General features: G+C 53.9%; 3 protein-coding genes across 4 annotated transcripts; 2 read left to right on the top strand and 1 right to left on the bottom strand.

The window, feature by feature from the left end:
• The first annotated feature begins 1,559 nt into the window (after window positions 1-1,559).
• On the top strand, window positions 1,560-10,681 carry KLHDC2 (kelch domain containing 2). Its single transcript, XM_054286892.1, has 13 exons — window positions 1,560-1,715; window positions 3,457-3,536; window positions 4,354-4,471; window positions 5,464-5,579; window positions 6,657-6,738; window positions 6,881-6,964; window positions 7,865-7,945; window positions 8,023-8,081; window positions 8,246-8,355; window positions 8,777-8,849; window positions 9,470-9,557; window positions 9,849-9,901; window positions 10,433-10,681. The coding sequence occupies exons 1-13, from the start codon at window positions 1,560-1,562 to the stop codon at window positions 10,554-10,556; spliced, it is 1,224 nt and encodes a 407-aa protein (XP_054142867.1). The 3' UTR covers window positions 10,557-10,681.
• Window positions 10,682-11,539: 858 nt separating this feature from the next.
• NEMF (nuclear export mediator factor) lies at window positions 11,540-32,279 on the bottom strand. 2 transcript variants are annotated; one of them, XM_054286871.1, is made up of 33 exons: window positions 32,131-32,279; window positions 30,944-31,012; window positions 29,595-29,697; window positions 27,968-28,093; window positions 27,149-27,297; window positions 26,231-26,298; window positions 25,248-25,334; window positions 24,496-24,572; window positions 24,013-24,083; window positions 23,857-23,932; window positions 22,635-22,697; window positions 22,359-22,436; window positions 21,906-22,114; window positions 21,303-21,488; window positions 20,921-20,984; window positions 20,400-20,488; window positions 19,693-19,796; window positions 18,651-18,713; window positions 18,433-18,545; window positions 17,501-17,558; window positions 17,109-17,167; window positions 16,584-16,704; window positions 15,876-16,176; window positions 15,361-15,403; window positions 15,228-15,277; window positions 14,612-14,765; window positions 14,319-14,396; window positions 14,051-14,245; window positions 13,233-13,265; window positions 12,554-12,660; window positions 12,441-12,484; window positions 12,270-12,349; window positions 11,540-11,770 (listed from the first exon to the last, which is right to left on the bottom strand). In XM_054286871.1, exons 1-33 carry the CDS (start codon window positions 32,187-32,189, stop codon window positions 11,693-11,695), a joined length of 3,255 nt encoding a protein of 1,084 aa, XP_054142846.1. In that variant the 5' UTR covers window positions 32,190-32,279; the 3' UTR covers window positions 11,540-11,692. The 2 variants fall into 2 exon arrangements, with proteins under 2 accessions (XP_054142846.1, XP_054142847.1); XM_054286872.1 differs by having other exon boundaries at window positions 13,233-13,259.
• Window positions 32,280-43,039: 10,760 nt separating this feature from the next.
• ARF6 (ADP ribosylation factor 6) lies at window positions 43,040-45,946 on the top strand. Its single transcript, XM_054286914.1, has one exon. The coding sequence runs from the start codon at window positions 43,133-43,135 to the stop codon at window positions 43,658-43,660; it is 528 nt and encodes a 175-aa protein (XP_054142889.1). The 5' UTR covers window positions 43,040-43,132; the 3' UTR covers window positions 43,661-45,946.
• Window positions 45,947-60,699: the final 14,753 nt, after the last annotated feature.

The raw sequence follows: 60,699 nt of genomic DNA, 5'->3' as shown, positions 1-60,699 counted from the left end.
AATCCCGGGGTGCCGGTGCCCCGGTCCGGGTTCGGGGGGTATTTCAGATGCTCCCAGGGTGAATTTTGGGACAGTTCAGACACTCGCAGTGTTAATCCCGGGGTGCCCGGTCCGGGTTCGGGCTGCCGGAGCCTGCGCGCTGCCGCCGGAAGGTGCCGCCCGCCCGGCGGATGTTGCGGCGCGGCCGCGGCTGAGGGAGGGAGGGAGGCCGGGCCGGCGGAGCGGCAGCGGCGGGGCCGCGGTAGGAGCGGGACGGGCCCGGGGCCGCGGGGGGCTCGGGGGGCTCTGAGGGACGCGGGGCGGGCTCGGGCCGGGCCGGTAACGGCGGCGGGCAGCGCTCGGGCGGTCGCGATGTCGCGACAGTTGAGCGTGTCGTGAGGAGCCCGCCGGGCCCCCCCTGCGCTCAGGCATGTCGCGACAGGAGAAGGTGTCGTGAGGAGCCCCCGGCTGTGGTGTGTGAGGGGGGCGGGCAGAGCCGCAGGGCTGCGGGGAGCTGAGGGGGAAATGGCTGAAGGGACGCGGCCCAGCGTGTCTGAGGGGCAAAATGAATAACAGATTATTGTGCATATCTATTGTAGATAAATATTATATCGCTGTTATTTCTCCGAGGCGGTGAAGACACCGCTAGCTCGAAGCAGGCAGGTTTCGCGGGGCTGTGGGCAAGGCTTGCTAATCTAAATTAGAAATCGTAATTAAAGCTCACAGATAACTCCTCGGAGGTGGTGCAGCGTCTCCGTGGCGGAGTGATTAAAATTAAACAGCAAAAACCCCTCAGGAGTGGTGTGTGGGAACAGCAGAGTATCCAGCCTGGAGTGCAGGGTGTGAGTGTCCCACTGAGGTCCTTTTCCCTGGATTTGGGTGCACAAATTTGGACTCTTTGGCTTCCCTGAGCTTTGGGTCTGTGTTTTCCCAGCACAGCCTGGGGTTTGGAGCAGGGACATTGGCTCTGTGGGACATTGTCCTGTGGGAAGACACTGAAAAGCTCCAGGATTTGCTGCTATTGTAGGCAAATCTGTCAAATTTATTCCCATTTGGATTGGTTTTTTTGACATCGTGGGGTTTTCTGACATGGTGTGGGTTGGAAGGGACCTTAATGCTCATCTTGTGCATGGGCAGGGACACCTTCCACTGTCCCAGGCTCATCCAAGCTGGCCTTGGACACTTCCAGGGATCCAGTGTCAGCCACAGCTTCTCTGGGCAAATCAATTGAAGTATTTATAGATAAGATTTTAAATATTTTTTAAAACGGACACTTTGAGTCGCACTGGCAGCTGTAACCATTACAAACCATGCACCAGTGAGGAATCCCTACCTGGAATATTTTTGACTCCCGCTCATCTTGGTTTTTCCAAGCCCCACACTGTGTCAGGGGAGGGTCAGGATCTCAGGGAAAGGTTTCACTATTCCAGAGGGTGCTGGCACAGGGAACGGGCACAGGGAACGGGCACAGGCCCGAGGAGGGTTTGGGATGCGCGGGGTGGGATTGTTGGGGGTCCGTGCCGGCCCCGGCTGATCCCGCTGCGGGAATTGCGCGTCCCTGTGCCTGCAGCAGTCCCAGGATGGCCGATGAGAACGAGGAGCTGCCGGCGGACGAGGAGCTGCCGGCGCCGGCCGAGGAGGGCTTTGAGCAGCTGGAGAACGACAGCCCCGCCGAGCGCAGCGGGCACGTGGCCGTCACCGACGGGCGCTGCATGTACGTCTGGGGAGGATACAAGGTACAGCTGCCCCAGCCTGGGAACTGTGTGCCATCCATGCATCCATCCATGCATCCATCCATCCATCCATCCATCCATCCATGCATCCATCCATGCATCCATCATCCATCCATTATCCATCCATCCATCCATCATCCATCCATGCATCCATCCATCATCCATCCATGCATCCATCCATCCATCCATCCATCCATCCATCCATGCATCCATCCATGCATCCATCATCCATCCATTATCCATCCATCCATCCATCATCCATCCATGCATCCATCCATCATCCATCCATCCATCATCCATCCATGCATCCATCCATCATCCATCCATCCATCCATCCATCATCCATCCATCCATCCATCCATCATCCATCCATCCATCCATCCATCATCCATCCATCCATCCATCCATCATCCATCCATCCATTATCCATCCATCCATCCATCCATCCATCCATCATCCATCCATCCATCCATCCATCATCCATCCATCCATCCATCCATCCATCCATCCATCCACCATCCATCCATCCATTATCCATCCATCCATCCATCCATCATCCATCCATCCATCATCCATCCATCCATCCATCATCCATCCATCCATCCATCCATCATCCATCCATCATCCATCCATCATCCATCATCCATCCATCCATCCATCCATCATCCATCCATCCATCCATCCACCATCCATCCATCATCCATCCATGCATCCATCATCCATCCATCCATCCACCCACCATCCATCCATCCATTATCCATCCATCCATCCATCCATCCATCATCCATCCGTCCATTATCCATCCATCCATCCATCCATCCATCCATCCATCATCCATCCATCCATCCATCCATCCATCCATCCATCATCCATCCATCCATCATCCATCCATCCATCCATCCATCATCCATCATCCATCATCCATCCATTATCCATCCATCCATCCATCCATCCATCCATCCATCATCCATCCATTATCCATCCATCCATCATCCATCCATCCATCCATCATCCATCCATCCATCCATCCATCCATCCATCCATCCATGCAGGACTCTGGGGAGTTGCTCCTCCCCCAGAACACAGCAGCAGCTCCAGTTGCAGATTTGTACCTTGGCCCTCAGGGGTGTTTTGCAACGCTGGGATAAATCACGGGTGTGAAAAGCTTGGCAGGTAACACGGATTTTTGGGGTGTCGTTTGCCTTTGGCAGAAGGTGATGGAGGGAGTGTTGTCTGATTGGAGCTGTGCACCCTGGGAGTGGTGATTTATTTGCACAACTGTATTTTTGGGTGGTATTTTGTAATTAGGTTTTGTAATTTGTAATTTTGGGTGGTAATAATTTTGTTGGGGTGGTGAGGATGCCGGGTTTGTTGTTGTCACACGGGGGGGGGTGCGGCACCACAGAATCATTTCAGTGACAAAGTGAACTCAGTAAATAAACTCCTGTCAGGGAGGGGGTGGGGGAAGGAAAAAGGAGCTCTTGGCTCATTTCTGCTCCCTGGCTCAGGCTGTAAAACAAAAGTTTAACTTCATTTAGCCCTGTCTGGCTCTGCTGGGAGCTGATTGTCCCCAGCAGTGCTAAATTGGGCTGATTGTGCAGGTGGGAGGCGCAGGAGTGTGGGAAGCACGGCGCTGCTCCTGCTGGGATCCGTGCTGGGATCAGGTCCCAGAGGGGGTGCAGACATTCCCAGGAGTGTGAAATTCCTGTGTCAAACCCTTCTAACCCTGCTTCTCCTTCTGCAGAATGCCCAGGTCCGGGGGTTTTATGACTTCTACCTGCCGAGGGATGAAATATGGATCTACAACATGGAAACTGGAAGATGGTACAGTAAATCATTCATTTGGGGAAAAATCTGATAAATCCTTGGAAAGGGACTGAGCAGGGAGAGAATTCTGTGATGTCTTTGCTCCCATCTATCAAACTCTTACAAAAGTGGGTCAAATATTTCAGGTTTGGAGTTGTTTTTTTTTTCCTGTGAAAGCATGCAAAATGTTTTTCCAGGATGAAGTAGTAGAGGCAGCTGGGGCAGGGCAGCCTGGATGGGAGTGTGTGCCCACCAGTGTGAGGAGTTTTGGGGTTCCTGGGACAGGACAGAGCAGCTGGAATTTGTGTTTGTGCCACTCCTGATGCCAGGGGTGGTCAGGGAATCCCTGCTGAGCTCTTGGCTTGTCAGGAGCTGTTTTTCAAGGCTGATGCAGCCAGAGGAGCTGCTCAGTGCTGGCTGTGCAGGAATTGGGATTCCAGGTGTGCTCCAGCCCTCCCTGGGTCAGGCCCAGCCTGGGGCACGGGCTGCAGTCTCCTCTCTGTGCTGATGGTGTTTACAAACAGGAGAAATGCAGGAGCAAAGTGGAAAGCTGCAGTTTACACAGGTGAATCCTCTCTGCCTGAGGGTTCTGAGCATTCCAAACCCCTGAGCTGGGCAGATGGGATTCCTACCCCCAAAAACCCATGGATTCATTGAACTGGCTTTTCCTCACCCCTCCATCATAACAGAGTCATTTTGTGAATTGTTACATCTGAAAAGGTGGGAAGAACAGACTTGAACATCCACAGGGAACTGTGGGGATCCAAACCCTGCAGATGAGCCCACCCATCGCCGCTGGCTGGGAGCAGGGAAAGATCCCAGGCTGCTTTTGCAGGAAGAAGAGCAAGACTGAGGGAGACGTTCCCCCCTCCATGTCTGGCAGCTGTGCCGTGTGTGTGGACAGAGTGCTTTACCTCTTCGGGGGGCACCACGCCCGGGGCAACACCAACAAGGTCAGCACTGCCTCAGTTATGGGGTAATAAACAATCATGTCATAAAATATAATCCTTTCCCATGGGGTTGTGCCCTGGAAGCTTCACAGCACTGCAGGAACACCCCGAGCTGGCACCAGCTCTGTCCTTGTGCAATTCCCTCAGCAGTTGGATGGTGTCCCTGCCTCTGAGTTTGCTCATTTTAAAAGATGGGAGGTGCCAGAGTAGCCTGAATAATATCAGGAACTGATCTGGAACTGATCTGGGGTGGCTTGAAGTGTTTCTGTTCCCTGCAGTCTGTGGTAATCCCAGAATCCCAAAATCATTGAGCTTGGAAAAGTCCTCCAAGATCACTGACCCATCACCATCCCTTCAACCAGAATGAATTAATGATATTTTCTGATAGTCTGGCAATGTGGTTTAAATTAAATAGTTTTGGTCTGTGTAAATATGTAGTTTCTATATTTAAATATAAGATCATATATTTCCTATGTAAATATAAGCTAGAAGGAGTTGGAAGGAGTTTGTGCAGACAGTTTGAAACAAACCTCATTTGTAAGGTGTGATTTCTTCCCTCCTTTCATTTCAGTTTTGTATGTAAGTGTAGCAGCTGGTTCTCTTCCTGTACAATTATATAAATGCACAGAAGGGGTGATACTGTAAAAACGTCACTTTGTAAACTTCTGAACCACTTTTTAGTTGTAAGACAATTGTGCTCTGTACACACCTTCACTGTATCCCACAGCAGCTTCTGGATGCTGAAGCTCAGTGCCCAGAGCCCTGCTAGTGGTATAAAAGGTGTTTGAGTCTGAAAAAGGTCAGGACTTTGTGATTTGTGAATCCATCTTTTGTTGCAAATGTTTTCAGTGCTGTACTTCTCAGCTAGGAAAAGAACTTTTCATTTTATTACTGTTTTTATACCAACACATGTTGATTTAAAGTTGCTGTTTTAATGGTGGACTCAAGCTTTAAGCTGATGATGTGAGTTTGAAAAAATCTCTTTCTTTTCCCAGTTCTACATGTTAAATGCCAGATCCACGGACAAAGTGCTGCAGTGGGTGAGAGTGGAGTGCCAGGGGGTGCCCCCCTCGTCCAAGGACAAGCTGGGGGTGTGGGTGCACAAGAACAGGTGAGGCCCCAGAGGGAAGAGGCTCCTTCTTGGCTTCTCCCTCCTCCTCCTCACCCTCCTCACCCTGGGCTGGCTGGGAATGTTCCCCTGGAGAGGAGAAGGCTCCAGGGAGAGCTCAGAGCCCCTGGCAGGGCCTGAAGGGGCTCCAGGAGAGCTGCAGAGGGACTGGGGACAAGGGATGGAGGGACAGGAGCCAGGGAATGGCTCCCAGTGCCAGAGGGCAGGGATGGGTGGGAGATTGGGAATTGGGAATTGCTGGCTGGGCTGGAATTGCCAGAGCAGCTGTGGCTGCCCCTGGATCCCTGGCAGTGCCCAAGGCCAGGCTGGACATTGGGGCACCCTGGGACAGTGGGAGGTGTCCCTGCCATGGCAGGGGTGGCACTGGCTGGGATTTAGGGTCCCTTCCAACCCAAACCATTCTGGGATTTTGGAGTTTAACCCTTGTGCTGCCTTGGCCACTCCATTAGAGAGCTCCCACTCAGGAGATTTGCTGTGGGATTTGCTGTGGGATTTGCTGCAGAGACTCAGGAAAGGTGGGAACCCCCTGTGTGTCCCCCCAGCTGGGGATGCTCCGTGGTTCTGTGGCATTGCCCTCAGTGCTGCTTTTTCAGCTCCTTGATGTGGGGAGTGAGCTGCTCATTAGCACCCTGATAGCATCAGGGTAGATGTGGATCTGTGCAGGCTGCAGCTGAGGGTGGTTAATGAGGTGCTGCAGGTTCTCTGGCACTCCATAATCCTGCAGGAATTTCTGGCAAAGCCCTGCCAGTTCCTAACACAGCCTAAACCCCGGAGGTAAAACCTGGGGGTAATTCCCACTTCAGCTCCAGGAGAACAGCGTGGCAGAGGCCACAGGGCAGTGCCCAGGCTGCACATCCTGGCAGCCCCAGACATCTGCAGGTGGAGCAGAGCTTGGGAGCCTGAGCTGGGAACTGCTGCAGAGGGATTCAGTGTGCTGGGAGGGTCACTGGGGCAGCAAACCAAGGAGCTCCTCTGGTTTTCTGAGCACAGCATTTATATTTATAGTTATAGTTACAATAACAGGATTTCTCACAGCTCTTGCTCCATGTTTTCCTGCAGGCTGATATTTTTTGGAGGCTATGGCTATTTTCCCGAAGGGAAGCAACGAGGAACATTTGAATTTGATGAAACTTCTTTTTGGGTAAGTAACCCTGGAAGCCGTTTCTTCAATAATTTAATATTCAACTTCTAATTTATATAACATAATTTAATGTTCAACTTTTAATATTTCAGCACTGCTTGTAAAAACTTGTTGCTTTTTTATGTTTTTTTTTTTTTTTAAGAATTCAGGTCTTCCTAGAGGGTGGAATGACCACGTGCACGTTCTGGACCTTGAGACTTTCACTTGGAGCCAGCCCATAACCACGGTAATTAATGGTTTGCTGTCATTTAATTAAGTCACGGCTCAGTAATGGTATTTAGGAGTGTTCTTGGTATTTAGGAGTGTTCATTTAGACAGTGGATCTGTCTCAATGAATTTCATCCATTCATTGAGACAGATCCACTCTGCAAAAAGAGGAGATTTGCTTTTTCTTTAGATCTGTCTGCATCCATTGTTTCCTGTCTCGTGCTTTGGTTGATGCTGCAGCTGCAGGGCAGTGGGGTTTGCTGTCCCCTCAGTGCCAGGGCATGCTTGGTTCCTGTTCCTGCCCAGGAGATAATTAAACCCTGCTAATTGCAAATACACACATGTGGAGTGTGCAGGAACAGGGAAATGGGCTGGGGTTGCCACAGGGTTGGAGGAAGTGAAATGTGAGACAAGGAGCTCCAGATTGCCAAAGAATTGCTCTGGTTGCTTCATGCAGGTCTCAAATGGTTCAGAAACTCAAGGAAAATGGAAATGGTGTTTAATGGAAATCCCAGAATGGTTTGGGTGGGAAGGGACCTTAAATCTCATCCAGTCCCACCCCTGCCATGGCAGGGACACCTTCCTCTATCCCAGCTCGCTCCAGACTGTCCAGCCTGGCCTTGGACACTCCTTATTTATGAATTGAAGGATTTATTATGTCACTGCCTCATTTACAGTCTGTCTTCTGTGGCTGAACCCTGTGCTAAAAGCAGAATTTATACACTTGAAGAGGGAAGAAATAAACCCCATAAAAATGAGTTCCCTGACCTTCCATCCATCAGCAAACTGCACACAGGCTGATTTACTGGCTGTGCTTTTCACTGTGATCCTTGCTGGCTGTGAATGTGAGTTGGGCTGGGGCTCTGCTGTCCCCTGGTGCTGACCTGTGCTGTCCCTGTCCCTGTCCCTGTCCCCTCAGGGGAAGACGCCGTCCCCCCGCGCCGCCCACGCCTGCGCCACGCTGGGGAACAGGGGCTTCGTGTTCGGAGGCAGATACAGGGTAAGGGCAGCCCTGCTCAGGGTGGGGGACCCAAAGGGAGCAGGGCTGGGGCTGAGCCACGCTCTGCTCTCTTGCAGGAGTCCAGGATGAACGACTTCTACTGCCTGAACCTGGACACGTGGGAGTGGAACGAAATGTGGGTGCTCAGACTTGATCTGCTTAAAATTCCTGTGTCTAAAGGAATTCACATTGTCCTTGGGTCACTGCAGCATCCTGCAGACAGCTGAGAAACAATCAGGGCAGGGGAGAGAGGGGTTTTGCTGTCCCTGTGGTGATTTGGGTGTTTTTCCCGCAATCCAGACTCACCCAAGGCATCTGCCCCGTGGGCCGGTCGTGGCATTCCTTAACGCCCATCTCCTCGGATCACCTCTTCCTCTTTGGAGGCTTCACCACCAACAAGCAGCCCCTGAGTAAGTCATTCCAGAGGGACTTGGTGGTGGCTTTGTGCTCTGGAACAGCTCTGCACAGGAGCTGGAATGATTGCCTTGAATTCCTTCTAAATCCCTCCAACTCCTCATTCCACAGAGCAGGAGCTGCTGAGGGTGTGGAGACACCACAACTTCAGCAATTGATCTGTGCTAAAAATGTATCTAAAAGTGCAAATTGCAATTGGTGACAGCTTTACAATTCTCCTCCTTCACCTCCATAAATCTCTCTTACATTAAACACCTGTTGTCAAATGGGAGCCAGTGTTTTATAAGGTTTTTCCTAAAATATTTGATTTATCCAAGGACAGAAATGGGATGTGCTACACCTGAGTATTTGTATATTGCAGTAGCCTCCATAACTGATAGAATCCTGATTTTATCTGGGAATTTTGCTTGTTTTCAGGTGACGCCTGGATTTATTGTATCAGCAAGAACGAGTGGGTACAGTTTGAGCACAACTACTCTGAAAAACCAAGGTATGGCAGCTAGTTCCCTGGAAATGGGGACAGAAGGGGTGTGGAAGCACCTGGTGGGGGCTGCCAGAGAGAGGAGCCTGCTTCCTCCCCAGATCTCCCCTTTCACGTGTCCCAGAGGTGCAGTGGTTGGGTGCTCCCAGAATTGCAGGGCAGGCAGCCTGTGAAACAGCAGGAAGCACAGGGTTTGGGGTTTGATCTTGGAATTTAGGGTTTGATCTCGGGATTTGGGGTTTGATCTCGGGATTTAGGGTTGGTTCTGGGATTTGGGGTTTGATCTGGCTGCAGAAGGCTCTGAGCTGTGAGTGCCAGCAGCAGAGCTAACTGGAACCAGTGTCCTTGCTCTGCCACCAGCCAGGCAGGGGCTGGTGTCACCAGGGTCCTGCCAGAGGCCCATCCTGAGGAATCAGGAGTTGGTGACCTGCAGTTTAAAGCCCCTGTGATGCAGCAGTGTGGCATGGGACACACAGGAGTCTTCCTCCCTCTGCTCAGGGCAGTGCCCTGAGCCAGCTGAAGCAGTTCAAGCTCTGCTGCTTCCTGGTTTTGTCCCCTGGCCAGGCTGGGACGAGGGGGGATGTCCCCAGAGCTGGGTTTGGGTTAATGAGTGCTGCTCTCTGTTCCAGGCTGTGGCACACGGCCTGTGCCAGCGAGGAGGGCGAGGTGATCATCTTTGGGGGCTGTGCCAACAACCTGCTGGCCCATTCCAAAGCTGTGAGTTGCTTTTGAGCTTCCCCTTCCCGTGGGATGTGCAGTGCTGATCTCGTGGGGATCACAAAGGTGCACACACAAAGCCTGAGGGGGAAATGGGAAATGCTTTGCTCCTGCCCAAGGTCCCTCAGGGCTGGGAGCCCTGAAGGTTTCCCCCAGTGTCCCTGCCCAGGGCAGGCTGGAATGGGATGAGCTTTAAGCTCCTTCCAACCCAGGGATTCCCTGGTTGTGTTCCCTGTTCTGGCTCCTGCTGAGATCCCACAGAACCAATTCTCTGTCTCTGCCCCCCTCCAGGCTCACAGCAATGAAATCCTGGTGTTCTCCCTGCAGCCAAGATCTCTTGTAAGGTAAGAGAGCAGGAGTTCAGCATGGAACTGGCAGGGGGAAATTCCTGGGAGGGTGGGGAATGGCTGTGGCTGCCTTGCATCCCTGGAAGTGCCCAAGGCCAGGGTGGATAGGCTTTGCAGCACTGGAATGGTGAGAGGTGTCCCTGCCCATGGAAAAAGGCTGGAATGGGATGGGATCTAAGGTCCTTCCAACCCAAACCATTCTGGGATTCTAAGACAGGTGGGGCAGGGTTACCATTAGACCTGTTCATGGTCCTAAAACACTGGAAACCATTTCTGCCTCTCCCAAACGCTGCCAGAGCAGCAGCCAGGGCTGAGCTTGGAGCATTCCCTCCCTCAGCACCTGTGGCACGAGCTCTCAGTGCAGCCTGTCCCTGCCCCGTGCTGGGGCTCCAGTGCAGCCTGTCCCTGCCCCGTGCTGGGGCTCCAGTGCAGCCTGTCCCTGCTGACTGACCCTGGGCTGGGGCTCCAGTGCAGCCTGTCCCTGTGTTGCAGCCTGTCCCTGTGTTGCAGCCTGTCCCTGTGTTGCAGGCTGTGCCTGGAGGCCGTGATTTGCTTCAAGGAGCTGTTGGCCAGCTCGTGGCACTGCCTGCCCAAGCACCTGCTGCACAGCGTGAACCAGCGCTTCGGCAGCAACAACACCTCGGGCTCCTGAGCCCGGCACGGCCCGTGCCCCGCCCTCTGTGTGTAGGTAGTTGCTTCTCGCCCTCCCGTGCATGTGAATGGCCTAGAGAGAACCTATTTTTGTGTGAGATGTTCCAATAAATGTATTTGATGGCAGAGGAGATGAGCCTGAGCCTCAGCTGTGACCAGGTGTGGGGTTGTGCACCCCGCGGGGGTGAGGCCGACCCCGGGAGCGGGGGGATGTCCTTGGGGCAGAGCTGGGAATGCTGAGCGCGGCTCTGGAGTGAGGCTGTGGTGGTGTTCACCCACGGCTTCACAGATGCTAAGGTCAGAGAAGCAGGATGTGGAAGTCAGGAGCAGGATCAGGAAGTTGTCCCGTTGTCGGTCGATAAACTGTCGTAAACCTTGAGATGTTAAAGCACCACTACTTTCTGCTTGGCTGTAGTTTGGTTTTGGTTTGTTTTTTTTTTTTTTTAATTTTTATGTTGTGGAACTTGAGTTGTGAACCTTAGGTAGCAGATATTCGGCCCTGCGAGTGTAACTGGGAGTGTTTGTGCCTGTTCCCAGCCCTGTGGAGCTCCCCTGGATGTCCCCTGGCTGCAGGGACATGGAGAGGGGACACGGGGGACAGGGCCAGGCTGTGCTGCTGTGGGGAAGGGGGGGGGGATCATGTTTTAAGCTGTCTTCAAAAACTAATTAAAAACGTTGACTTGTAGAACAATTCCTGTGCTGTAATTCCTGAGAGATCCTGGGGTTTTCCTGACTCCCAGCCCTGCTCTTCCTCCCCTCCTCAGGGTTCTGGCACAGCTGGGCTGGGGGAAGCTGGGCCTGCACCTTCCTCTCTCCACAGCCAGGGAATGTCTGGGGGGAATCACAATTCCACCTTCCCAGAGGAAGCTTTCTCCAGTGGCACTGCCCTCCTGCAGGCTCTGGAATTGAACACCCTGGAGTTTTCCTGCCCCAAACTCCAGAGCCTTTGCCCAGCGCTCGAACAGAGAAGCAGCAGCAGGGGAGGACATTCCTGACCAAATGCCAGCAATTTAATTCCACATTTATCTGCAATTTGTATCAGAGTCCAGCTAAAGCAGCAGGAATGCAGGCCCTGGGTGCAGGGATTCAGTCCTGGTGCTGGGTCTGCGTCCGTCTGTCCCGGCCCCCAGCATGGAATCACTTCCTCTTCATGTTCTGGAGGTGAGGTGCAGACACTTTCACCTTCCCAGGAATATTTCTTGACAGATCTGTGTCCTGGGGCACAGGGGAGGGGAGAAGGTGACCACAGCAGGAAAACCTTTGTGGGGCCCTGGGCTGATCCTGTCCTTGGCCCTGGGGAGCACCAGGACATCTCCAGCCTCAACTGCCAGTGCCAGCTCCTGCCCCTGCTGCACAATTCCCACTCCCAGACCCAGAGGGTTCCCTGGGAGACGCTGCTGTTGTCACACAGTGCCACAGTGCAGGAACAGAGGCCCAGGGCTCCCACTGAGGCTCAGGGTCTCATGGGCACCAAGGCTTTCCCACAGGAGCTGGGCAGTGCCCAAGGCCAGGCTGGATGGGGCCTGCAGCAGCCTGGGATAGTGGGAATGTCCCTGCCCGTGGATTTTTAAGATCCTTTCCACCCCAAACCACTGCAGGGCTCTCTGACCCTCCCCAGGAGTACAAACTCCCCTGCTAAAGCCCAGCAGCCCCCCCAGTTTGGCAGCATTTCCTCCCAGATGTGGCCCCCGGAGCCCCTGCAGGCCGGGCTCACCTTGACGCTGCGGAACAGATCCTTCTCTCGGGCACTGGCCTCTCTGGACTGCATGAAATTGTGCAAGGCGATCTTGGCAGCTGCAAAAAGCCAGGGAAGAGTGAAGGAGCCTGGAAAGCAGCCAGCCTGAGCAGGCAGAGCACGGGGGGACCCAGGGCTCTCACACTGTACCTTTGCCCTTCTTCTGCGTGCCCGGCGTGAGCTTGACTTTGTACCTGCCCAAGGGAAGGTTCTGTCAGTGACACAAAGCCACTCGTGCCCTCCCAGGAAGGGGCCCCACTCACTTGTAGTTGCTCATGGCCGTGTAGGGAGCACAGATGGGGACAGCAAAGAGCAGGATGTCCTCGGGGTGGGGCTGCCCCGTCAGGGAGTCCAGCAGGGCCTCGCTCTCCTGGGACACAGAGAGCTGCACTGGGCCCTGTGCTCAGCCCTCCTGCAGGGCCCTTCCAAACCAACCCATCCCACGGCTCCATGAGCACCGGACTGCCATGGAATGCCCCGGCCAGGATTTGTGACTGATCTGTTCCATCACTAAAACCACATCCTCCCCTGGATCCTGGTTTTGGGCCAAGGGTCACCCAAAGCTCCCCCAGCAGACACCCTTCTCCTCCTCCATGGAGGAATTTAAAGGAATTCACTTATTCCCAGCCCTGGGCAACAGCCACAGCCTGTAATTACACAAAAGTAATTACAGAAAAGTTTGAAGCAATTTGATATGTAAATAAACTTCAAACTAAAGATGGACCTGCACTGCTCACTGTGTGATTCTCCAGCCCAGAGCCACCAAGCTCTGGGTTTATGGGGGATGTGGAGATGAACAGGGCAGGCATGGAGGTTAATTTTAATGAGATTAATTTTTAAAACACAATTAAGGTGGGTTCAAACAGTCCTGGAGGGCTCCCCATGTCCCAGTCCCAGCAGGAGCACAGCCCCACCTCAGCCCTTACAGAACTGAGCCTTTACCTCCAGTCCTGGCTGCTCCTGCTCCTGCTCCTCCTGCACACACAAACAGAGAACACATCAGGCCTGCAGAAACCACAGAGCTGCTCCTGCCTCCCCTGTCCCCAAGAAATTCTTTATTCAGCAGCCCCAGAAAGCCCCACTGTCCCTGCAAACAGAACTGAGCTGGTTTCACAACCAAGGTGAGAGCGGCACTGCCGTGGGTGGGAGGGAGGGTGGAGTTTCTTTCCAACCTCTCATTTGCCCGGCACACGCCGAGCTGGGAGGAGGAGATTTGCTCGGAGATAGCAAATCCCAGCAGCAGCAGGGCTGGCAGGAGGAGATTTGCTCGGAGATAGCAAATCCCAGCAGCAGCAGGGCTGGCAGGAGGAGATTTGCTCAGAGATAGCAAATCCCAGCAGCAGCAGGGCTGGCAGGAGGAGATTTGCTCAGAGATAGCAAATCCCAGCAGCAGCAGGGCTGGGAGCGGGGCACACCCAGCTCAGGGGGAGGTGCTGGGCGAACCCGAGCCTCGGGACTGCACCGAGCCCCAGATCTGCCCGTGCTGGCAACAGGATGAGCACAGGGATTGCTGCAGGGCTCTGGCTGCTCTGGGAACTCAGTGGGATCAGTGACAGCAGACACAGAGCTCCCCACAGTGCCCAGAATCCAGAGGGAGCTGCTCAGCCTCCTGGTCAGAGCTACACAGAGCCAGGACAGACACACGGGCACGTGAGGAGAGGAGAGAGCTGCCCACCTTCCCCTCCTGCTGCTCACCTTCCCCTCCTGTTCCTCACCTTCCCCTCCTGCTCCACCATCCCATTTCCCATCCCAGTCCTCACCTTGTCCTCCTGCAGCTCATCCAGGCCTGCCTCCTGTGCCTCGTGCAGCACAATTCCTGCAGGCAGGCTCTCCTTGCCCCCTCCTGCTGCACGGCGCTGGGCTTTGGGTTTCTGCTGTTGCTTCTTTGCTGCCTCTTCTTTTGTCTTGCCCTTCTTCCCTTTTTTCCCTTTGTCCTCCCTGTTGGAGCCTGCAGACTGTGGTGACACAGGTGGTCAGGGCTGGTGACAGAGCCCCCACACCCCGGGGAGGGCACAGCTCCCCCCTCACCCCCAGCAGCTTCATGATGAGCTCCCTGTCCTCCTCGTCCTGGTCCCTGTACTTCTCCTTCATCTTCTTCATTTTACTCTGCAGGAAGAAACACCAACAGCTTCAGAAATGACAAATCTTAGCAGAGAACTGCAAGCACAGATGCTCTTTCCTTCCCAGTATCCCAAACTTTCAGAGCAGGTCACCAGTAAGCAAGGCACTGGTGCTAACCCCCAGCACCATCATCTGAGACCCCTCAAAGCACCGTGGGTGTCTGGGACAGCTGGCATTGCTGCCCCTGTTTCCATGCCCACCTTCTGGCCCCTCTTGATGGGCTGAGGGGCTGGAGCTGCCTTGGGGCAGTTGGGAGCAGCCACAGGCTGGGTCTCTGTCTCTGCCTCCTTCTGCTTCTCCTCAGACAGCTCTGAGCTCTCTGAGTTGTTCCGCTGCTTCTTTTTCTTCATTTCCCTAAGGAGAACAATCCCAACACCCTCATGTGTTGTGCAGAGAGAGGAGAGGCTGCTGCTCTCCTGAGCATTCCCAGCCCTTCCCTGCCTCAGGGACCCAGAGGAACTGGACACAGCCCCTCCTCAGAAAACCCTCTCCAGCCCAGCTGTCACACTGTTCCCAGGCAGCACTGCCAAAGGCCAGAGCAGCAGCTCCCCTGCCAATGCAGGATGGACAATGGGACTGGAGTGGGTGCAGATGTGCCCAGGACATGGCGAGGGAATGGGGAAGAGGCATCGACCCAGAGCAGCTGGGGCTGCCCCTGCATCCCTGGCAGTGCCCAAGGCCAGGCTGGATGGAGCTTGGAGCACCTTGGAATGGTGGGAGGTGTCCCTGCCATGGCAGGGGTGGCACTGGGTGGGATTTAAGGTCCCTTCCAAGCCAACCACGCAGGGATTCCCTGGAACAGCCCCTGGCTCTCACCTCCTCTCCTTGGCAGAGAGATGCCTGCGGCCCTGGGCCCTGCTGTCACCCTGAGGAGGCAAAGGCAGCTCAGGGCAGATCCTGCCCAGCAGCTCCCACTGCTCTGGGCCACCCACAGGAGCTGGGACCTTACCAAGCTGGGCTCCTCCTCTCTGGGGATGATTTTCTGCAGGGATCTGTGGGGAGATGCAAAGGGAGCTCATCAGCAGATGCAGGGCAGCTCACCATGGACACACAGCCCAGCCTCCAGCAGCCTGGCTCTTTCAGCTTTCACAGCTTGGCACTCCCAGCTCTGCTGGCTGGGAAAGACAGGAACACTGGGATTCACTTGAGAAAACAATCTGAGCTCTCTGCCAGCTCCTCTCACACACACACAAGCACCAAACACAGCCTGGGCACCACGGGAGCCCCAAGGTGCTGCTTCCCATGAGCCTCACCCAATCCCTGCTCCCTGCGCCCTCCAAGGAGTCCCAGGGGCTGCAGGGAGCTGAGCTCACCCCACAGCCTGAGCAGAGCACAGGCAGCTCAGGGCTCAGCTTCCCAGCATTCCCACTGCTGAGCATGGAAGGAAGGGATGGCAACACATCCCAGCCTTGTCCTGGCAGTGTTTAGGAGACCCCCAGGTGCCCCAGCTGCTGCTTCTCTCACCTCTGGGGCTGAAGGTGTGACAGGTCGATGGTGGTGTCTGGATAATTCACCTCTTCCTCCTTCACCTCCCTCTGGGGCTCTGGATGTTCCTCCTCAGAGTCTCCATCCTCCTCCTCGGAGTCAGCCTCTGGAGCAGGAGTGTTCCCTGCTCCCTGCTCACCCTGGCTGCTCTCAGCTGTGGCTTCCACATCCTCAGGAGCTTCCACATCCTCAGGAGCTTCCTCACCCTCAGGAGCTTCCTCACCCTCAGGAGGTGCCTCAGCCTCGGCTTTTTCCTCCTCACTGCTGCTGTCTCCTCCATCTGGGGCCCCCAGGGCAGGAAAACACAGAACACCAAACTGATCCATCATCCCAGGGTGCTTTGGGTTGGAAGGGACGTTAAAGCCCTTCCAGTGCCACCCACACCTCCCACCATCCCAGGCTGCTCCCAGCCCTGTCCAGCCTGGCCTTGGGCACTGCCAGGGATCCAGGGGCAGCCACAGCTGCTCTGGGCACCTGTGCCAGGGCCTGCCCACCCTCCCAGCCACAATTCCTTCCCAATATCCCACCCATCCCTGCCCTGTGTCGGTGTGAGACCATTCCCCATTGTCCAAACTGGGATCCCCAGATCCTGAGGGACCCCCCAGTGTCCCCCTGTAGCTAAGAGCTCCCCCTCCTCAGCCTGAGGGATCTGAGGGACCCCCAGCAGCCCCCACAGCCCCCCAGTACCTAAGAGCTCCACGTCCTCAGCCACCAGCTCACTGGCACTGCTGGAAACCGTGTCCAGCTCCTCATCCTGGGCCTTGACCTTCCTCTCCTGGCGGTGCCTCCACACACAGCTCTCATCCACCTGGAAATGAGGAGCTCTGGGTCAGCCTGGCAATGCTCACACAACCCCTCCCTCAGCTCTTCCTTCCCTTTTAACACTTCCTGCCATCAAAAGGCAGCAAAATGAAAGCAGACCCAAGTGTGCCAAGCCCACAAGTCAGGGTGGCACACAGAAATGTTCTGATTGCCAGTCCAGAGCAGCCCTGGCAGAGGCAGGAAGGTGCAGAGTCTGTCTGGGATGCAGACACTGCTTCCATTTCCATCTCAGCCCCGAGCCATTATCAGCAAGAAGCTCTTTATGGGATTTTTCCCAGTGGGAAAAGAAGTATTTGGGAATACACTGATAAGCAAGATGCAGAAAATGAACCTCCTGCAGCTCAAAGCAAATTACAAAAGCCAGCAGGAGCTGCTTGGGAAAAGCTGTACCTTAAACAAGAAGCTGAAGCCCATCATCAGATAGGAAGGTGGAAGGAAATTCTTTTTCCCTGAAAAACAAAGGGAGAGTCTCATGAGGAGCTTTAGCAGCCATGCTGCAGGATGTACTTCCAAAATTCATTTTTATCAGAGGCCTTAGGCTACCAAAAAATTACACTGGGGTTTTTTTTATCTCTGGGATGAGAACAGGAGAGCTCAAAAGCAGCAGAGTTAATGAACTCCTGCCCAGGGCTCAGCTCAAACTGCTGCTGCAGCTGCCTGATACTCAGACTGAGCCATTCCCAAGAGATCTCTGGGAGAAGAGTGGGATCTGCTGCCCCTGCAGGACAGCCCAGCACCTTTGGGAAAACAAAACAACACCCCACTGCTGCCCTGGGCCTCACCTCGGATCATGAAGCTGCCAGTAGTGAGATATTCTCCTGTGGGGGCAGTTTTAGAAACCTAAAAGAAAACCACAAGAAACGGTAAAAAATCTCTGTGACAGAAGGTCAGCATCAGGTGACAACAGCACCAAGAGAAACCCTGGCTCAAAGGGGATGAACTCCTGGAACAGCTCTGCAGGACTCCATATCCAAGGGGCTCTTCCTCTCCTTTGCAGGGAGTTTTCCTAAGGGATGCTTCAATCCAGTCACACCCTACCAGCACTGAGTTTTAGGAGTCCTGGGTGAGTAACTCAGGAAATAACCCAGGATCTACTCAGGAGCATTCAGGGAGAAATTATGTGAAGGGTTGTGCAGGCTGCCCCAGAGCAGAGGCTGGATGGAGCTCCAGAATAAAGCAGGGATTCATTCAAAGCATCTCCTCCATGGATCCACCTTGGGCAGCACCAGAGCCCAGCCAGGGCTGCACCCAAGATCAACCAAAATGGCCCCAAAATGCACGGCCGGGCACGGGCTCTGTCCCTGGGATCAGTTCTGCTCCATTTGCACCTTGCAGTTCATTGTCCCATTCCAGCTTTAGCCCCTGCAGTCCCACCCTGCTTGTTTTTCTCTCTCCAGCCCACGGTGTTTGTGCTCTGGGGCTGAGATTTGGGTCATTTGTCCTTGGTGCCCAGCTGGAGTAGGAATTGTTTTGTCTCCCTGCTCTGTGCTCAGAGCTGCACATGATCAGAACCATGCCCTGATATGGAGCCCAGACCCTCACACTAAAGCAGCACAAAATGTGAAACACAGAAAAGCTGAACCTGAGGCATGAACAAAAGCACCACCCTTTGGTGTGATCTCCCCACCCTCACTCACACACAGGTGTGACCCCCAGCCATGAGCCGTGCCTGGGGTGCCCTGGCAGCCCCTGGGCTGTGTCCCTGAGTGCTCACCTGGCTGTGGGACACCCACCAGGCGCTGGTGACCACGCGGGCGTCCCAGGCGGCGCTGTAGCACAGGGCCATGGTCCCCGCCTCCGTCAGCGTCCGCGGCGGGATGGGCTCCCCTGCAACACCCAGAGCCTGCCCTGAGCCGGCCCTGCAGCCCCCCAGCAAGGACTGATCCCACCCAAGGGATCAGCCAGCTCCTGTCCCCAGGGCTCCACAGGTACCTGAGGGGTTCTTGATGACGCAGCTGGTGGCTCCGTGCAGATCCGCGTGCACGTAGATGTCCCCTGGGAACAGAGAGTCCCCTCAGGTCACACACCCCTGCAGCCAGGGAACCCCTCCTGTCACATGGAAATGCCTGTCTGGCTGCAAGGGGCAGGCTGGGAACCCCTCATGTCACATGGAAATGCCTGTCTGGCTGCAAGGGGCAGGCTGGGAACCCCTCATGGCACATGGAAATGCCTGTCTGGCTGCAAGGGGCAGGCTGGGAACCCCTCATGGCACATGGAAATGCCTGTCTGGCTGCAAGGGGCAGGCTGGGCACACAGAAGTGTAGCCATGATATTTTCTGAAAAATCCCTTTGCCAGGATTTTTCTCCTGAGCAGCTGAGAGGCCTCAGAGGAAAAGAAAAACAATGGTTATCTGCTGCTGTGGAATGCAACAGGGGCATCTGGGATTGGTCCCATGGGGCTGTTTGTAATTAATGGCCAATCACAGTCAGCTGGCTCGGGCTCTCTGGTCAGTCACAAGATTTTATTATCATTCCTTTCCTATTCCTTTCAAGCCTTCTGATTAATCTTTTCTTCTATTCTTTTAGTATAGTTTTAATATATCATTTTCCTTTAATATATTATAGATAATAAAATAATAAATCAGCCTTCTGAAACATGGGAGTCAAGATTCTCATCTCTTCCCTCGTCCTGGGACCCCTGTGAACACCCCCACACAGAAGATCTGAGAGCTCCTTTCCTTTATGGTTTTAGGAATGTAAAAATGGTAAATTCTGTATTTCCCAGTTCTGTGACCACCACCCCACAGAAGCCTTTCAGCCCATCCCTGTCCAAGGACAATCAGCTCCTCTGCCCCCGAGGGGAGCCCACCCAAGCTGCTCTCACCCCCTGGCACCAGAGGAACTCCCCCACCACAATTCCCTTGGATCCAAGGCCCAGCTGAAGGACAAAGCAGAGGGACCCTCCCCTGTCCCTCCTGGACACCCACAGAGGTGGGGAAGAGGAGGAAGCCCCACGGGGCCCCCATGGGCTCACCTGGTCTGAGGTAGCGCTTCACGATCAGCTCGTTCTGCTGCTGATCCCTGCCAGCAATCACCAGGTAATTCTCAGAGCTGATGAACCACAGGAACTTCTCAAACCTGCCAAATTGCAGCAAATCCACAGTGTCAGTGGCACCTGGAACTAACAGGACATTGCACAGGTGGGTTTAGATACCAAACTCAGAATATCCACCTCAGCACCTGCAATTTATGAGACTGGAAATATTTTTACTCCCATCCACAGGCCTGGGACATAAAAACAAGGCATGGGACAACTACAGCATCCCTGGCAGGGAGATTTGGAGATGGAACAAGAAGCACAGTCCTCCTGTTTATTTTTATTTTAATAATTAAAAGCTTTGAGGTTTTGTTTCATTTGTTTGTTGCTTTTTAAAGCACAGAAGCCCAGAATGCTTTGGGTTTGGATTGGAAGGGACCTTGAAGATGATCCAGCCCCCCTGGAGCACACCTTCCCCTGTCCCAGGGTGCTCCCAGCCCCACCCAGCCTGGCCTGGGACACTGCCAGGGATGGGGCAGCCACAGCTGCTCTGGGCTGCTGTCCCTGGAGCCATTCTGGGATCCTCTGACTCTTTAGGGAGACTCCATGCAAAGTGCAGAGCTCAGAAATCCCAAACAGCTGCACTCCTAACCAGGGAAGATCCATCCTGACACATGGCAGAAGGACAGTGGAGCTGTACTTGCCAATAGACCTTTCTGGCCTTCTGGATGGTGGTGACAGTCTGAACTTCCCTCAGGGTTTGCTTTGTTTTCTTCTCAGCTGATTTAAAAGCCTGTTTGGACAGAGAGCACCATCAGCACCCAGCAGGAATCCCAGAATTCCCCACTGAACACTGGGAAAGTTGGGAGGAAATGGCCTGGACTCGATCACAGTGCAGGCTCTTAAACCTGCACCCTGGAGAGCTGCTCCCTGAAATGATCAGCTCTTGGATGGGAAGGATTCCACTGATTTTCCCTTCTAAGTCCTGGTCTGTCAGTGCCTCCACCTGCTCTGAGCATTCCCAGTGCTACTGGAAAAGGAGGATCCATCAGGGATCTGCAATCCTCCATGAGCTCCAAATGTCAAGAATAAACCAACTCTGGGTGATGGTTTTCCCTTTTATGTTTTGTTGGGGCTGCTCAGATCAGCTCAGGATTTCCCCCTGAGCAGTGGGAGGGATTTTCCTTTTAAATGTCTTCTAAAATCCAAGAGAACAAAAAAATACCTTTTCTGCAGCTTCCACTGTCTTCTGAGTTTTCTTGGCTGCGTGTCTTTTGTGATCATAGTACCTGTGAAACACAAGTGTGTGTCCTGAAATCCCAGCAGAGCCACTCCTTCATCCCCATCCCCCTCATCCCCCTCATCCCAGGCCTCTGCCTTTTGTTCCATGGGCAGAGCTGGAAAATTCAGTGTGAGCCACAGAGCAGCTGCTCTGCACCAGGGAATTCCCATCCCAGAGCTCAGGACAAGCTGCTGTTTCAATTTTTAACTATTTTTTTTAACAAGATATCTCAAATCCTTCCTCCTGCAATATTATCACCAACAACTGCACACCCAGAGAAATTTCTGCTTCAAAAAACAAAGATTTTTTTACTGAAAATTCTTACTTTTTGGCATTGGCATAGGCAGACAAATTGAGATCAACATCAATCAATAAGGGTTTGTTTTTCTGAGGTTTCTTCAACTGTTTGGTTTTATTCTTTTTCTTTTTTCCTTTTGGTTCTTCCGTTTCTTCTTTCTCTATGTCAGCATCATCCTCCTCCTCTTCCTCTTCAGATAACACATAGGGGTTCCTAAAAACATGTGAGATCATAAGATTGAGATAAGATAGCTGGTTAATTTTTAATCCTTGGTGCAATGCGCTCTTAACTTAACTCTCTCAAAGATTTAGAAATGGCTCAAGGAGCCTCTAAACCATTCACAATTAGAGACACAGGAAGTTTGTGTGCCGACCCTTTTTAGTCCTGAAGTCAGCCAAATTTGGGGGGAAAAAGAAAACAAAAGCAGAAGATAAAGAGCCCAATTTTCCCAGTCCAAGGAACTGACTGAAAAGAAGTTTATAGAATAGACTGTCACTTCTGAAAGCGAGGTAACCAAAAATTCACAGATTAACTCTGCCACGTCGCAGCTTTTACACCAAAACTTCTGCGTATAAAAAAGCTCTTTTGGGGTATTTTTAAATCTCTGAGCTCCTGCTGCAGGGCACTCACCTCAGCAGCATGGTGATGTGGTTTGTCTGCAGCTTTAACTCTTTGATTGCCGAGGCCACGGGGTCGCCCTGGGCCTGGGCCTCCTTGACGATGGCGCCGATCTCGCTCCAGTCGATCTGGTTGGCCAGGGCGCTGCGCACCACCTGGATGGCCCTGTCCACCACCTCCAGGTTCATCTCTATCAGCTCCCCCTTCAGCTTATCAGCTTCCTTGGGAAAGCAGCAGCTTGGAGCAGTGCAGCCGAGCACAGCTCAGCAGCAGGTGTTAGGAAATGGAAGCAGTGGGGGAGAAATGCAGGGATGGATTGGAGTGGTGGCACGGGAGAAGATCCGACCCCAGTGGAAGGTGTCCCTGCCCCTGGAGCTGCGTGGGATTGAAGCTCCCTCCCAGCCAAACCATCCCATGGTGGTGTGATCATGCACCTTTTTAATTAAAACCCAAAATCTGCCTTACCTGAGCCTGCTGGAGAGCTTCCAGTCTGTGCTCGTGGTCCCTACGGACATTTTCAAGTTTCTTCAATGCTTGTTTTTCCTTTAAATACAAGATGTCAAGATATAAATAAAAACATATTAAAAATATATTTCTATTTCCATTTCTATTTTATATTTATATTTATATGTAATCTTGCAGTGATTATCTGATGCCATTACCAAAAGGCATCAGGCAATCACTGAAGAAGCAAGAGAAGCCTCTGGAGATGTGGGAGCATCCACATGGGTCAGGACTCACCTGCTGCAAGGCCTTCAGGTCAATCTTCTGCCCCTCCAGCTTGGAGTAGAACTCATCTGTGGCCTGCAGGAGAGAGACTCAGGTTGGAGAATGCCCAGGCTGGCCTGACTCAGGGCAGGACAGGAGGGGCCCTGCAGAGGAGGGGCTGCAAAGCACTAAAAGAAGTGACAGAGCCTGAGACAACCTCCAGGAGCTTTCCCCATTTCCCTTCCCATGGGAGGAGTCCAGCAGGACACTCAGGGCTGAGTCTCACTGCAGACACAGAAGGAAAAAGTGCCCAAGCAATGGCTCACCTGCTTTGCTAAGAAATGATGGAAAAGAAGCTGATTTAGTTCAGATTAAATGGCTGCACAGCCAGATGTGTCTGCCCTGAATCCCTGCTGCCCCACTGGGTCACTTAAACAAACACAAAGACCCAGAGTGCCAAAAACTGCTCCTGGTGGTCCAAAGCACAGGGTGAGGAAGGTTTGGGGCTGTTCAGATCATCAGAGGGACTGGGGACAAGGACAGAGGGACAGGAGCAGGGACTGGCTCCCAGTGCCAGAGGGCAGGGATGGGTGGGACACTGGGAACTGGGAATTGCCAGAGCAGCTGTGGCTGCCCCTGGATCTCAGGTTGGACACTGGGCTTGGAGCACCTGGGACAGTGGGAGTGTCCCTGCCATGGCTGGGGTGGCACTGGGTGGGCTCTGAGTCCCTTCCAGCCCAAACCACTCTGGGGCTCTGTGATCACTGAAGGAAATGACAGAAATTCAGGCAGGAACAGGGCAGGAGCGTGGAGTGGGAAATCTGGAGCTCAAGATCAAGAGGCAATTAATGACCCCAGATGTTAATGAGCTGAGGAGCAGAAAGGACAATGCCCAAGGAAACACCAAACAAGAGCTCTGAGGCTTTCAGAGCAGGAGCAGAAGTGTAGATGTGATGTGTGCCACACCTGTTACTCAGGACACAACCCAGACTCCAGCTCTGCACCACAAACATTTGGCATTCTCTGCTGGAGCTTCACCTCCCTGGCTGCAGCACTGAGCTCAGCACCAGCACTGCCCAGCTGCAGCCCCAGCCCTGCTGGGCTGGCTTTTCCTCACCAAACATTCCTCCATAAAATGATTCATCCCTTCCAAGGTCTCTGCTTTCATTAACAACCCCTGCACCATGTTTTAATTACTCCTTTTAGCAGCTGTCAATTCAAGCACTCAAGTGCAGCATCAGCAAAAGCACTGTACCTTATTGAATGAGTCAAATTCCAAGTAGGGACATTTTGAATGTTGAGAAAACAAGAAAGGATGAAATTCCTCATATCTGTAAAATACACATTTGATATTATCACCTGAAAACCAATTTCTGTTATGCACACTAGTAGAAATACTTCAAATATTTACGTGTAGATATCTTCTGCTGGTTTGTCTGGTTCCAGGCTTGGCTTTTTCTCCTTTTTCTGGATAACATAACCCTGAAAGAAAACAAAAATATCATTTGTCTCTGGAAAGGTTTAGGTATCAATAGATAATTCCAGCAGGGAACATTGTGCCTGACCCACTGGACTGGCTCCAATTCCTTCTGGAAAAAGAAGTGAGCTTCTCCCAGCCCTCAGACTATCCCATAAATGCAGAGTTTCTGTGCAGGATCTATTACAGAACCTATTCAATCCCAAGTACAAATCTCCCAGGATTCACACAATCTGCCTGTGCATTATTTAATTGCTGCCCAGCCTGTGGAAAGAAGCAATTTTTATTCCTCATCAGCACCTGAGACCCAGGAATAAAACCCAGAGCTGGGAAGAGCAGGAACTGGGAATTCCTGAGAATTCCTGCTTGCCAGTTAAACTCTGCAATTGCAAATCCCTGACAGCCACCCAGACCCACCTTTCCACTGAAGTTGTCAGTGAGGGCCATGTATTCCTCTGCTTTCTCTAGAGCTGAAAGAACCTTTTCAAGGTTTTCTGAAGAGAAAACAGCAGAAATATTTCATCCCTGCAATTACTGCTCATTTGCAACAGGAGTCTAAGTTTACATCTGGGAAATTTTTAATATTAAAATGTATTTAGATGGTTTTAGCACATAATTATTCAAGTTTCAGGAGGAGAAAAAAGACCCCATAAATACCAGCACTTTATGAAATTAAAGCTGCAGAGGTAAAGCATAAACCAGAAGCTGTGAGAAGTTATTTTTTTACTGCACCATAATGCAGTAGGAAGAAAAAACCCTCTGGATTTATGGCAAATATAAAACACATGAGGAAAATAAGACCGCAGGAAAATATTTTCTGATTTTATTACCCAAATCTTTAACTTCCCAATAAACGTAAAGCTGTTGCTTTATCAAATCCCCAATGTTTGTTACAAATAAAGACTTGGATGTTAATTCTTCTTGTCAAACACCCAGAACTGACCTCATGGGGAGGTGGTGTCAGTATAAAATTATTTAGACTACAGGAACAATCTGACATTTTATCTCCAATTTATGCACAAATCAAGAGTTTTAATGCAAACAAGGATGGTCCCCAAGCTAAAAACATTAAAAAATAAAACCACAGGTTCACTCATCTCTTTGGGAAAAAACCACTACAGAGACATTAAAATCCCCATGCTTGTGGCCCAGCCCTTAAAATATTACACCTTTATTTTCCAGCTGTTGATCTATTTTGACAGCTCCAGAAAATCCAGCTTCTATAAGGCAGTGCTCGATGAGAGTGGCCCCATAAGCTGTATAAAAAAAAAAAAGAAATAGTGAAGGATCATCTGTAAGAAATATTCATAATTTGCATTAAAAAAAAATAAAAAACACAACAAAACTGGGCAAAAGAGTGTGAGAAGAGTAAGAAGTGCCAAACCTCAGGGAAGGGGCAGGAGGGATGGGTGGGTGAGGAAAAGGGGACGAGAAAAAGCCAAAATTGCCACAAAGGGGAAATGGTGGGGATTTTAGAGAGGAGCAGCTGTGCCTGGTACGTGCATCAGTAACACCAGTGAGGCCAAGGTTTCCTACAGGACAGGATCAGAAACACCAAATTGCAGCATGGGACAGCACAGCTGGGATCAGTGGGGGACAGCAATTAGCAATTATACAGTAATATTATTATTATTATAAAGAAATTATTTAAGAGAGCAGGGTAGAGGAGGAGAGAGAAAAGGGTGGTGAAAAAGAGAATCAAGAGATGGGGAAAGTCATGCTCAGGTGTGATTTGAGCTGGAAATTCTCAGCTTGAACTCAGGAAATTCTCTGCTTCAGCAGCATTGGCAGGTCAGGAGGAAAACCAATTTTGTTCTGATGATCTCAAACATGACAAATTTGGTTCTGTGCTCAGGAAAACCTGATTTTACACTTTCAGCTCCTATCTGGTAGCAGGATGGTGCAAAATGGCCCAAGGCAGAGCTCCAGCAGAGCCACTGCCAGGGCCCATCACTGCTGCACCAGGACAGATGCCTGGGAATCACCAAACCCCTGGGGGGTGGGAGGTGTCCCTGCCCAAGGAATGAGATGGATTTAAGGTTCCTTCCAGCCCAAACCCCTCCAGGGTTCTGTGATCAGTTATTCCAGCTTTCCAGCATGACAGAGCACACCCTGAGTGACCTCCCTCCATCTCCTGCCAAAGGCCACTCACGGAGGAGGGGGTTGAGAACCCTCTTCAGCTGCTCCCCTTTGGGTGCACTGGATATGATTTCAGTTAACCTGCAGCAAGGAGAAAAGAAGAAGTTGCAATTCCAAAGAATAATGTGGTTTAAAACACCATTGCATTGCTTAGAAGCTACAAAACATTTCCAGCCTTAAAAAAATGAAACTAAAAATGTCCTGGAATAAAATACCCAAAGATTTTCACAGCTCTGACAAATTTGGGGTTGTCCTAATAAATACACCATTGATGAGCTCTGAAATTCATGGGGATTTCTGAAGGAGTTTGGAATGAGCTAGGGATGGGACCTCTGAGTTTTTTAGATAATGCTGTTTATTTTCTTATCTTCTACATAAACAGGAAGGGTGAGTTGGGCTCACATCTTCACTGCAGGGCTCAGAAGGTCACAAGACCCTCAGTTACAAAACTTTTTAAGGATTTATTGACCAGTAAAACACCACCACCAAGGATATTTATGTTTTTCACCCAATCCTTAAACATTTCATCTTATGGACCCATGGTGCAGTGTGAGCTTTCTTAGCCACTCCTGTTATGGCACACAAACCCACAGTGCTGCATCCTACACTCCTTGTTTACCACTGGAACTACTTTTATTTCTACATCTTAAACTCTAAACTTTGCTTTCCTTAGCTCATTGTGTCTCTGCTTTAAACTATAAATCCACATTCTCACCTCTGGCTGCTCAGTGTGGGAGCCTTTTCCAAGGTCTCAGATCAAATCCTCTGTTTAATTCTGAGCTTTGGCTCACAGGCCCAAAGTTCTGAGAGTTCCCTGCATTTCAGATTCCAACAGAAATTGGAATTACCTGTCCAAGGTGGGCAGGGGCACAGCACCCTTGGCACTGGCCACAATGAATACACCAAATATGAGCTCTGAAATTGAGATTACCTGTCCAAGGTGGGCAGGGGCACGGCAGCCTTGGCGCTCTCCACCGGGTACCGCTCCCTCACCGCAAACCGCACGTCGTCGGCGCCGTCGGTGCGGAACCTCAGGATGTTGAGGATCAGGTACTCGTGGTCAGTGAGGACAACATTGCCCTGCACAAGGAGCACAGGGACCCTGAGTGAGGCCAGCACGGTGTCCCTGCCCCAGGGGACACTGGCAGCCTGTGGGAACCCAGGAAATTCCTCTGGCTGCCCTGGATGGCTCGAGACCCAGAGCCCTGTGCCTTGGATTTCAACCCATGGAAAAAATTACCAATCTCATATGAGGATTTACAAGCCACCAACGTTTAAGTAGAGTGATAGTTAGTCACAGGGTGAAAAGTAGAATTTTGGGGGTTTTAGAATGGGGGCTCAGGGTCCCAAGATGGAGAAATTTGGGTCTTGTCCTTTCTCCTTCTTCCTAGCCTCCATCTTCTGGGTGATGGTGGCACTTTTGGATTGGTTTAAGGTAGAAGCCCACTGCCTAACATAGGTGATGGGTATTGAAAAATTATGGTAAATAAAGTACACGTAGTTTTTAGAATAAAAAGTAGTAGTTTTAGTATAAAAAGTAGTCGTTTTTATAAAGTAGTAGTTCTAGTATAAAAAGTAGTAGTCTTCAGCAGTTTTTAGCATAAAAAGACAACACCACCCTGAGGGCGGGCAGTGTGCCACTGACAGACCTCAGCAGGCCAGGGAAAGAACATTACAGACAGCAGCAAATAACACTGAGAAGCAGAGCAGAAGAGTGCTGAGCACCCAGGGCCCAGAGCAGGCTGCTCACCCTGTCATAGAGCTCCAGGATGAGGTGGTAGGCGGCCTGCTCGCTGCCGAACTGCAGGTCCACGATGCGATCCACGCCCAGCTGCCGCACGCTCACCAGGCGCCGCGTCCTCAGGTGCTTCCGGCACTGCGGGGAGGCTCACATGGAGCTGCCGCGGATTCCACACCACGGCTGCCCCAGGGGGACCCAAACTCTGCCAGCTGCTGCTCCCTCCCGGTTTGTGCAGGTAAAACAGTCCCTCTCTAGGCCTGGAACTCAAGGAGGCCTCACTGGCTCAGGGCCCGAAAAATGTAATGTGAATTGAATTAACCGACAGTGAATTAATCAGGAGGGGTTTGTTGTTTAATATTGTTCTTTTTTGTTGTTTTTGTGCTGGTGAATGCTTTGCCTGTGAAATAAACAGCTTTTTCCACTTTTCTCTGAGGAAGTATTTTTCCTGAACTGCTTGGATTGAATTGAATCTGCTTTTTGAATCTGCTTTTTGAATCTGCTTTTTGAATCTGCAATTGAACCTGCTTTCTAGAGAATCCTATTGGGAGGTTGTCTCCCAAATTTGCCCTACACCAGGACAGGGGGCAAACTTGGAGTGAGTGACTTCATTACCTGAAGTTATAATTGAACAATTAACTTCTGATATGCAAATGGAGCAAACTTTCATCTGTCTGAAAAACTCTGATTGCTGTCTCACCTGGGTGTGGCCTTGCAGGACTCCTGCACACCCAGGGTGTGCCCTCTGAAGGCCTTTCAATAAATATCCACCTTCATCCTTTAACTCTGCCCAGCCTCTGCTCTAGGCAGCCTCTCCAGGCATCAGAGGGGTGGGGAAAATGTCTGGGAAACTTCTGAAAACACCTGGGAATGGCTTGGCTATAGAGCCCCCCTGTGGCACTTCCCATTGAACTCAAATATCACAAGGATGAAAATGTTGGTGCTCACCAAGGTAACACCTTCATTTTTATAATTATAAATATAATTGAGCCTAATTCTTAACATTAAGACATTTTTTCCATGTTGTTTGTTTAGCTCAAGGGAGCAGCTGGTTCAAATTCTAAGAGTTTATTTGTAGAGAGAACTGGGATTATCTCTGCTGTGGAAAGGCACCCTGGAAATCTCTGCTGAGTCACTTCTGGCTGCACCCAGAGGTAAAACAGATCCATGGGAGCATCCCAGGCTGTATCCCCGTGGATCTACCCATGGATGCACCTGCAGCAGCCCAGCCTAGGAGCCTGGAGCAAGGCCTGAACCCCAGAGCTCAGCACACTGAACAGAGAACTCTGGGGCACAGGGTGTTGCATCCTAAAAATTCACACAGGGAATGACAAGGACTTTACTGGAGCAGCATCCCAGAAGGAATTTATAAATTAAGTTTATAAAAAACTATAAATAAAGTTTATAAAAAATATATAAATAAAGTTTATGAAAACTTTTTATCAATTTAAATATTCACTCCTTCAGGCACTGAACACAGTGATGTGACCCCAAGCCCACGTTGGCTCTCCCCTTGTCCTCAGCCACCTGCAGGACCAGGATTCACTGGGAAAACCCTTCCCTAATTTCCTGCTCCAAGGCCAGGAGGTGCCCTCTCCTTCCTGTGTGCAGACACTTTATAGAACCCTGCAGAGCTCACCTTCATGGCAAAGCTGGACGGCATCATGTTCTTGGGCCACTCAAACTCCGTCAGGTGGATGCGGATCCCTGACTCCAGCAGCAGCGTGGCCTTGCACTCTGGCCTGGGGGAAAACAGGGCAGCTGCACCCCAAAATCTATAGCTGCACCCCAAAATCTATAGCTGCACCCCAAATCCCTCAGCTGCACCCCAAAATCTACAGCTGCACCCCAAAATCTATAGCTGCACCCCAAATCCCTCAGCTGCACCCCAAATCCCTCAGTTGCACCCCAAAATCTACAGCTGCGCCCCAAATCCCACAGCTGCACCCCAAAATCCCCAGCTGCACCCCAAAATCTACAGCTGTGCCACAAAACCCACAGATGTGCCCCAAATCCCACAACTGCACCCCAAAATCCCACAGCTGCACCCCAAAACCCACAGCTGCACCCCAAAATCCCTCAGCTGCACCCCAAATCCCTCAGTTGCACCCCAAAATCTACAGCTGCACCCCAAATCCCACAGCTGCGCCCCAAATCCCACAGCTGCACCCCAAATCCCTCAGTTGCACCCCAAAATCTACAGCTGCGCCCCAAATCCCACAGCTGCGCCCCAAAATCCTCAGCTGCACCCCAAATCCCACAGCTGCACCCCAAAATCCCCAGCTGCACCCCAAAACCCACAGCTGCACCCCAAAATCTACAGCTGTGCCACAAATCCCACAGATGTGCCCCAAAATCCCCAGCTGCACCCCAAAACCCACAGCTGCACCCCAAAATCTACAGCTGTGCCACAAATCCCACAGATGTGCCCCAAATCCCACAACTGCACCCCAAAAACCCTCAGCTGCACCCCAAAATCCCACAGCTGCACCCCAAAACCCACGGCTGCACCCCAAATCCCTCAGCTGCACCCCAAATCCCTCAGTTGCACCCCAAAATCTACAGTTGCGCCCCAAATCCCACAGCTGCGCCCCAAAATCCTCAGCTGCACCCCAAATCCCACAGCTGCACCCCAAAATCTACAGCTGCACCCCAAATCCCACAGCTGCACCCCAAAATCCTCAGCTGCACCCCAAATCCCACAGCTGCACCCCAAAACCCCCAGCACCCCCTCCAAATGAGAACATTCTGGGATCCCACGTGGCTCAGGAGCAGCCACCCCACCACCCACCCACCCACCCACAAAGGGTTTTCTGCAGAATTTCCCATTCCCCAAGAACTTTCTGGGTAAAAATTCCTGCATTTTACCAAAACCCAGCAGAATTTCACTGGAAACAAGTCAGAAATGGCAGCAGACAATTTTAAAAAATCTGATTTTCACGCAGCACACCTAAAGAATCTGTAAGCAAAGCCATTCAGAGCTCTTACTTTTGCAGGCGGATGAGATAGGTCTTGTTATCCACATCATAAACGTTGTTCACTCTCATGCCCAACAAGCTGCCAAAAGGAAAACAAGGAATGCTCTGGAGACCCCAAAACACAACTGGCTGGGAAAAATCCCAGTGGGAATTAAAGCACACAGAAGGACAAGTTATGATAAATTACCAAGTTATGTAAATTACCAAGTTATAATAAATTACCAAGTTATGATAAATTACCCAGGAGTAACCAAAAGGGCAGCAAAGGAAGATTAATGGAATGAGCTGGAAGCAACAACCATGGAGAGATGGAGAAACTGCTCTTAAAACACGGCAATTAAGAGAGGGAGAAAATTGGACTGAGAAATTTATATTAATGGGTAAAATGGAGAAAGGTGCCAGGTCCTGCCCGTGCTCCTCTTTGTGGCAGGGATGGAAAATGAACTGGTGAGAGTGGAGCTCCTGGCGAGCACAGGGCACCAGTAATGCCAGTGTGGGCACTGAACTGGCCTGGGGTGTCAGTGACGCCCTTCAGAGTGGGGATGGACACCAGGAATGTGTCAGGAGTTTCCCAAGTGGGAAACTGGGGGTGCTCACCTGGAGAGGAGAAGGCTCCAGGGAGAGCTCAGAGTCCCTGGCACGGCCTGAAGGGGCTCCAGGAGAGCTGCAGAGGGACTGAGGACAAGGGATGGAGGGACAGGAGCCAGGGAATGGCTCCCAGTGCCAGAGGGCAGGGATGGATGGGAGATTGGGAATTGGGAATTCCTGGCTGGGCTGGAATTGCCAGAGCAGCTGTGGCTGCCCCTGGATCCCTGGCAGTGCCCAAGGCCAGGCTGGGCATTGGGGCACCCTGGGACAGTGGGAGGTGTCCCTGCCATGGCAGGGGTGGAAGGGGATGGCGGCGGGGCTGAGGGGGGTCTGTGCTGAGGGACAGAGCGGTGACAGCGGGACACGATGGAGCAGCAGAGCCCCCACAGCCCTGAGACTACGCCGGGACCAGGACCCTGGCCAGAAGGAGGAGAGGGGACAGAACCAGAACCACGACCGGGACCGGGACCCGGGGCAGGACGAGGACCACGGCCAGAAAGAGGAGCGAGAACAGAACCAGAATCAGGACCGGGACAGGACCCGGGCAGGACGCGGTCCCACCGGGCCGGGCCCCGCTTCCGGAGCCGCACGGGCGGGGAGTGCCGGTACCTCTGCCGCAGCTCGGCGAGCACCGCGCGGATGTCGACGGTGCTGAAGCGGGACTTCATGGCGCCGGCACCGCCCGCCGAGACCCACAGGGATCGCGGCTCCGGCCCCTCACGGCTCCCGCTCCCTCACGGCTCCGGCGCTCCGCGGCCGCCCCGCGCCTGCGCCCACAGGCGCTACGGGTCGCGCTCGGTGCCAATCCCCGGCGCTCCGCGGCCGCGCATGGGCTGAGCCGGGCAGGGCGGTGCCGCGCGCGACCAGCAGGAGGCGCTGTGAGCGAGGGGGCGCTGAGGGGGCGGGCGGCGAGCGGGGCCCGGCGGTGACAGAAAAGGGTTCGGGAATAACGAAAAGGACTCCGCGAGTGACAAAAAAGACTCCGGCGGTGATAAAAAAGGGTCCGTGTATGAGGAAGGATAGGGCGGCGGGATAGGGCGGCGGGATAGGGCGGCGAAAGGGGGACATAAAGGGGCGCGAGAGTGTCCCGCGTGTGGGAAAAGGGTCGGGAATGAGGGACGCAGGAGAGGCTTCCGCGTCTCTCGGTGCAAACGAGCCCACGTGTGTCCGTGTCCGGCAGCAAAGGGATCAGCGGGACGCCTCTCATGAGTGTTTGTCCACATTTATTATGTTAGTGCTGATTTGGCTTCAAAATTTGGTTGTAGGTGTGAATTCAGCGATTGAGCGGCGCGGCGTTGTTGCGGTGCTTCGCCAGTAGGAGGCGGTGTTTGTGAGGGTATGTTTGGGGCAAAAAGGGGGTTTTTAGGGGGTTTTGGGGTTTGTTGTTAGCGCTGTGGGGCAAAAGGGGAGCCCGCGTGTCTCTGTATTGCCCAGGCTACGCTGGCGTGGCTATTCACAGGCGCGATCCCGCTACTGACCGCCACGGGAGCTTTGACCTGCTCCGTCTCCGACCTGGGCCGGTTCACCCCTCCTTAGTCAACCTGGTGTCCCGCAGCTCCCCGCGGGTCACCATATTGATGGCGGCCTTAGCTTGGACGCCCGCTCGGCACAGCGCACGGCAGCCCAGAACTCCTGGGCTCAAGCGATCCGTCGGGCTCAGCCTCCCCGGCAGCTGGGATTACAGGCACGCGCCACCGCGCCCGGCGCTCGCAGCTCGCTCCGACAGCGGTACGGTTTGTGTGGAGCCGCCCCGCTCCGCCCCGGCCCGCCTCCTGCTGCTCCGATCCTCCTCCCGCTCCTCCTCCTGCTCCTCCTCCTGCTCCTCCTCCTGCTGCTCCTGGCCCGCCCCGACCCGCCTCCACGCTGCTCCTGCTCCTCCTCCCCCTCCTGCTGCTGCTCCGCCTCCCGATCCTCCTCCTGCTGCCTCTGCTATTCCCGCTCCTCCCTCCTGTTTGTCCTGCTCCTCCTCCTTCTCGTCCTCGTCTCCTTCTCCTCCTCTTCCACCTTCTTCTTCTCCGCCTTCTCGTCGTCCTCTTTTTCCTTTTTATTCTCCTTAATTTCCTTATTCTCCTTCTCTTCTTCCCCCTCCTTCTTCTCCTTCCTCCCCTTTATCCTTTTCCCCCTTCTCCTCCTTTCCCCTTTCTCCCTTTTCTTTCCCCCTTCCCATTCCTCCTTCCTTTCTCCTTTATCCCTTTCTCTTCCTCCTTTTCTTTCTCAATTTCTCTTCCCATTCCCTTTCTTCTCCCTTTTTCTTTTCCTTATCCCTTCCCATTCTTCCTCCTCTCCTTCCTCCTTCCCGTTTCCCCTTCGCCGCTTTCACCTTCTTCCCCATTTTCCCTTACTCCTTCCCCTCCTTTCCCCTTCTCCTTCCCCGTTCTCTTTCCTCTTTCCCCTTCTCCTTTCCCTTCTCCCTCCCTTCCTATTTCCCCTTTCCCTCCATCCCCAGCACACGCCTCAGTTTTCCCTGCTGAGGAATCAGCCAGGCCAAGGACAGAGCTTCCCCTCCCCATCCTTAGCACAAACTTCATTTCTCACACGGTTTGGGCGCTGTTCCCAGAGACTCACGGTGGGATTTAGGATCACCATATCCTCAGGAGCACCAAATCCACACTGAACTTCCACCAGCACAACAACTGCAGCCCAAAATCCCAAACTCAGCACTTGTATCCCACAAACCACCAGATCCATCCGTTCTGCAGATTGCTGCCACCCGTGCTGTGCGAGCTCTGCCTGGCCACACAGTGGCAGTGGGGAACCGAGGGAACGTCTTTGAGCTCCCTCTGCTTTATGCTCCAAACCGCCTGGAATGGTTTTTGGGGAGGTTTGAGCTGCTGAGGAAGCCTAAACCCCCACTGGCAGCCAGAGCAGGCACACCCTGGTGCTGTTCTCATTCTGAGCCGAGTGAGGGACAGCCTGGAGCTGTCTCCGGGACAGCTCCGGACAGAGCAACCGGGGATGTCCTGCTTTGAAAAACAACTCCTGGAGCAAAGCTCCCCGATTTGCCAGCGTTGTCCTGAGAGTGTAGAGCTCAGAGGAGGACACCGATGGGCAGTGACAGAGCATACCGCTGGAGCAGAGTGATGAGAGGCTCCTGCGAGCTTCCCCAGCCTGTGAGGCACGGGTGGGACTGACTCGCAGCCAGAAACACGACGGGAATTCCTGCTGGCCGGCACAGGAACCCGGCATTCCCCAGTTTTCCATCACATCTGCTGGGATCCCAACACATCCCACCAAAACCCGAGCACGCCTGGGTGGGCGAGGCTGGCGCGGCATCTTCAGCAGGAGGAGGAGGAGCATCCCTGGGAGCGCTTTTGCCTTTCCCCGCTGTTGTGGCTGCTCCGCGGCACGGAGAGCTGACAAAGGGGCTGGGGCCGAGGGGAGATGCCAAAATGGGCTGGGGACGAGGGGATAAGGTGCCAAAATGGGCTGGGGCCAGGGGATGAGGTGCCAAAAGAGGCTGGGTCCCGTCCTGTCACCCGGGCTGCGCTGCAGGCTCTGCTCACAGGCGCGGTCCCGCTACTGACCGCCACGGGAGCTTTGACCTGCTCCGTCTCCGACCTGGGCCGGTTCACCCCTCCTTAGGCGACCTGGTGGCCCCCGGCTCCCCCAGGGCCACCATATCGATGCCGGCCTTAGCTTGGACGCCCGCTCGGCACAGCGCTCGGCAGCCCAGAACCCCCGGGCTCAGCGGTCCGCCAGCCTCAGCCTCCCCGCGGCTTGGATTACAGGCACAAGCCACCGTGCCCGGCTGCTCCCGGCGCTGCCCGCGCTCCCCGTCAGCCCTGCAGCGGCTCCTCAGGGCTGCAGCAGGCACGGGGAGCAGAATTTAGCTCTTCAAGTGAGCAGCCAGCACAATGCTTGGGTTTAGACAGGGCAGGTTGTGCTGGTGTAGGCTGAAAATTGAAGTTGGTGGTCCTGCTTTGGGATGAGCCCAATGAGAGCTCAGAAGGATTTGCAGAATCTCTGAGGGGCAGCCTACTCCCTGCAGGTGTAATGAGCTGAATGATTCTCAGCAAAGGCTAAAAAAATAACAAAAACCTAAGGCAAGGAATAAAATTCAGGAGCTCCCTGCGTTTATCCATTCCCTGCCACGACAGGAAACTCATTCCCTGCTGCTTAGGAACTCATTCACTGAGGGTTTTTATCTTAACTCTGTGTTTTGCCTCTGTCAAAGTGTCCTGCCCCAGATATCCCATGGGAATTACTGGCTGCTCCCTCTCGTCCATGGATTCCTCATGGAGTTGTGTTTCTCCAGCGCAGAGGTCAAGGCAAGGGTGTCCTGCCCAGGCAGGGCCACACCTCCTGCCCTGCCAGATCCTCTCCGAGGTGTCTGAGCACTTCCCCCAGCCCCTCCCGAGCTACTGGAGCAAAGTCCAGGGCTAAAGTCCACAGGGCAATCCCATCTCCGAGAAGGAAAATCAGATTTTCCCCACTGCTGCACAAGCCCGAAGCATTAAGGGTGTCAGGGCTGCAGGGAGAGATCCCAGACCTTGTTCTGGGTTTTTATCTCCTTAGGGAAGAGCTGTTGGTGACAGCTGGAGTTTTGGCTGAAGGCATTAGGATAATGATTTAGGGGTCAAGGCATGAGGAGAGGGGGGCCTGGCATGCACAAACAGGGGAGAAAGGCAAAGTATCCCCACAGAAATAACACTGGACACATCCAGGCACCCCTTCTCCTGCCACTGACACAGGGACTTCTCCTCATGTGAAAAAAACATAGCAGGAGGGATTTGGGAGAGCAGGGACATGGTTTCCAGCTCCTGGCCCTGCACAGGACACCCCAAAATCCCACCATGGGCCTCAAATTATTCCTCTTGTTAAGGCTTCAGGATTTGTCAGGCTGGTGCTGCCACGGTGGTGATCCAGGGTTTTGGCATGTGAAGGTTTGGTCAGGCATTATCCACCCCCCTCTTCATTTCCTCCCTCTGCTCCTGAGAACACCCTGGGGAAGGAGGAGCCAGCTTTGCAATAGCACCTGTAGCACATTTGGATGTACTTAAGATATATTACAAACCCTAAATATTCTGGAATCACAGGATCTCTGAATGATTTGTATGGAAAGAGAGCTGAAATCCCATCCCATTCCATCCCATTTCCATGGGCAGGGACACCTCCCACTGTCCCAGGCTCCAATGTCCACCCTGGCCTTGGGCACTGCCAGGGATCCTGGGGCAGCACACTGTGCTTTTTTTGAGTGCTTTTAATGAGATATTTTACCTTGAAAATCAATCAGCAGTGTAAGACTGAGCTGTATGGAGTAGACAGTGCCCAGAGGTGCATTTCTTTCCCTGAGAGTGGTTACAGGGAGTAGATTTATATATTAAAAACCTGATTGCAATATCTCACCACCCTCTGAATAAAGAATTCCCAATTCCCAATCTCCCATCCATCCCTGCCCTCTGGCACTGGGAGCCATTCCCTGGCTCCTGTCCCTCCATCCCTTGTCCCCAGCCCCTCTGCAGCTCTCCTGGAGCCCCTTCAGGCCCTGCCAGGAGCTCTGAGGATTTCTTCCCCACTTCCACAGGGGACTGGAGTCCAGGACAGAGATTTTTCCTGATGATACCTGTGGGATTTTATTGGTTCCTCAGGATCCTCAAGGCATCATTTCAGCGCACAGGGGCTCACAGAGACCTGCTGCAGTCAGGGTATTTTTTGCTCAATCAAATTTCATCTGCGGTGACAAATTCCCACCTCATAGCAGCTTCCGTTGCTCTCTTATAAATAAAGGCACATGGAAAGCAATCCCTCTGTCTTTCCAAACAAATCCCCATTTTCCCCAACACCCCTCCCCACCTCCACTCCTTAACTCAAGGATGGGAAGGTCCAGGGGTGTCTCTGACACCACTGCCTGTAGCTCACACACCTTTGGAGGTTTCAGTTCAGCTCCCTGCCAACCCCAGCTGCTGCTGCACCCGAATCACAGGAAGCAGGGCTGAGCCACCCACGGGAACCATCGCCACCCCTCCCTGCCCACAGGGCGACAGGAGCAGGGCCAAGTGCTCTGGGAAAGGCTCCTCTCCCCGACTCACCCCAGCACAGGACACTCGGCCCATTGTGTCACATATCTCCATGACAAATCTGCCCCTGGAATGCCATTGTTGTATCGAGGATGTCATTTGTTTTCACAACAGGAGAATTTATCTTACACAGATACTAAAGCCAGAGCTGTTATTATATTCCCTTTTCCTTCCTTGGAAAGCCACAAAGGTCTTTGAAGGATCAGTGAACAAAGGCTTTTCCCATCTCTGTCAAGAGGGAAGCAGGGAAAGATGGGCTGCACCCCATCAAAACAGGTCTGACCTGACTGGAATTTCATTTATATTCAAAGAGATAAAAACTCTCTGATTGATGAGCATCAATTTCCTCAAGGTTTGGTTAATCTGGTGTTTCACATTGCTGTGACAGCACCTGGACCTCTGCTGGAGGGCAGAACATGGAACCACAGCCTACAAATCCATGGAAAACATTAATAAATGCAAACCTTGGTACCTGCACTGCCCAGGAATTCTGTCCATGGGTTCCTTCTGGATAAGGAAAGATAAGGAAAGATAAGGAGCAGCCAGGCCCAGCTGAGCCACCACAAGGTCCCACAGGTATCTGCTGCCCTTCTCCCAGGCTGTGACCCTTAATCACTTTATAACCATGATTGCTTTTTACCCTCTGGGCTGTAAATCCTCAGCAGGTACAGGGACACCCCATCCACTGCCACAGCATCAGCCAGTGCTGGCTTTTAAAACACTCACCTCACTTTTAAAATGTTCACCTCACTTTTGAAACATTTAACTCACTTTTAAAACACTCATCTCACTTTTAAAACACCCAACTTACTTTTGAAACACTCACCTCACTTTTAAAACACTTTTCAAATGCTCACCTCACTTTTAAGACATTCAGCTTACTTTTAAAACATTTAACCCACTTTTAAAACATTCAACTTGCTTTTGAAACATTTAACTCACTTTTAAAATATTTAACTCACTTTTAAAATATTCAACTCCTGCAGGCTACCCAGTGACTCACTGGGGGTTGCCAAGGACCTGAGAAGGGTTTTAATTCTTCAGCAGGGGTGTGAAACTGAACCTCTCCGAAGAGCTCACGTTTTCCAGGTAATTTAGAACATATTTGGGTATTTTGAGTGTGGTTTTTGGTGTATTTTACCTTGAAAATCAGACAGCAGTGTCAGGCTGAGCTATGAGGAGCAGACAGTGCCCAGAGGTGCATTCCTTTCCCTGAGGGTGTTACAGCCCATCTGTAAATAAATTCAGATTTATATCCATCCTGAGGGGAAGAACCTGCTTTGCTCAGACCATCACACTTTATCTGTGCTGACAAATTTCCACCTCATGTTAAAAATAAGGGCCTGTTTTCCAAACAAATCCCCATTTTAAAGGCTGTGCTCTCCCAGAGGCACAGCAGAGAGGGATCCCTCAGACAGCAAAGCCTTTTTTTGCTTTTCTGAAGTTATTTCCATTTGCTTCCTGTTTACCCTCCTTCCTGTGCACTCACAGAAACCACCAGGACTCCACTGAAACGTTCCAAAAGTCGGTGGTGCTCTGTCCCCAGCTTCTCCCATTCCCTGTGGGACTGGGAAACGTGAGCTGAGGGCTGACTGCACCGAGTTCATCAGTGACTGATTCCAGATCTTAACTCCCCAAAGTGCTGAGTGCTCAAATGTCTCCTTGCTATCTGTGCTCCTCAAGAGCAGGGATATTTCCTTTAAAAGCACACCCAGGCCAGGGCAAATCTTCCCCCGGTGAGCTTGGGAAGTTTTCCTGAAGGGCAGGGAGGATCCTTGGGAAAGAATCCCAGCACAGGTGGGAAAGCATTGGAGCGAATCCCATTTCTCTGCTGAGGAAGAGCTTGTTCCTGTGCAGTGAGCAGGCACTGGAACAGATTGCCCAGAGAGGAGTTTCCAGTGCTGGAGACATTCCAGAACCAGCTGGGCACGATCCTGGAGCAGGGAGGTGGCACCAGGTGACCCCACTGTGGTCCCTTCCAACCCGAGCTGCCCAGGGCACGGAACCACATCCCCCCATCAGTGTGGGAAGCAGGGCAGCTCATCATTCCCCTCTGGCAGGTCTGGAGCCGTGGATGAACATGGGAAGGTCAGGTTTGGGTGCTCCCAGTGTCACCCAGAGGCAGAAGCTGCAACCACAGCCCAGAGCAGCTCAACTCAGCCATGGGCTCTGCCAGGGATCCTGGGAAAGGACTGAGATGCCTTGAGCAGGCTGCCCCAGAGCAGAGGCTGGATGGAGCTCCAGAATAAAGCAGGGATTTGTTCAAAGCATCTCCTCCATGGATCCACCTTGGGCAGCACCAGAGCCCAGCCAAGATGAACCAAAATGGCCCCAAAATGCACGGCCGGGCACGGGGTCTGTCCCTGGGATCAGTTCTGCTCCATTTGCACCTTGCAGTTCATTGTCCCATTCCAGCTTTAGCCCCTGCAGTCCCACCCTGCTTGTTTTTCTCTCTCCAGCCCACGGTGTTTGTGCTCTGGGGCTGAGATTTGGATCATTTGTCCTTGGTGCCCAGCTGGAGCAGGAATTGTTTTGTCTCCCTGCTCTGGGCACAGAGCTCAGAACTGCACCTCATCAGAACCATCCCCTGATATGGAGCCCAGACCCTCACACTAAAGCAGCACAGAATGTGAAAAATACAAAACCTAAAACCTGAGGCATTGTTAGCAGCCAGAGGGATAACAGGGATTGGGGCAGGGGCACTGGGAGGGCCCAATCTCCACAGGGCTCCAGGGCAGGAGCAGCTCAGACAAACTCTGGCAGGTGCTGCACAGGTCCCATCACTTCTCCAGGAGGGAAAGGACAGAAGGAGCTCAGAAAAGCTGTTTGCCAGGTGAAATGGGCAAAGCCAAAGCAGGCCAAGCCCTGTTTGCACCCAGTCCCCAGGGATGCTGGACAATGCAGTCTCCAACAAAGCAAACAAAGCCAAGATTCAAGAGGAGAGACCTGAGGAACAGCAGGGCTGGGTGCAAAGTGGGAGCAGATGATGGAAAGGGAACTTGCCCACCCTGCAGGTGCTCCTTCCATGGGGTTTCGTGGTACCCCGAGGGGGTGACACAGCCCCCAGACCCCACCCCGTGCTCCAGCACCTGTGCTTTATTCTCACCTAATCCCTGAGATCCACACCACTCACCTGCTGGTCCTGGAGAGAGCCCCAAAGGAGCCTCTCAGCTCTTACAGAGAAAGCACGGTCACACCCTCCCCTCAACGCTCTGCACTGTCAGAACAAAAGCACCCAAAGTCATTTCCTGGCAGCACAAAAAGCTGCTCCCAGGCTGAGGGAAGAACTCAGATTCCAGCTCACGGCTAAGGAAGGACCTCAGAGCTCCTGCCCTCACCTTTCTCTGCTGTTGTAACCCTTGTGGGCTTGTGCTGCCTGACTGAATGAACCCAGCAGCACAGAAATGCTCACGCTGAGCAGAGCTGAGTGGAAACCCACCAGCATCCACAGCCTGGTGGTAATTTTAGCCCTGCAAGTATTCAGGTCTCTGTTTAGATAAATATCCCGTGCTAGTGAGAGAGGAGACTGAGCCAGCTGCATCCAGTGGGATCAGGGCTGGCTGGAAATCCCAACCCAGGGTGATAATTAGCAGCATTATCTGCTGGTTTAATCAGCAGAGGTGAACTCTGGCAGTGCCGGGCCAGGCAGGGACACTGCTGAGCCCTGGGGTCAGCAGGCCGTGCCCTGGCACAGCCTCTCACAGGAGGGGTCAGGGATGAAATGTTTGCCTTGGCATCTCCCTCCTGGCTGGCTGCAGGAAAGGGCAAAGCCTTCCTCAAAAACTCCTCCTGACACCACAGAACCATGGAAAATCCTGAGCTGGAAGGGACCCCAAGGATCATGGATCCAACCTCTGGCCCTGCAGGGGAAGAACCTTTCCCTATCTCCAAGCTAAACCTCCCTGCACAGCTCCAGCCCTTCCTGTCTCTGCTCACCAGAGAGAAGATCCCTTATTAATTGATCCCTTAATAATTATGCAATTTAGGAAACCTCCTGTTCTCCTAAAGACACCAAAGCATTCCCTTGGCAGCTCCAAGAGGGATTGCTTTCCATGTGCCAGGACATCAGCCACAGGAATCAATTCAGTCTGGTGTTTTTGAAGGGAATGGGGAGAGTGAAGTCAATCCTACACAGCCTCAAGGGGATGAATGCACACCGTGCTCCCCACGGAGACCCCAAAGTGACCAAGGGCATCCCCGTGGGAGGTGGCCCTGGGTGTCCCTGCCCATGGCAGGGGGAAGGGGATGGGCTGTAAGGTCCCGTCCAACCCGCACCAGTCTGGGATTCTCTGGTTTTGTGGGGTTTGTGCTCCAGGTGCCGCTTCCCCCATTCACTGCCCGAACTCAGGCGCAGCCACCGACACAGGCCGGCACCCACAGGACCCGGGTGGGCACCCGAGCCCGGCCCGGAGGAGCGGCTGGCGCCGTTCCCGTGGCCCTGGCACCGTTCCCGTGGCCCTGGCAGCACCCCCGTGTCCCGGTCCCCGGCACGGCCCCGGGGCGGGGTGCGGGCAGGGCCGGGCGGCGGGACCGGCCCGGCGTGTGCGTGCAGAGCCGCGATCCGGGCCGGGCGTGCCGGGGCACAGCTCCGGGCACAGGGCAGGGCCGGGCCCGGCCGCCGCGGGCTGTCCCGGGCGCTGATCCGCGGAGTTTCACCCGCCGGGATGGCGGGGAGGGGCCCGGGACAAGGAGGAGTCACGGCCCCGCTGAGGCAGCGCTGAATCACGGCCGGCGGGGCTGGAAGGGCCCTCACGACCCGGCCCACGGCAGGGACACCTCCCTCTGTCCCGGCCGCTCCCAGCGCGGCCTCGGACCCTGCCGGGGACCCGGGGGCAGCCACAGCCTCGCCGGGCGCCCGTGCCGGGGTCTCCCCGTCCCCGCCGCGCACACCGCCCGTCCTGGGGCACGTTTATCTCTCGGTCCCGGGGCCGCTCCCACCCGGTCTCCCACCGGTGCTGCCCCTTTAAGACGCGCCCCGCGCGCGCCCCGCGCTGACGCGCGATCGCGTGGCGCCTCTCCCCACCGCGGCCCCGCCCCCTCCGCGCGCCGCGCGCGCGCCGCCCCGCCCCGTCCAATCAGCGTCGAGGCCCCGCCCCCTCTCGGAGCCCCCGGGGGCGGGGCGGCGGCGGCGGCGCAGGCGCGCGGGGCGGGCGGGAAGGCGCGGGCGGAAGGGGGGCGGGGCCGCGGCGGGGCGTGGCGGGGCGCGCGCGGGCGCATGCGCGGGGCGGCGGCGGGGCGGAAGCGGGCGCGGGCGCGCGCGGCCCCTTTCCGGCGGCGCGGGCGGAGGGAGCGGCGCGCGGGGCCCTCAGGTACGGCCGGGACGCTCCCGGGCCATCGCGGCCGCCGCCGGCGCTGCACGGCGCTCCCCGGCCCTCGGCACCCTCCGGACCTTCCCGCCGCCGCCGCGCCGGCACCCATGAGCTGAGGCGCCGCGGCGGGAGCCCAGGCAGGAGCGGGCGGAGCCGCCGCCGCGGGCCCGGCGGAGCAGCGGAGCCGCCTCCCCGCCGCCCCATGCGCGGCCCGCGCTGAGCCCCGCCCGCCCTTCCCCGCCGGGCCGGCGCTCGCCCTCTCGCCCTCCCTTGGATGCCGCCGAGATGGGCAAGGTGCTGTCCAAGATCTTCGGGAACAAGGAGATGCGGATCCTGATGCTGGGGCTGGACGCGGCCGGCAAGACCACGATCCTGTACAAGCTGAAGCTGGGCCAGTCGGTGACCACCATCCCCACCGTGGGCTTCAACGTGGAGACCGTCACCTACAAGAACGTCAAGTTCAACGTGTGGGACGTGGGCGGCCAGGACAAGATCCGGCCCCTGTGGCGGCACTACTACACGGGCACGCAGGGGCTCATCTTCGTGGTGGACTGCGCCGACCGCGACCGCATCGACGAGGCGCGGCAGGAGCTGCACCGCATCATCAACGACCGGGAGATGCGGGACGCCATCATCCTCATCTTCGCCAACAAGCAGGACCTGCCCGACGCCATGAAACCCCACGAGATCCAGGAGAAACTGGGCCTGACCCGGATCAGGGATAGGAATTGGTATGTGCAGCCCTCCTGTGCCACGACGGGGGATGGACTCTACGAAGGGCTGACGTGGTTAACGTCCAATTATAAATCCTAATGGGAGAGGAACTATTTAGTCTACAAAGAATTAAAGAAACAAAACAAAAAAATTAAACAAACAAACAAAAAAAAAAAGAAACAAAAAAAAATTAAAATAACCCACGTGGCTTTCCAGAAGAATGATTCTCTACCGAAAAGTAAAAACAAAACCGCATCCATAGGATTATGATCACCTTTCTCCAGTTGCCACCCTTTCCTCCTGCACCCTTGGCTGGATTCCTGTTCTAACTCCTCCTGCTTGGCGTTAGGATGCTCTAACCTCCGAATGTGACACGAACACAGGCACTAGATGCTATGGCAGACTTCCAGCAAACAGGGGAAGGACACATTATAGACTTGCTAAGTAACTTTTTTTTGGTTTTTTTTTTTCCTTTTTCCTCTCGTTAGCCCTTTGCTGGTTTGATTATTTTGGGGGATGTTGGGGGAGGGGGTCCATTTTCAGTGTATGCTTTCTGGGTCTATTTTTTGATTATATATATTTTTTTTCTCTCTCTTCTCTCACTTTGCTGTAGATTGCTACTTTTTTGCATTCTTGCAGGATATGTTGCTAGGTCGACTTCATCTAGTAAACTGAAAATTGTTGCTTAAAATCAAACTGCAGTCTGTCTTTTTATATTAAGGACTTTTTTTTTTTTTTTTAAAAGGAAAAAAAAGTTCTGTTAATCTGTAACTAAACAGTGACTCAGTCTGGCTCCACGGCTCAGGCTAACGAGGGGAACTCTTGCCTGCAGTGGCACAGAGTGGGAATTCCACTGTAACGCGTTCAAAGTGCGTGTCGGGCGCTGGGAAATGTAAGAACTGCTTTGGAATGGCAGCTGGGAAGTTGTGACCCATACATCATGCATGAGGAGGGATGCAAAACCGGCTCCCCACACCACACAGCAAACCAGGCAGGAGCGGTGCTGCGGTTCCAGGGCAGGCACCGGGCAGGTTTTTTGTCTTTAATGAGGTTTAGTTGCAGTTTTTTACTCCTTGGTGTCGCTCCTCGGGCCGGGGCTCTTTCCAGCAGATGCAGCAATAAAATGTTGCAATGAGTTTGACTTTAAATCAGATGTTTTGGCAAAAGTCCAGCTCTGACTTGCCTCTCGCTTCCATCTCAAGGCAGCTGGAGACACCTAAACCTTGAAAGGATTCCCGTTTCTTTTCAGCAACCAGAAGGAAATTGTTGTTGTTGTTATTATTATTATTATTGTTCTTTTTCCGTGCTGGAGCCTTGCGGAGGGGCGCGTTCCGAGCCGGGCTCTGCTCGAGCCCGGGGTTTCTGACATCGGGAAGGGCCATTTTGAGGAAATCGCGGCCGGCTTTGGTTTTCCAGGGCCGGCCCGAGCTGCTGCCGTGCCCGGGGCTGCTGGAGCACCCGGAGCTGTGCTGGGTGTCCCAGCCCCGCCGAGGAACCGCTCCTGAGAGCGGGGAGGGCAGAGAGAAGGAGAATCGACGCTGAATGTAAACTTCCATAATTAGTTCTAAAAGGGCAGAGCAGCTCGTTAGCCGTGTCACAGCCTGTAGCTGGGGCTGGCCAATCAAAAACCCCACCCAGAGCGAGTATTTGCATAAAAACTCAATCAAGTATTAATTAACGCTGGGTGCACAAACTGTTAAAGCAGCTGGTTCTTATTCAGCCTTAAGGATTAACTTCAGATTTCCTCAAGGGGTTAAAACTCCTTTGGGGAATTCTAGGAATGTATGCTACAAAACCAGAAGAAAATGGCTTTTATTTTCCATCTTTTCCTTAATTGTGTTCTCTTTTCAAGAATCTAAGTTTTACATGGAATTGGGGGCATTACACTACATTGCTGCAGTGGTGACTCTGCATGCTGAGTACCTTGTACATGGAGCTCTTACCAAAGATGTATGGGAAGATAAAAATCCTGAATTCACTTCTGAAATCCAATGCTTTGGAGCACTTCAAAGTCCTTTTAGAGTGTGGTTCCAAAAAAAAAGACTTTTCTGGATGTGGGTCGCAAATGGGACTGGATGGGTTCTTGGTGCTAGAAGATAGAGCATTGATGGACTTTGTGAATTGTAGAGAGTCTGCAGAAGCTTAATGTAGAAAAACTCTTCCATCTCAGCCCTAAAGAAGAGGAAGTGAGATTAGTTTATTTTAATCCAAGGCTTTTTGCCATTGGAATATCATTGCTCTATTTTCTAGCTTTTCTTTTTCTTTTCCTGTTGCTGTAACTTAATGAACAGTGTGGTGGTATAAAAACTTCAAATTACAACAATATGGTTACTGTTTTCTTCTGGAGCATCAATAAAATAGCCAAGCACAAAGTAAATGCCTAAACTGGAAAACTTGAAGCTCTATTAATGGTTCTTGAACTTTCTTAAACCTACTCTCAGTCAGCATGAAAACTTCAGTACCTTCATTTTTTGTCTGAGTTGGTTTCCTGTGTTTCCAAGCGCTGGGGCAGCCTTTGCATTAAGTTGATTTTGCAATTTTGTATCCCCTTAGAAGTAACTTTGTAATTCTGTTTTTTGTAGGTGAAAGGAAATTGCTTTTGCTTCTGGATTTTTAAAATTTTATTTTGGGGGGTTGGGGGGGGGAGTGGGGAGGAAGAGATGGGGGAGAAAAAGTTACTGGAAGGTGTGGCAGAGCCGTCAGAAATCAACGGCCGTGGCCACCCAGCACAACCCCACAGGTTTCACTTCCAACACGTCCTTTCCAGGCTGTAGCTGGACCTCAGCACGAGGGAGTGGCTGTCAGTAGGATGAAAAGTGGGAATTCTGTACCAAACAAACCAGTCTGGAATTCCAAGCGCATCGATTTGTGTTCGTGTGAATTTATGGAGTAAGTTTTGAATCGTGTCCGACCAAGTGACCGAGTTTGTGGCCTGTGATCTCCCTGACTGAAGTTGCCAGGAATTTTGTGTTCTCAATATGGCTGTAGTGTTGGTAAAGAACTAATAAGCAGAAAATAAAGCAATTATACAGCGGAGCTCTCCTGGTATGTTACTTGTATTGAATTATGAGAGAAGCAGAAAGGGGCAATCTGGTGCTGGAGTCTGGCATAAAGAGGGCTCTGTTCTGGATCTCCCAGATTGGAAGCCTGGCTGGAATTCCTTTGAGAATTAGATGAGAAAGTGGAAAAGGAAGATGCTGCTTTAATATTCCCACTTGAGCAAACTTTACTGTCAGGGCTCTGCAGCCTCGGTGCCAGCCCCACCTCGCTCGCAGGTGAGGGCAGGGAGGAGCTGTCCCGGCCGTGTTCCAGCGGGAAATTCCCTGGAAAGGCAGCACCAGGCCGGTGTGGAACACAGGGACGGACAAGGGGGCTGATGAGTGACCAGGAAATTCCCTGGAAAGGCAGCACCAGGCCGGTGTGGAACACAGGGACGGACAAGGGGGCTGATGAGTGACTGGGGGTGCTTGTGCAGTGACAGATGTGACGCTGGACTCGCTGGTGCCTGGGTAGGACTCGAGTGAGCTGATAAAAGGACTTGGGCAGGTGCTGGGGCTAGGGGGCAGCGGGACACGGGTCCTGTGACAGCTGCCATCCCCTGGGACAGGCTGGGGTCACAGCCGGAGCTCTGCTCCCGCAGCCGTGGCGCTGCCTCCTTGCTGCAGAGCTCCGGGAACGCTCAGCAGCCCCCGGACCTGCTCTGGTGAGAGCACCCCCGCCTGTGGAACGGCCGAGCCCTGAGCTCCCTTCCCACCCAAAGCATTCCGTGATTCCGTGGTTATCCAGCCAGGGGGGCGCAGGAGCCTTCCCCTTGCAGGGTGCTCAGGCTCGGCCTGGCTGGCAGAGCAGGGTGTGGCTGTGGAAATGAAGTTTCTCTGAGTTAATTAAACTCCTCGGAGCAGGGGAACCGGTGTCGCTCTGGCTGCTGCCGTGAGTCACATTTCAAAATGCCGGCGCTTATCGCGCCCCATCAGCGCCGTGAGCCCGGGGCACGCCGTGACTCAGCCCCAGCAGGGCCCTGGCCCCATGGACAGCCTTGGAAAAGCTCTGCCCACCATTCCTAACTGGAAATGGTCCCTGTTAATGCAAGTCCTCCCAAAGGAATGTGTCTCGCTTTAAAAATGTTGTCGGAGCAGCTGGCGGGAGGGCTGGGAGAGCCTGGGGAGCTGAGGTGATGTCCCTTCCCACTGCTGTCCCTTCCCACTGGGCCCTGGGAATGGGACAGAAGGGACTGCCGGGAACAGAGGGCTTGCTGTGGATGTGGAAGCAGCCTCAGTGTGAGCTCTGTGACTCAGACTTCCCTCTAGCACAGGGCTGTGCTTTTATCTTGAATTTGCCTCTAATATCTGTCCAACCTGACAGCTCGCTGTGGGCAGCCCAAAATCCCCTCAGCTTTGGTGCTTTCTGGATGTTCAAATAAAAAAACCTTTCCCCTGGTCTCGTGGGGAAGCGTCAGCTCCCAGGGGCTGTTGGTGAGCGAGCGTCAGCCCTGCTGAGCGCTCGGTTCCTCTTTGAGGTCCTGTGTGTGCTCGTGTTTCGGAATTACGGCTGAGCAAAGGCTCTGAGGGCTTCAGGCCCAGCTGAGCCCCACACTCCATCTCCCTTTCGCTGTGGGAGCCCCCCAGGAGCACAAATGTGCGGCTGTGAGAGCTCGGCAGGCGCAGGGTGAGTCAGAGCCCAGCAGCTCTGAGCAGGCTGGTTTGTCAGGCGGGAAATGGGGTGTCCAGGAAGTGGCTCTGCTCTTGCCCAAGAACAGGTATCTCTGGCCTCCTTAAGAAAGGAGGGGGAAAAAAGGCAAGATGTGACTCACTGCTGAGTCTCACAGTGGTTTAACAGGCTCTGGGCCCTGCTCTGCCTCAGGTTTTCCCTTCCAGAGGCTGCACTTCGCTCCTCTGTTCCTGGTTTTTTTAGTTGCATCTTCCAAGACAGCTTTAGTTAGGAAAAATGCTTCAGCAGGGTTTAATGGGTGTCCTGTGAGATGGAAATTGGTGATGCTTGGAAATTGGTAACACTCAGAACACTTTGTTTTCCTTGGGAGTTTTCAGGTGAGAGCAAACCCCAGGGGTGGCACCCAGAGCTCCTGGATCTGTACAGGATCCCGGTGCTCAGCTGCCTTTCAGTGGTGAAAACTCCCTTGGTGGTTAAACAGAGAAGAGGAGGGAGCCAAGGTGTAGAAAGGAGCCTGAATTCCTGGCTGTGAGGGTGGGCAGGCCCTGGCACAGGGTGCCCAGAGCAGCTGTGGCTGCCCCTGGATCCCTGGAGGTGTCCAAGGCCAGGCTGGACAGGGCTTGGAGTAACCTGGGACAGTGGGAGGTGTCCCTGCCCATGACTGGGGTGGCACTGGATGAGTTTTAAGGTCCCTGCTTGAACCATTCTGTGATTTTACAGTGTTGTGAACTAAAATTATCCCCATGTTGTGCCTAGAATGGATTCCTTGTCTGACTTTCCATGCATGGCCCAGGCACTGACTTCATCTGAAGTTTGGAGTGATGGAGCAGGAGGAGAGGTTTTCTCTCTCATCAATGCCAGGCATGAAAACCTGAGGAAAGCTGCAGCAAACGCTGCAAGAATCAATGATTCTGCAAGAATCCAGTGATTCATGAGCTGTCCTGTGAGAATGCACTTTTATTTCACATTTTGGGGGGAAAAGGGGGAAACCTCAAGCAGCCTCTGTAGTTACAGGAGAGCAGGACACGGGGTGGGCTGGCTGGGAGACCTCAGAAGGAAGGGAAGCAATTTCCCAGGGTTATCCTGGATTTTTGCTTTTTGTGTGGCTGAGCTCCAGCAATTCCCATCCCATGAGGGTCCCTCAGAGGAAAGCACTGCCTGGATCATCACTGCAGGGGACAGAGAGGAGCAGAGGGAAGCACCCAGCGCCAATCCAGGCCCAAAATGCCTCTGCCATTCCTGCAAAGCTGCTCCTGGGGAAGGAGCTCATCCATGGAGGCTGGGAGCTCCATGCCTGGTGCTGACAGCTCCTAACTGGGCAGCTCCGTGTGCCTGCTCCAAGGGAGACTTTGCACTTTGGGAGTGGAACGTGGGATTGCAAAGTCCCTGCGCTGCTGAGATTTGCTCTTTTTGCCCTGAGGAGCTCTGTGCATTTCCCCTGGGAAGGAAGGGGCTCCTGTGGGGCAGCAGGACCCCGAGGCTGGGCGTTCCCAGGGTCTGGAGTGGGATGTGCCCACAGTTATCCCATTAGCTCAGCATCTGCCAGGATGCCTTTCCCCACAGGGGCTGGATTAGGCTGGAGCTGACCCAGCTCTTCAGGAACCTTTTCCTATCTTGTTTTTGTGCCTTTCAGGCTGCTGCCCTGGCTGGAACCAACCCCAGCACCGCCTCACACCGCCGAGAGGGAGCTCTGGCAGGCCAGCAGGGAGCTGGCTTTACCTTTGCCTCCAAAGAATGCCTGTGGAGTGTTCAAATTCCATCCTGGATATCCTGGAGCTGCTCGTATTTTCAATAGAATGAGTTTTTTGGGCTGTGATGACTGATCAGCACTGAAATTGAAGCATCTGGGTAGGGAGGCGAGGGCCAGCAGCAGGACAGACTCTGCTGGTGTGCTCAGTGGCTCCTCGGTGCCTGACACGAAGGTTTGGGATGATCTCCCCTGGCTCTGCTGGCTGGAAGAAGAGCCAAGCTCAGCAAGGGCTGCTGAGGAAGCCACTGGCCCCTGGTGCTGTGCTGTGGAAGGAGCTGAGTGGCTGCCAAAGAGCTGGCCCTGGATCTCTGGCTCATCTTACAGCCCTGGACCCGTTAATGAATCCAAAATCCTCCAGCCCTTGCCTCCAAACATTCTGAGTGTGTGGCATTTGAGAGCCAGGGTCACCATCCAGGCTCTGCTGATGCTCCTGGGCTGCTCCTGTTTGGATCTGCTCCTGGCCACGCTGGCTGCAGTGCTCTGGCCTCACTGGGGAGGGCTGGCAATGTGGCAGGGAGCAGGGCAGAGCTCTGCTCCCCTGTAAGGAACACTGCTTGCAGCCCCAGGATCTGCTCCTGCCCTGCCTGTTGGGCTGATCCTCACCGAGAAATCCTGCTCTGCGTTTTCCCCTGCATCTGAGCTTACACTTTTAACCACAGCACCAGAACTTCCCAGCTTTGCATTTCATCGTGGCCATTTTCATGATTTTTGGCAGGGGGTGCATCTCCTCACCAGGATGAGCTGCAGCTTTTACACTTTGGAGTTAGCTGTGTGTTTCCCTGACCCACCTTTGGAGTTACTTGTGGGTTTCCCTGACCCACCTTTGGAGTTAGCTGTGTGTTTCCCTGACCCAAGGCCCCCAGGTCTAAGCCAGGACCGTCCTGCTCTAATGCCACACTCACTTTTCCCCCCCTCCCCATTCCAGTGAGCCCCAGCCCCGCTCTGCCGTGGGGGAGAAGGGGCTCCCCAGCTCCTCTTGCCTTCTCCAGGCTCTGCAGCTCCCGGAAACGCTCCCGGTAGTGAAACTGGTTCATCACGTTGTCACTGGAGGAGTGCTGGCATCCGAGGGGGATCTGTGGATTAACTGGTTCCGGTGTTGGCCAATTTCTCGGCAGCCTGATGCATTATTCAGCAGCCGGGCTGCTTTCGGGCCTTCGGAAAATCTGGAGCTTCCCAACACTTGAGGGTTTATGAATTGACGTCTCTCCTCGCAGCTTCCTCCTCCCTTGGATTGCCAATTAACCGCGGGCAATTAAAGCCCAGAGCTGGAGTGTGTGCACCGGAGGCTCGGGGCTCCCTCCTGGGCTCCATCCCGCCTCCCAGCACCCCCCCGGGAATCCAGGTGCTGTTTGAGGCATGGCGTCGGTGGACTCGTTTAACATCTGCCAACTCCCCGGCATTGCCCGTGTTCGCCTCGGCAGCGGGGAAGGCTCGGGGACAGCTCCGGAGCAGCCCCGCTCCCAAAGCTGCACTTCAGGCCGCAGCACTTGCAGGTGGCAGATCGGGAGGGAGAGGTGGCTCACGGAGATTAAATTTCCTCGTGGGCAGCGATGGCTCCACACACCGACGGCACTCACTGCCGGCTCCGTCATTCCTGCTTGGCTATTGCCTCCAGGTAGAGGGAAAACCTGGGAAAGGCAGGAGCTGTGGTAGCTGGGATGGCCCTGGGGGAGGCTGGGGGTGGAGGGTGAAGGGACAAGAGGACAGAGAGGCAGAGCAGTGCCGGGGGAGGCTCGTTCTTCCTCAAGCACGTTTGCATCCATTGGTTTGGACGGCACAGCCCGGATCGCCGTATCGTTTCCCACGCCGCAATCCCGCCGCTGACTCGGTGCCAGCGCAAGGCGCTTGCGGGGCCATCGGGTCCGAGACACCGAATTTCCACCTTCCCTGATCCTTCCAGGCACTGCAGAGTTGTTGTCAGAGCCTGTTCCCCGTTTTGGAAACATAATTGGAATTATGCAAATCCCGGTGCGGCACCGGTGAGTGACTGACGGGCTCCTTGCCCGCAGTGGGGCTGCTGGAGCAGGGAAGGCCGAGTCCGTCCGGGGGGAACCAACCGGGGGCTCAGCCCGGCTCCTGAACAGCTCCTGAGCATCCCAGCCCGCTCCTGCTGCAGATCCTGAACATCCCAGCCTGTTCCTGCAGATCCTGAACATCCCAGCCCGTTCCTGCACAGCTCCTGAGCATCCCAGCCCGCTCCTGCTGCAGATCCTGAACATCCCAGCCTGTTCCTGCAGATCCTGAACACCCCAGCCCTCCTGCACAGCTCCCAAGCATCCCAGTCTGCTCAGCCCTGCTCCTTCCATAGATCCTGAGCATCCCAGCCCACTCCTGTCGTACACCCTGAGCATCCCAACTCGCTCAGTCCTACTCCTGCTGCACATCCTGAGCATCCCAGCCCGCTCCTGCTGCAGCTCCGAGCATCCCAATCTGCTTAGTCCCACTCCTTCCGTAGATTCTGAGCATCCCAGTCCTCTCAGCCCCACTCCTGCATAGCTGCCGAGCATCTCAGCCCGCTCCGGGGCTGCTCAGCAAAGCACAGAGCTCATTCCTGCCCAAACACCCCATGCTTGGAGCTGTGACACCATCACTCGGCCATGCCGGTATTGCCAAAATTCCCGATGGTGGGGCTGGAGGTGTTTTGGGGATGTTGAACTTCCCGACGGCAGCTCAGAGGATGCTGGGTGGGAGCAGAGCGGGATCTGGAACACAAGGCTTGAGGGACTGGAGCAGACTCCCTGTGAGGGTTGGGACTCTGCTGCCCCCCGACACGTGGAAGGATCATGGGGATGGTGCCTGGATCGGGCCGTGGTTCCCATCTGGAATGTGCTTTGGGCGGGGGGAGCTGCTCTCGGCCCTCTGTGGCTCGGCCGTGCCGGTGGGAGCCGTCCCTGACCCACACACAGGCCTCACACACAGGGCTGGTGCTGCACAAAGCCCTCCCGTGAGGAAAAAGGGATTTTGCCAAACTAACAGCACTTCCCCCCCACACCCATCTCAGCCTTTCCATCCGCGTCCCGCAGCGGTTCCTCTTTTAGCACCACGTCTCCTAAAAAAAAAAAAAAGTGTTGACTGCAGCTTTTCTGGAGGCTGCAGCGCTCCCGCCCCGCTGCCTGCACAGTTCTTGCCAGCCTCCTTCCCGCTGCGGTTCCCGGGCTGAAGGCAATGCTTTCCGGGCTGATCGCATGGCCAAGGAATGTACGTGCACACACAGCGAGCCTGGAGTCAGCTCGGTGCCAGCAGCCGGGATTTTGGGAGCAGCACGGGGGAGAACGATGCCCGAGCTGCTGCTTGCCCAGCTCCCTTTGGCAATGGGACTCGATCCGGCTGCCCCGTGCCCGAGCTCGGTGCCTCTGCCCGTGCTGTGGGTGTGTGGCAGCGATTTCTGCCTCTCCACGGTCTATGAAGTCTTGGCCAAGTGGAACAAAAATATTCAATCCTGTTAGTTTGGGAGGTAATTCCAGCTAATAAATAAACGGGGTTGGGAAAAAACCGCCGTGATCCGGCGTGGCCAACGAGCGCATCATCGGCACTCCCCCAGAGACGCCGTGAGGGGGATGAGGGTAATTAACAAAGCAATTAATGCAAGATAAGAAGCTGCTTCCCAAACACACAAGGAAATCCAGACTCCAGCTGTGCTGGCATCGCCTGTGCTGGCAAAGGCCTTGTCTGGGCTGGTTGGTTTGCAGGATCCATTACCCAGGAGAAGCAGCAGGTTGGGGATTTGCATCCTCCAGCAGGTCCCAAACCTCTCCTTGAGCTCTGGTGGGATCTGTGCTGCTCCCTGAAAATAAAGCTGGAAAAGGCCAAGTGGAGCAGGAGGACCAGCAGCTCGTCCCAGCTGCCAGGGCTGGAGCTCCCTGAGCATCTCTCCAGGCCAGCTGCTTTGTCAGCTTGGAGCTCTTGGAAAGAAGAATGGGATGATGTTTCTGCAGCACAGCCAACATCCAACACGCTCAGCCTGGCTGCAGTCCATGCGTGGGGCCGTGCTCAGGCCTGGAGCTGCATGGAAATGCCTTTAAATGTGGATCTAAATTGGATCTGAATCTATTCCTGTGCTGGGGGTGAGCTCAGGGAAAGGGGGAAAAACCCCAAAGACTGCTACTCTAATTGCAAAGATTCATGTGTATTTATATAAATATAAATAAATGGAAAGGTTTATCTCATTTTGTGTTGAATGAATCCCAGATTTTATGGATCAGATAGACCCAATGACACCACACGTTACAGAATCCCAGAATGGTTTGGTTTAGAAGAGACTTCAAAGCTCATCAGTTCCAACTCCCTGCCTTGGGCAGGAACACCTTCCACCACCCCAGGTTGCTCCAAGCCCTGTCCAAAGTGGTCCTGGACCCTTCCAGGGATCCAGGGGCAGCCACAGCTGCTCTGGGCTGCTGGGGGCTCATGGCAAGGAAAAGAAAGCTCTGATGCGGCTCCAAGTGCTGCCATGTGATTTTTGGGCAGACACATCATCCTCTCTTGGTTTGTGGGAGACTCAGGAATTGGATCTGGGCATTTCTGCCCTTTCTTTACACAGTGTGAACCCTTGGGAGCACCTCCCCATCTCCCAGCCGTGTCTTCCCAGCACCAACTTCCCTCTCCCCAGAATATCCCCTGCACGGAGCTCACACGGCTCAGGCTGCCCCAGCAGCGTTCTCAGGGCGTTGCCTGCGGGCCTTCCCACTGAATTATATTTAACACTTGGGTTTGGGGTGGGATTTTTGGGAAGGAAATCTGTTGCCAAGCAATGGAGCTGTGGCCTGGCTGTCTCCTCCCAAACTGAGACTTAGAAGTGTGTGTAAAATATCTGAGACATCTCAAGTGGGGTCGCAGGAGGCTGGATCAGGGGAATGTGGTGGAAAAGCTGCTGTGGGGTTGGGAGAAGGTTTTCCTTTCATTTTCCAGAATGGGAAGTGGAAAGTTGCTTGATCCCAGAGGCAACAAGAGATATGGGGGACCATAAGAAATCCCCCAAGGGTCCTGTGGGGATGTCCCCATGGGTGTATACTCAGGACATGTCCTGGACAGCATGTATAAAACATTGGGTTTTCTCCCCAAAAGGAAGGTGGGATCAGCCCCAGCATGGAGATGTTGGGGGGTCAATCTCAGCACCACAAACTGGAGCACGAACTGCAGCACCCACTCCTCAATCCATGGCACCCACAGTGGGTGTGGATGAATCAGAGGGTCAGTGCTGACCCACATCCCACAGCTGGGGCTGGCAGTGCCCGTTGGCCTCCCTGGGCAAGCTCCGGTGGGAATGGCAGTGCCAGTCCAGGGACTGACTTCATCCCAACACCCACGAGCATCGCCCTCCCTGCAGGGTGGGAGCTCTGCTCTGCTCCAGGCCAGCAGCAGCCCCACAGGAGGGGTTCAGCTGACAGCAATCCAGAGGGATACAAAGTTTTCCTGATGTTTTCCCCAGCTGTTCGGCCTGGGAGGGAAATCCCAGCGGCGTGCTTTCCTCATTAACGCTGTCACATTTTCCAGGCAGAGCCTCGGTGTGCCAGGCGCTGATTTGCATCCCCAGATCACAAGGATGTGACCTAATTAAATTTCAGCTCTTTTCAATATGATTTTCATACTCACACAGGGGTTTTTTTTGGACCCGTGGAACCAGCTGTCTCGGCAGGGACGTTTCAGGCTTGGAATGGAAGTGCAGAAAACATCTAATTTCCCACTGGGAGCGGCTGCGGAGGCGAGCTCTGGGGTCTCTCCAAAGCCTTTCCCTGCTCCCAAAGTTGGATTCACAAGAGTGAATTGTGTTATTTTTTTTAAGGCAGATTGTTTTATTATTATTTATGCAGAGGGGAACATGTTAGTCCCACCCCTCTTCCCATGCAGATGGATTTAGGTCACGCTGGGAAGAGGGGTGGGAGAACCTGGAGTGAAGCACATCCCTCCTGGAACAAACAACCTTCCCAGGCTCAGCACTGGATCTCACAAGATGCTTCCAGTCAAGACAGGTCCCATCAAGCCCCACCAAGGCCCCTCAGCACAAGGCAAATCCAACCATTCCGTGCACCCAGACCTCCCCAGGAGTCTCCTAATCCTAAAAAAATTTGAGTCTCAATTTTCCCTGTTACCAGTGAGGGTAACACAGGAGGGTATCCCAGCTGGATTTTTGGCTGAATGAGCAGAATCCCCCGTGTTTTCCCGTTGCTATGGCAAGGGGGAGAGCCGGGATTTTTGTGCATGGCTCGGTAAATCCGGCCCGTTCTGCACGGCTGATTCGCCCTCCAATTAATTAAGGGCATTCTTCACTTCCCCTCGCAATTAACATAAAGAAAACCCAATTAACTCCTGCACGGTGGACGCTGAGCACCGCCTCGGGCAGTGTGAAACCTCCCTGCTCTCCTGCAGGAAATCCAGAGACTGTCAGGCTGAGCACAGAGCCCACACCGGAGCCATCCCACCCCCACGGAATCACCCGGTTCTCCCCGAGGGAAATCACATTCCCGGCTTTGCCAGACCTGTTGATGGTGGCTGCGAGCTGGGAATTGGGCTGGAATAGGATTTGGGTGGAAATGGAGATTTCTGGCAGGCTGGTGCCTCTTCCCACAGCTCCTGGGCTGTGATGGTACAAAGGGCACTTCTCCTGATCCCTTGGCCACTCATCCTCCTTTTTTTATGGCTGAAGCCATGAGTCTGGGAGCAGGGTCTGGGAGCAGAGTATGGGAGCAGGGTTTGGGAGCAGGGTTTGGGAGCAGGATCTGGGAGCAGTCTGGGAGCAGGGTTTGGGAGTAGGGTCTGGGAGCAGGGTCTGGGAGCAGTCTGGGAGCAGTAAGGGATCAGAGTCTGGGAGCAGGATCTGGGAGCAGCGTCTGGGATCAGAGTCTGGGAGCAGTTTGGGAGCAGGGTCTGGGAGCAGGGTCTGGGATCAGGGTCTGGGATCAGAGTCTGGGAGCAGGGTCTGGGAGCAGTATGGGAGCAGAGTCTGGGAGCAGGGTCTGGGAGCAGTTTGGGAGCAGAGTCTGGGAGCAGAGTCTGGGAGCAGTATGGGAGCAGGGTCTGGGAGCAGGGTTTGGGAGCAGTTTGGGAGCAGGGTCTGGGAGCAGGGTCTGGGAGCAGGGTTTGGGAGCAGGGTTTGGGAGCAGGGTTTGGGAGCAATTTGGGAGCAGGGTTTGGGAGCAGGGTTTGGGAGCAGTTTGGGAGCAGTCTGGGATCAGAGTTTGGGAGCAATTTGGGAGCAGGGTCTGGGAGCAGGGTCTGGGATCAGAGTCTGGGAGCAGGGTTTGGGAGCAGGGTCTGGGAGCAGGGTCTGGGATCAGAGTCTGGGAGCAGGGTTTGGGAGTAGGGTCTGGGAGCAGGGTTTGGGAGCAGTTTGGGAGCAGTCTGGGATCAGAGTTTGGGAGCAATTTGGGAGCAGGGTCTGGGAGTAGGGTCTGGGAGCAGGGTCTGGGAGCAGTTTGGGAGCAGGGTCTGGGAGCAGGGTCTGGGAGCAGTTTGGGAGCAGTCTGGGAGCAGGGTCTGGGATCGGAGTCTGGGAGCAGGATTTGGGAGCAGGGTCTGGGAGCAGGGTCTGGGAGCAGTCTGGGAGCAGGATTTGGGAGCAGGGTTTGGGAGTAGGGTCTGGGAGCAGGATTTGGGAGCAGTCTGGGAGCAGGGTCTGGGAGCAGGGTTTGGGAGCAGGGTCTGGGAGCAGGGTCTGGGAGCAGGGTTTGGGAGCAGGGTCTGGGAGCAGGGTTTGGGAGCAGGATTTGGGAGCAGTCTGGGAGCAGGGTCTGGGAGCAGGGTTTGGGAGCAGTTTGGGAGCAGTCTGGGAGCAGGGTCTGGGATCGGAGTCTCTCAGCCCGTGGATCCCCGCCCTGGCCGCGCCCGTGCTCCCTGCCATGAGGTGCAGCAGGTATTTCCTGTTCCCGGACTGCTCCAACCCGCCCCGAGCAGCTCCCGGCCCCCCCGATGGGTTCGGGTCCTGCAGGGCAGCGTGGCTGACAGGACGAGCCCGGCTCTCTCCATTATCCCAAAATAAATACGGGAGGAGGGAGGGGATGGCAGTGACAAAGGGTGACACGGTCTGAGCTGGCTCCTGCTGCCTCACCAAGTCCTTGGGATTTGCCCCCAGGATTTGCCGCCGGAATTCCCACACTGCCACAGCATGAATTCCCCTCATCCAGGGGATGTCTCTGAGCAGGGAGGTGACTTGGTGGCTCCCAGCTACTGTCCTACGTCACTTTCTCACCCACACTGGCTTCTGAATTTTGGGTTGGTTGGATAAACCATGCTCTGGCTGGTTTATCAGCTCCCAGATGACCCGGAACAGATCCAGTGTCCTCTCCACCACAGGAATTGCCCAAAATCCCAAGTGCTGGCACCACCATCAAGCTTTTTTTTTTTTTTTTTTTTTTTTTTTTTTTCCCCTGCTAGTTTAACACTTTTTAGGTGTTTGTGCCCAGTGCATTGGGCAAGCCCTGTGTTTGGATGCCTTCCCACAAAGGCACCTGGAGCACCCTTCATTTCCAGCCTGAGGAGAGTGCAGGATTGGCCATGGACGGGGTCAATCCCACCCTCCCCAGAGCCACCCACGGCGCTGCGACAAAGCCACCACACCAACACCACCACACCGACTGCGATTCCTGAACATCCACCCGTGTCCCCAGCCCCTGCCAATAATCCTCGGGGACAAAAGACCCGAGGGCAGCTCCCGCCCCCGCCTGTAATTCCTCCCCTTCGCCCTAATCCCCTGCAGGCCCTTCTGTCGCAGCGGCCAAATCCCATTACCCGCGCCGGGACCGCGCTCAGGGGAAGCCGCGGCAGGGATGGGTGCTGCCTTCGGTGGGGTTTATTCCCAAAAACAGACCCGAGAGCAGGAGCTGTGTCTGACCAAGGAGGGAGGGAGGGGACGTGGCCTGGGGCTCGTGGCCATCGCTCTGCTGGGGGTGACTCTTTTTTCCCACTTTCCCAATTCCTGATGAGTTTTTCTCTTTTCCCAGGTGGCTTGGTTGCGGTAGCAGCTTCCAAGGCCCCACTGCAAACACTCCCGTGGGTCCCACTCAGCCTCCAAGATTTAATTTCCACTTGCTCAGGGTTCGCCATGAGCCTCTGAGCTCTGTTTCATGGCTGGTTGCAGAGGAAGATGCTCTGGTCCATCTCCAACCTGGCAAGGAGGATGGCTGGGGATTGGAAGGATGTTCTCCAACCTGGCCACACTCCCAAAGGTCCCAAGTTTTTTTTCCATGATCTTGTTTGCCAAGAAGAAGAAAAGACTCAGCATGGAAGTAGCACAAATTCAGGATGGTCCCAGTGAAATCCCAACTAGAACCAGAGTGAAGAAAAAGAAAAAACAAAGAAAAACACAACAGTTTGGATTTGCAGCTTTTGCCAGGTTGAACTCAAGCTGCAATTGGGATGTGAAATCAGACAATTCTGGGATGGTGAAGCTCCTGGGAGAGAAAGGAGGAGGAGGGCAAGGGGACCTGGAGGGTGCACAGGCAGCAGAACAATGAGGAAGGGCTATGGAGGATGTGCCAGGGAGATGCTGCTTTTCCAGGCACAGACTGGGCAGAAGGTGAATAAATGATGGTTGGCCCCAGGGGCTGCAGAAGGACCAGGCTGTGCCTTCAGTGAATGGAGAAACACAAACACGTGGAGGCTGAGTCACAGGGGACGAGGTCCAAGCAGCCAGGGAAGGCTGAGGGCAGCACACTGACCACTGGCAGCTGCTCCCACACCTGAGCTAATGTTTAGCTTTGGACTTTGCCAAGTTGTCCAAGGGGCAGAGGAGGAGGAGGAGGAGGGCAGGTGACCTGAGGGTGGCTGTGAGCTGGGCCAGTGCCCAGGGCTGTGATTCCTGCACGAGCTCTGGGTCAGAGGAGCCACTTCTGGGTGTAGTTTCTGCTGGTTTGGTCCTGGCTCAGCAGGACATTCCCTGACAGGGCCTTGCTGAGCTCCTCCATTTAGCTCAGCCCTTCCTGGTGTATTTTATTCCCAACACATCAGGCTCCAGACAGCATTGCAAGGGCTGCCCTGAGGGGACACTGTGGTGGACAGGGTGAGGAGCTTGGTGGCACCACCACAAGGCTGCAAAGGTGTCCCCAGCACTGGCCCAGGGCTGAGCACCTCCCATTGGCCTGGATAACCCACCCTGGCAGGTGCCTCGTCTCTATTTAAACCCCCTCTCCTGGGATGTAATTAAGGACGTGCCTATTAATTGCTGTGTCACAGCCGCACGGATTGTCCCTGTCACCACCGGTGCTCCCTGGGCAGCTCCCGCTGGATCACTGCCATGTGTGTCCCCTCCATCCCCACCACCTCAACCTGCAGCACCCCAAACCTTCACATTTGAGTTCTACCTTGCAGGCAATTTTGCACAGCAGCATTCTCCAATCCCAGATTATTCTAATGACACCGTGGAAGAGCTAAAAATAGCAGCAAGGCATTTTGTGCCTCTCCCCCAGCAGCCGCCATGGGGAGCGCAGGGGAGCCTCTGAGGTGTTTGCAGGGAGCGTTTGGAGAGTATCACACCTCCCTTTCCCTTGCCAGCCCTGGATCTTTAAATATCTGGCCCAAATCCACACAAGCCTGTGGCTGCTTAACTCCTTCCTGGCACTCAAATCCAAAGGAAATTGGGCACCTGGATGGGATGGAGGGCACGGGGTGGTGGGTGCAGAACACACCTGCAGGAGTGACTCAGCCGTGGTGTGGGTGGTGGGATCCTCTCAGCTTCCCTGGGGACCTCCTGGCTCCAGTGGGATGCACAGAGCCCACCTGTCCCATCCCA

Source organism: Melozone crissalis, unplaced genomic scaffold (assembly GCF_028551555.1).
Source record: "Melozone crissalis strain CALT ecotype California unplaced genomic scaffold, PUWL_Pcris_2 ptg000056l_1, whole genome shotgun sequence".
NCBI lineage: Eukaryota > Metazoa > Chordata > Aves > Passeriformes > Passerellidae > Melozone > Melozone crissalis.
Note: the sequence above shows the minus strand (reverse complement) of the source record. Positions and strands in the feature narration are given on the sequence as shown.

What these genes read in the sequence shown, in the direction of transcription:
- KLHDC2 (XM_054286892.1), top strand. Translation starts at nt 1,560, where the DNA reads ATGGCCGATGAGAACGAGGAGCTGCCGGCGGACGAGGAGCTGCCGGCG. An exon ending in CCCGGGGCAACACCAACAAG is followed by an intron (nt 4,472 to 5,463) that starts GTCAGCACTGCC and finishes TTCTTTTCCCAG; the next exon opens with TTCTACATGTTAAATGCCAG. An exon ending in TGCTGGCCCATTCCAAAGCT is followed by an intron (nt 9,558 to 9,848) that starts GTGAGTTGCTTT and finishes GCCCCCCTCCAG; the next exon opens with GCTCACAGCAATGAAATCCT.
- NEMF (XM_054286871.1), bottom strand. Translation starts at nt 32,189, where the DNA reads ATGAAGTCCCGCTTCAGCACCGTCGACATCCGCGCGGTGCTCGCCGAG. An exon ending in CTGACAACTTCAGTGGAAAG is followed by an intron (nt 24,084 to 24,495) that starts GTGGGTCTGGGT and finishes GTTTTCTTTCAG; the next exon opens with GGTTATGTTATCCAGAAAAA. An exon ending in GCCTATGCCAATGCCAAAAA is followed by an intron (nt 20,985 to 21,302) that starts GTAAGAATTTTC and finishes TGTGTTTCACAG; the next exon opens with GTACTATGATCACAAAAGAC.
- ARF6 (XM_054286914.1), top strand. Translation starts at nt 43,133, where the DNA reads ATGGGCAAGGTGCTGTCCAAGATCTTCGGGAACAAGGAGATGCGGATC.